General features: G+C 35.6%; 2 protein-coding genes across 2 annotated transcripts; one reads left to right on the top strand and one right to left on the bottom strand.

Moving 5' to 3' along the window:
* The first annotated feature begins 5,493 nt into the window (after positions 1–5,493).
* LOC120782393 lies at positions 5,494–11,329 on the top strand. Its single transcript, XM_040114636.1, has 3 exons — positions 5,494–5,757; positions 10,113–10,349; positions 10,419–11,329. The coding sequence occupies exons 1-3, from the start codon at positions 5,740–5,742 to the stop codon at positions 11,235–11,237; spliced, it is 1,074 nt and encodes a 357-aa protein (XP_039970570.1). The 5' UTR covers positions 5,494–5,739; the 3' UTR covers positions 11,238–11,329.
* Positions 11,330–20,244: 8,915 nt separating this feature from the next.
* LOC120780345 (extensin) lies at positions 20,245–25,359 on the bottom strand. The gene is made up of 3 exons (XM_040112640.1): positions 25,114–25,359; positions 22,625–22,872; positions 20,245–20,975 (listed from the first exon to the last, which is right to left on the bottom strand). Exons 1-3 carry the CDS (start codon positions 25,123–25,125, stop codon positions 20,552–20,554), a joined length of 684 nt encoding a protein of 227 aa, XP_039968574.1. The 5' UTR covers positions 25,126–25,359; the 3' UTR covers positions 20,245–20,551.
* Positions 25,360–72,089: the final 46,730 nt, after the last annotated feature.

Below are 72,089 nucleotides of genomic sequence, written 5' to 3' on the forward strand. Positions count from 1 at the left end.
CCTTTGAGTTCGCTAACTGTGGACTCATAGTTGATCAAGGAGCATCTGTCCTCACTAAAAAAAAAAACGGAATCACTGGTAACTTTAAAGCTGCTGAGGGGGCTCACATTGGAGTGGGAACGAGTTGGATCTAGGTTGCGTTCTATCACTGGATCTATGGACCTCGTGGCGCTTAGCAGACCTTTATCAATGACCAACATCTGGGCAACTGCGAGATACTTTTGGCCTAGAGTAGAATGCAGAACATATACTGAACTACTTGTCCTTAGCAAAGTTCAACTTGATCCCATCGGTAAGGCTAAAAAAATTTGAAAAAGTTGTACGAAAAAAGGTCCTGTGGAACATCCAGGCTACTTCACTTCCATTGTTACCATTTACAAGATTGAGGTCGAAAAGCTTTGTTTGAGAATCTTTATAAACAATTTCATAGAAGTATTATGTACCTAAATGAACCGGCGTTCTATGTAAGCCTTTAAAGGGTGGTCCCTTCTAGGATCAACTTTCTGTCGTAATCTTAACTTGACCCTTTGATAGGAATTCTTCTTGTCAGCCTGCTGCTGCGCATCTCTGTAGAGGAATACAATGTTGAAAATTGAGAAGGCTAATATAGTTGTAGGCACGAATTGTTCAACCAGACTGGCAGCACTTACGGTCCAAAACTATAAAACGAATGCCTTGTAACGAATTATACTCATTAACTTTGTTGTTGCCTTTAGATGTAAAAGTCTTGACTACAGAGCAGCTCTCAAATATAGCTAGCGAAAAATGGTGTATCCAAGACGACTGTTATAGAACTCCATGTTAAAAGACGTGCTTGGAAAATAGAGGCAAATTTGTTTTCTAGTTCGTCATCTGATTTGAGTGAAGTTTTGAATATACAAGACTAATGAATTTGCATGTTTGACTTCGGCTGTTCAGACAGAATATCAATGAAATCTGGTTCCCATAAAACCAAACCAATAACGCTTTGTAGTGCAAAACCTTTCTTTGATGAACTTTGACCCTCCTACGATTTCGGAGAAAGTCTTGGCAAATACTCTGACATTGTTGCTCCACTGTCAATGCAATTTCGCACATTTAACTGTAAAAGCTTTATCTACTATAAGCTAATCCGTGTAATACTCAGCTGCTAAGCTTGATTTTATTGCATAAGGATGAAGACTCTGGAGAAAAGTGAGTAAATTCAAATAGCAAGTAGCCTGTCGATTTTGGCTATCAAATTACGACAAGCACGAGCGCTTTTATGGCATAAATATGCAACCATGTGACTTCGCTTTCAACAACTGCTGCTATTACGCAATTAAATACAAATCTCACCTGTATTACCGACACATCTATTAGTTTAAAGGAGCTCCCCCAAAATCGGATATTCCCGCCGGCTACTTTGACGGTAATTAAAGCAATTGGTTTTTCATATTATTTAGGCATTGCAATTGCATTTATGCGTGCCAAAGATATACATAAATGAATGCATAACGAATGCAACATGCGAAGCATAAAACGCGAACCCGCCGCACAGCTCACCCGACAGACAGGATGTGCCGAGGAAATGTGCGCATGCGCGATTATATGTATGTACGTGCGCGCGACAACTATTGAGCAATTTGAAAAATTCAAGTCCAACGTGGCCGCACAAGCAAGCAGCAAAAGAAATGGTTACGTAACAGTTATTGCGCGCGTACGAAATAAAAGCAACGACGGTAAGACGAAGAAAAACGACAACAAGAAATAATCAATTACAAAAACACCGGCAGCAATGAAGGAAAATAGCTGCCACTTGCCACTTGCAACGTGCAACTTGCCAAGCAGGCGACCTGTTGTTGCTAGCCGCTTGCCAACGCATACAGACATAATAAATAAATTGCCAAACGAGTGCAAAGCAAGCCAGTCAGTTACAAGAAAATTGTTCCGCATTTGCGCGTAGCACATCCTGTAACGCCAACGAATGGGCAACAGCTGCTTGCTGCTTTCTGCTGGCTCGTGGCTTGCTACTGGCTGCGACGTACGTCAATGCCAAGGCAAGCGGTTGCGGCCTTAGAAAGTAGTGCATGAGCTGCGCGACTTGCGGCATGCGGTTTATACATATGTAAGTGTGCACCTTCATACAGCTTGCAACGTGCAACATGCCACATGCTAACTCCTTATGGCAATCCGATTGACTGCATAAAGCAAAAGTGATTGCAATGTTGCCGCGCCTGCTTGCGGTGTATGTGGCTTAGTTGCACGCGCACGTTTCCTGCATTTGAACCTGAACTTCAAAAAAAACGAAAGCAATTGGTTGTGGGTAAATAAAAGTATGAGACAGAGACACAGTCGTATTATGTTGTATTATTTAGTCATTTTCGGCTGATTTCTTATTTTCTTATTTAACCCGTTTGTTGCTGGTTCGCGCCACTTTGTTGCCAAATCGGATTTGTCAGTTTTAATAAACTCATATAATGATAGATATGCAACATAACCTAGCAATTTGAAAATAACGACGCAGACTTTAACAAGTTAAACAGGTAGTTCCCAATGCAGGAATTTTCAGTAATAAATAAAAAGCACTTCAAAATCGTTTAGGCTAAAAAGTGGAAAATGTATTTTTGGAGGTGTCAACTAATTGAATTAATTGGGGAAAACATTTGCAAAAAGAATGTGCGAATATTTGGCATACCTTCGTATTATTAGTGGTCCCTTTATGGGTGGTTTGTTGCAAACCTGTTGCTGATTTTAGTCCTTGATTAGCGGACATTTTATGGTACATCAATGTGAACCTGTTGCCAGCTACAATTTAATTTCAGATATTTTTTTCTATTTTTGGAAATTTGAAGAAATCTAAACAAGTACTCAGGATTTATAACAAAAATAATTTTAAGCCTAGTTTCTGAAGTAATATTTGTTTGGGGTTTCGATCCCTTTTTCACTTTCTGGCGAATTTGTAGGAGAGTCCGCCCGTTAGTTGTTGACAATCGAGTTTTATAACTCTACCTCTCGATCTTGTGCAACAGATAGGTAGGTAGTAGATTGTGCCCTAACCTCCTTCACACAGACTTATAAAGGTCCAGTAATTTGCTGTGCTCAATTGAATCGTATACTCCCACTTCTGCTTCAATTTTCAAATTAATTTAATCATTTTCAAGCTAGAATTAAAAACCTTCATTCTCTGAAGGTTAGACGAGTAGTCCATATTATGCCAACTAGATATTTTATTCTCATTGACAGCTTTTATATTTTGTAACCTCTTCAGCTACCTTGCTGTGTCTTCCCGGCGCAATACCGTTTTAAATATAAACAGATTTTGGATCTACCTTATAATATTTTAGGGTGTAAACTCGGACAAGGTATAACTCTAACTTCGCACACTGCGGTAGAATTTATAGATTTGAAGGGAAAAGTTAATGGTTTGGATTCCCCGAAGCATTAATTTAAGGAATATTTACTACTTGCACCCAAGAAACATCTACAGCTGATGGACATTTCTTGGAATTTAAAAAAATATTGCGAATAAACAAATTGGAAACAGTTAATTGGCTTCTGCGTTCTTGGGACAGGCTTACCGGCAGAGTACTCTGTTTCGATTGTTTCTTGATCTCTGGAGTTTAACAGTAGATCCATGGTCACGAAACGAAGCAAACTTTTTTTTGGACTGCGGTTTTAACAGCGTCAAACGTTACCATGAAGTAGCTTAAACGTGAGTTTGTTACAAAAATTACGTTTCATCATGTCTTATAGTATGAATAACACAGCGATATTATAATATCAGTTTTCGCATAGCCATAATATTCGGCACAACTCGGACTAAAGTATGGAACGACTTGGCGCATTTTACGTGGAGATCTTAAGTTAAAAGCGTACAAAATACAACTAGTGCAAGAACTAAAGCCACTCGACCCTCCAAAGCGACATCGCTTCACTCTATTGGCTCTTGAAAAGTTCAAAGAAAATCCGATTCAAAAGCTGCCATTTCTTCCAGAAAAAAACAACGGTTTGGTGTGGTTTGTGGGCCGGTAGAATTATCGGTCCATATTTCTACAAAAATGATGCCGGTGAGAACGTAACCCTCAATAGCGACCGTTATCGCCCCATGATAACCAACTATTTGATGTCTGAAATGTAAGCTCGTCTTCTCAGCGACATTTGGTTTCAACAAGACGGCGCCACTTCCGTCACATCGTATTGATCAATGGATTTATTGAGAGAATACTTCGGTGAGCTGATAATTTCACGTTTTAGGCAGGTCAATTGGCAACCTTTCTGTGGGATATATAAAGTTTAATGTCTATACGGACAATTCGCTTCGATTCAGGCCTTGCAGCAAAACATCACGAGTGTCATTCGCGAGTTACCGTTTGAGATGCTCGAACGAGTCATCGAAAATTGGACTTAACAGATGGATTATCTGAGACGGAGCCGCGGAAAACATTTAAAAGAGATAGTCTTAAAAACAAAAATCCAAACAATACTTTTCCAAACGATAATAAAAATTCCCCATTAAGTATGAAGTTTCTGTGTGTTATAATTAAATGTGTGTTATAATTAAATGAATGCCATAAACTTGAATCTACGCGGAAATCAAGAAACTTGAATTGTCAGCAACTAATTTCTTTCGTTCTCATGTCGTTTATGTAACCCTTCAGGAAATGTATCGCGCTTGTGTGGGTGGTCTTCTTTAATAGGTATAAACACATTAAACTCATCATTTAACTGCCGGGATTCTCTTTATTATTTATTGGCTTAAAAGCAGTCAAGTTCAATGCTGAATGGGTGCAATAAACCCATTTAATGTAACGACTGAGTAATTTAGTTCGGCAAGTTTACACAATAATAAAAGGAAAGCAAAAGAAAAGTGTGATTCGTATGCAAACAAAACATTTGCAAGCATTAAGCGAAACTGGCATACAAACTAATTACCTTGGCCGCGGTTGAACCGCGCTCATGAATTGCAAACCAAAAGAAATGCAACTAAGCACACGCTGTACGAAATGATAATAAGAAAATATCGGTAAGTACTTATGCTGTTTCAACCACTTAACACAATATGCCGCGGAGCCCCATCTCAGTGTTTTTCTTTTTTTCCAATTGGCCGCGTAATGGCTCGGGAAATGCAAATGCTAGCGCCACTTGTTGCACAGCTGCCGCTTTTGCCACCATGCAGGTGGTGGGAGGGGCGGCGAATAACTACCGGCAACACATTTAACTTTTTGCTTTGCAGATAGCGATCGAAATGGCCAACGAATGCTGCCTGAACTAGTGCCAGAGCCACCAGCCCAGGCGAACCATCGTGAAGCCACCAGCAACGGCAGCAGCGCGACCATCACTTAGACTAGGCGAAGCGAGCGTTGCTGAGGCGCATCATGGGGCGGCGCGGTGTGGTCTGTGGCGGCAGCGCGCCTAGCTTTTGGCATTAGGAAGCTGCATAAAACCAATGCGCTCATTGGGAAAACTTTCAGTTTCATAGAGACAACGTTGGCGCGTAAATCGTTAGTTACGTGGCATTTGAGTATTGTAGTTGGCGCGCTTTGTGGCTAAGTTGTGGCATTTGTTTACTGTTAATGAGTTGCGCTTCGTGTCGGCTCGCGCCTTTTGTGTTTGTTTTGTGTACGCTTACTAAACTATTCATATAATTTATCGCGTCGAAATTAATGCCAAATTTCGTTTGTTCATTGAATTGAGTGATTCAAGCGATTCAAGCGATTTGAGTTTTGCGTGCCGTTGAAGGTGTTTTGGTGATTGTGAATTTTGTAAACGAGCGTGGACATGAAGAGGTTTTGGAATGTAAGTAAATATACAGACATGTGTCTACAGATATGCAGGCTTTAGTAGCAACAGCTATCGAAATGGCACAACTGAGTGAATAAATCATAAGTCAATATATGTATATAAAAATGGATATGCGTGTAACCTAAATAAGTAAACGAATGCTTTAATTAAAGCGGTTTCGATAGATCGCGCCTTGCACTGTTTCACTATGTTTACCGAATTACTGGAATGTCCACTTTCAAAATATCTGCGTATATCGATGTGGGTAACTATGCTTACGAAAATTTGCACAGTTACCCACAACGCGATTTGTTGCGTCACATTTTTGCAAGGCGCAACATTTGGAGACGGGCATGGATAATTTATAACTAGCCAGAGACATTAGGGTTGGAAATATAAGAAAACCACCGCTCGTCTCCCCAAAAAGAAATTCTGGATTTGCATATAGAATTGCGGAAGAATATAAAATAGAGCATTATACCATAGTTGAATAGAATATCTTAATTTTTGGGCATTCCTCTTCTTATTATTATATTTATAATTTTTTTTTATAAAATAACTGGCCGTTAAGGGGGTAGTGGGGTAATCTTAAAAAAAAAAAAATTTTGGTTTTGTTTTTGCATTTTCTGTTCCCTTATATCCTTAGAAATAATGGAGAAATCCACTTTACCATTGGAAGGTTTCGAAAAAGGCCCAAAAATACTAATACCGTTCGACTTTCGGAGCGCTCGGAGTGCACACCTAGTAAGGTACACACCAGTACCTCAAACTTTAAACGCGTTTTTGTCAAAACACCCTTTTTTAAACTGGCGGACATGATTCCGGTCGAACTACTCAACCGATTTGAATTTTTTTTTAATGTTTACAAAACGCCTGGCTATCGTCACTAATAATTAATTCTAATTTATTGACAATGTTAAGACAAAATTTATGTAAAAAAACATGGGGAAAATTAAAAAAAACGTTAATTACATACATGCTTTTTTATTTATCAACATATTTTCACGATTCCAGTACTTTTTAAGAACAAATTGGGTTTTTGTGGATATTTTCCGCGTTCTGTCACATACTTTTCAGTTTTTTTTTAGCGTGAAGAACACGTAAAAAATTTAAATTGTTTAACAAAAAATTATGTAAAATATTATTTATAAAAAAGACCATGAAAAAATATTTTTGCTGTGCTGTGTGTCTGATCCCCTTCTTAATAAACTGATAATTTTCAAAATCGGAGATTTTTCGAAATTTTCATGGACTTGACGTGGCTTGACCCCGAAGTTAAAATGGCTTGTTTTCAACCGTAAGGAATAGTTGACGACAAGCTCAAATTAAATAAAATTTTTTGTATTTATCTTTGCATGAAGGGGCAATTTTTAAACAGTAAGATGAATTTTAATAAAAGTACCTTGGGTGCTTTTAGCTATATAAATTTCTTTTTTGTTAAATAATATTACATAAAAAATCCCAAAAAATTTCCAGACAACCTTAATATGCGCATATTTATCATAGAAATTGTTCACGATACTCGGCCTTGTTATTTTAAAAAATTGCAATCCATAACAAAAATTAATATCAAATTAAAAATTAAATTAAAAAAAAATTATTTCAACAAGAAAATAAAAAAAAAATTAAATTTTCATAATAAAGATTTTAACAAACATAAAAAATTTACTTTTTCATACGAAAATTTTAATTGTTTATCTAATTATTTTTATTAAATTAATATCTCTTATTATTATAAAAAAATATTTTCAATTACAAAATTTGTTATTCAGTTTGTTTGATTAAAATAAACTTTTTTGTTTATTTTTATTTTTAAACTTTATTGCAATATTTGTAAATCAAAACCGTGTATCGAAAAAATAGTAGAATAAAATAGTATAAAATGTAATTTCAATAAAAAAATAACAAAAAAAAAACAATGTAGTATTTGGTAAAAATTTTAGGAAAAATAAAAAAAAGTTAGTTTTTTTTATACTAAAATTTTAATTGTTTATTTCATTATTTTTTGTGGATTAATATTTTTATTATTATAAAAAGTAATTTTCAGATAGTTTTTGTTTAATTTTTTTAATAAAAACTAAATATTTTTATGAAAATAACCTTTTTTTATTTAATTTCTTTTTTATATTAGTTTTAATATTTGTAATAAAAAAAATTTCAATTAATTTCTTATTTAATTTGTTTGTTTGAATTGAAACTTTTTAATAAAAACTGATTTTTTTAATAAAATAAATTTTTTTTATTTAAGTTTTCAATGTGAATTTTAATATTTTTAAATCAAAACCGAGCATCGGTGAAAAGAAATTTAAAAAAATTGTATTAACAAAATATTATTTATTATGAAATTAAATATTTAATTAAATTCTTTTAAAACTTTTTTAAAAGATTTTCTGCAGCAACACACTTTTCAATAATACATTTATAGCACGTTTGGCTCGATATGAATAAGAAAAATAGTTTGAATGTACCAATTTACTTACCACTGATTATTACTTTCCACAGTTCACTCACACACTCGCAAATAGTATTTTCCGGTAAATTTCCACTTTATTAAAAGTTATTACAATAATTATTCACGTTCAAAAGAAACTAGTTTCAATTATTAAAAATAAGTATCCACATGCGGCACGGCGTGGAACGAATCGTGCGAAAAGTAGTTAACCAATTTTGAATAAAAGCAGTCAAAACGTGAGGACGTTGCTTTTTATTGATGGGCGGCGTAGGCAGGTGTGAATAGGTGTGGTGTCCTCAAGCGTGGCGCCATCGTGGGTGGTATATTTGTATCAGTATTAGTGTGTCGTTTTCTCGCGAGTGGCGTTCTTGTGAGTCTAGTTTGATGGGTTGGAATGTAACAGTGTTGTGCTGCGTAGTGTGGTGTATTATAGTGGTGCAATGTGGTGGTGTGTTGAAATGGGTTAGGCTCATTTAGCCATAGTTCAAGTTATTAAGAAACGAAATGGAAGGTTCGCTTTGTCCAAAGCCACTAATCTGGCTTTACTCCATACCTCTCCCTCTCGAGAGACTGCCTTCTTATATAGGAAAGCCGATCATTCATCGGCATATCTGATGAACTTGTGAAGCCTATGGTGACATAAGGCACTCTCACCTTTTTGAGGTGGTCCATGGTTTCATTTTACCACTTTTAGGAAGACTGCGGAGAAAGGCGCCGCCACTATCTTCCATACCTGACCAGCATGCTTATCACCGTAGCGTTCCATGATTTAGTTAGGGGGGCTTCTGCCCCCTGTAGAGCCTTTAATAATTTTAACAGATATTCTTTTGCTAGTGCTGGCGATTCTGCCACGTATGAAAACTCTACCTCCATTACTTGCCGGCGGTTTTCTACCGACTTCCTTCAGCCTATTGCTCGTTGAATGGCCTGATGAAGAGAATCCTACTGGGGTCTCGATCTTGTTGCTGCAACGTTTTCGTCAAAGTTTGTGTTTTTGTTATTTTTGTACATGTAAAAAGGGTGCCCACTCAGAGCCATCCCCCAGAAAGGTAGTCGCCTTTAATGGTCCCTAGGTTGTATCGTTGCTATTTCCGTCAATCATTTCTGATAAGGTGTCAGAATCCCGCAACCACCAGCCCAGCTTGTTAAGCCAACAAGCGGTAAATTGAGGGCATACTGGTAAAGTAAGAGTGGCAAAATTTGGAGTTCAGCCAAAAGCAACTTCTAATTACTAACCTATATTCTACTTAACTGAATATCATAAGAGGAGTGGGTAAATATATTTAATACTCTAGGGAACCAGAAAGGTATCAAGATAGGTTAAGTTTCTTATATTGTCTTCACTCGATTTTCATCGGATAATACTTCGCTTTACTTAAGCTTAATTCTGTACTTTTAACACTTGCAGTGGTTGCGGCCTCATACTATTTGAATATCAAAAAAGTATTTTGAATAATAATGAAAAACTAAACAACAAATAAATATACATATAAATCTTAGTAATACAAAAAGCGCTAAAACTAGTATGTATTATTAGGCGTTAATTCAAAATAAGCTTGACTATAAAAACTGAGGAAACAGGTGAGCGTTAAATACATTTTTTCATTAAGTTTGAAAGAGCGGCGAAGACATTGACAGTGATTTAATGAGTTGCAAGGTCATCTATTGAACTCGCTACATAATGACTTAGCTATTAATACACTTATGTATGAATATTAGAGAGAAACATGTAGTCAAAGCCGAGTAAAGACAATAATCGGAATTATGTTATTATGAATATCCTGCAAAAACTAATAGGAGACTATCTACAGATTGGCACCTGATTGTCATTCAGTGTTAATTATTGTATTGTATATTGACAGTGGAATTTATTAAATGCACATTTATTTTTCTCTTTTATACTTTCTCGTCGTTGCAGCTGCTGTATTTCACCCTGTTGTGGCTGGGAACTAGCGTGCGAGCGCATAGTTCGTTTTATCGACGCGCTTATTACAGTCCCATCTCCTCATCACCCACCCACTACTTCACCTCACATCCCGGCAGTCATGAGTTCATGCCACTCTCGTATGCTAGCGATCTGCATACCGAAGAGAGCAAACGCAAGGAATCACCGAAGAAATATGCAAAGAAAATCTCTTATCGTCATGTAGCTTCGGTAAGTTAGAACGAATTTGACTTTTGTATTATAAAGAGTTAACTGGGTTTCTATTTTACAATTTCACAGGAGGAAGAAGACAATTCCAGTGAACGCTATGGTTCCAGTGAATTCTCGAATGAAGCGCATAACTTCAACTCGAAGGAGAATGATAGTCGCGAATATACGATTGGTACACAAATACGCGTACAACACCCCATAACTGTGCCCAAAAAGACCACTTCTTCTCACCCGAAATACAGCACACATTTGCCCAATCATTACAAAAGCACGACCTATGCGGATGTAAATCTATCGACCGAAGCACACGATACAAAGTTACCGCCATCTAAGAAACACATTCACCATCACAAATATACACAATTCTATGAACCGGATCCCTTCCATATGGTATCCCCACCGAAACCTACACACTCTTCCGTCTCACCGACACCCAGTCTTAGTTACAATGTGTACGAACCCGAACAGGATGAATACAATGTACATCCATCAAGTTCTAGTAGAGCTAAAGCTCAGCTGCGTGATCGTTTCAAGGGTGTGGCATCACAGAAGCAAATTGAAAAATATTTGGAAGATCAACAAAAGCTACTCGATGAAGCGCTTAAGCTGCAATTGCTTAATAATCCGAAATTTCAACATTTGATGAAATCGAAAGATGTCGAACACCATTATGATGAGGGTGAATTTGAGGAATTGCCCATCGATCCACAACCTCCACCAATTTATCGTCCCACTTTCGATGACAATTTAACTTTCAAGTCGAATCGCGTACAAAGACGTCCAAAAGGTGCCGAATTGAAGCGTTCACCCAAGTCACCGAAGCCACCATTGTCCGTAGTTGGTACGAGTAAGCGGCGATTTCGCCCATCACTTGTCATCAATGTTTGAGAATGCCGAGGTCCATTGGACGTTTTTACGTTAAAAAGTGTATATTAGGTTTAGGTTTTGTGCACCTAACGGTGCTTTGCGATTTTTCTAGTTATTACATTACTTAATTTGTATTTATGATCTATTTGCTTAAGATATTAATTTTTTGCCTTTAATAACTTTATATAATATTTCATAACAATGTATAAACATGTAAATAAAAATATAATTTTTTCTAGTAAGTCTATGCGCTTTAATTGAATATTACAACAACTTTTTCTTCTCTATTGGCGTAGACACCGCTTACGGGGTTTAGTCGAGTTTACAACAGCGCGCCAGTCGGAGTCGCCAATTGGAGATTCAAAGTGTAGCCAGGTCCTTTATCACTTGGTCTTTCTCTACCACTGCTTTTCTCGCACGATAGGGAGTAGTCTTGTCTGAAACCTCGTTTGGATACCAAAATATTCAGCCATAGCGGCAAAAAGGCAGCTCATTTTCTTGCTGTCAAAAGTAGCTTTGAAATCCTCTTCGTGGTTTGTGTAGATCTTCTTTTCACGGGTATTTTCAAAGACTTGTCGCATAGTGAATATCTGGTCAGTTGTTGATTTTCCAGGCCTCATGCAACACAGTTAAGCTCCAATCAGTTTGTTGACGGTGGGATTTCATCTTTTAATATGCGATGTTGAGGAGGCTTATCCCACGGTTGTTGGCGCATATTGCGGGACCACCCTTTTAAGGATTGTGCAGAGTAGACTTTAATTCCAATTGTCGGGCACGCTTTCGTTCGACCATATTCTACAATGAAGCATGCTCCTTATCAGTTTTTCGCTGCCGTATTTGAATAGCTCGGCCGGCAATCCATCGGCCACTGTAGTAAATGCCACAAGGATCTACTCGACTCAGTCTTTGTCCCGTCCATCTCACTTCTTGGACGGCGGTGGTGGCAGCCTCTACATCAGTCCGCTGGGCAGTGGCACCTTCCCAATTATGGGACCGGACATTCAAGGTGCATGGTCGTAAATCGTAATCCTGTAAACGCATACAATCGTCGTCAGGTAAAAAATTCAGGTATTTAAAAATGATAAATAAAAGTAGGTCCCTGTGGCGGCCATAATCTCCGCATTTTACCCAAATTTCTGCCTTTTTCAAGACTGGATACTAAAGGAAGTCAGACGGAGCTAAGTTCGTAGCCTATATCCACTAATTTGGCAGGAGCGATGGGAAGAGTCTAAGTGAATTTTGGTGGTGGAAAAGCAATTTTTTCTTCGTTTAAGAGGGCTCTTTTTCGGTACTTTGGCGTCTAATCAGCGTAATAATTTGGCATAGTAGAACTCTCTGGCCTTTTCTTCAAGTAATCGATGCACATTGTTCACACCTTGTAGGAGCCAGAAAGCAGTGGTCAGCTCTGTGTCTTCTTCGAAGCAGGTTCGTACAGGGTTCTAACTTTTCTTTTGAGTCTGTGCAGCAATGAATACAAATTTTTTCGGTAGCCACGAAATTACAGACATTTTTTGGTTTTTCGCTTAAACAGCGTTAACAACAGCGGTGAGATATTAACTCAGCTCCTCATACAAGCGAAGGTTGTTTCGTAAGCACAGCATGATACGCCTTAAGGCATGCTACATTTTATGATTGATCTGAAAGAAATGAACACAGGGTGGTTTTTCCTGGAACTGCAACGAAATCTAAACACGTTACATTTTAAATTTAAATTATTAACTATTGTATAATGAGTGGAATTATGTTATATATATATATATAGTATATATATGTATATTTTTAATATATATATGAGTTTTTTGTTTTTTGATCTTTGCGAATTATTATTATTATTATAAGTACCATACTAAAACTAACGCAGAGATATCTACTGTGGTTGGTGAAGTTTTATGTTATTAACTTCGTATCAGCTGTAGTAGCAGCCATGAGCGTCAAAATAGGTACTCCTTACATTAAAAATAGTCGCTCAGTTGTGTTAACACTTAGAGAAATGCAAATCTATTGAAAATCTATTGGGTCATAATTTTTCAAAAACATAAAAATTAAAAAAATAAAAAATTAAATTAGTCGGTAGAAATCAAAATGGATGAATTTTGGTGTATTAATCTGCCTGTCGTGTCACACTGAGAATAAAACTCCTTAAATACTGCAACAAAAGAACTCTAGCTGACATGTTTTGATTGGGTTATTGGAAAAGTAAAGCATTCGTCCGAAATTCTCAAGCCATTGACGAGCTTAAGACAACTATTTGGGCTGAAATCATCGCTATAGCGCACGAAATGATCGACAAAGTAAAGGGATATGCGATTAGAGTTCTTAAAGGCGTACTTGGTGACGCAAGAAAAAAAATCAAATAAATTAAAAACGGTAAAATAAAAAATAAATTTTATTAAAACAACAAACGGTATTTGATTTGGCGAAAAATTTTCAATGTTTACTTAGTTACAAAATGGCGCATTTTCTAATTCATCTCTTGTGTAAAGTGACCTTTAGAAAACTACAGTATTTGGGTATTAATATATGGCAGCTATGTATTTGGATCGATTTTTTTTTTTATCAAATTCTGGTTTTTGAAAACTATGGCTATACAAAGTTTGTCAATATTTACAGTTTAGCAGAAATTAGCCGACTGAGGTGGCACAGATGGTTTTTTTTATGTATTAAGCATCTTTTATATTATGTAATTTAAGAGTGAGTTGACTTTTCAAAATCCATCTCAATTCATTATTCAAATATTCTTGCATAACGTAAGTCTCTGATTTGTCTTATCTTTATAATTTAATTTTATAACGGCTTCATTCTGTATTCAGCTGACGAAGCGCGGTAACTTGTCGCGGTTGTGGTTAACACGATAAATATTTGTTTGATGTCTTACCGCTTTTTCATTTCAAAAATGTCAATTCTACTATTATGAGTTACCGTTGACTTAGAAAATAATTCATGCCGAATATCTCGTCAAATAAAAAGGTTTTCCATACAAGGACATGATTTGACTAGTTAGTTTGGATTGAAGCTATGTATATGCTATAATGGTACGATATCAGTAATTCTGTTAAATAAGCAGCGCCTTGTGGAGAAAAAGATGCTGACAAATTTTCAGATCAATATCTCAAAAACTGAGGGAATAGTTCGCGTAGGTTAAATCAACGTTTCTTTCTGGATATTACTAACTCCGTGGCAAACTCAATATATGCTGTTTAGAGTATGAATATTAGACATGACATGGATTCATTTTCAACCAACTTGTTGCTTCGCAGAAATACTATTGCAGTTAAGTGATGTGGTCACTAACTGGGCAATAATAAGTCACAATAAATATGCTTGATATTTTTTAACCACAAAACACATACATATGTATGTACATATAAAGGGCGATCCATTACGAGGTTCCCTACTTTTTTTTAAAGAAAAGAAACACAGAAACTTCAAATTTAATGGATAATGTTTATTATTATTCGAAAGAACATTCTTGGGCATTTATTTTTTGAAAATTATTTCTTTCAAATGTTGGCCGCGGCTACGGCTCAGATGGTCCATGCATTGCGTCGAATTTTCGATAACTCGTTCGAGCATTTTGACTGGTAACTGACGAATGACACGCATGATATTATGCTCCAGGGCCTTTATTAAAGTGGGATTGTCCGCATAGACTTTAGGTTTTACATATCCTTACAAACCTGTAACGGTGTGATATCACACGATCTTGGTGGTCAATCGGTCGGTCCAAAACGTGATATTATCTGCTCACTGAAGTGTTCTCTCAAAAAATCCATTGATTGATGCAATGGGTGGGAAGTGGCGCCGTCTTGATGACAGGTTGATGACATTACGCTCTTACCGGCATCTATTTTAAAGAAATATAGACCGATCATTCTACCGGACCATAAACCACACCAAACCGTTATTTTTCCTGGATGAAATGGCAGCTCTTGAATGTCTTCAGGTTGCTTTTCATCCCAAGTCCGGAAATTTTACCTGTTTACATATCCATTCGAACTTTTCAAGAGCCTATAGAGCGAATTGATGTCGCTTGGGAAGACCGAGCGGTTTCAGTTCTTGCACAAGCTGTATTTTGTACGCTTTCAATTTAAGATCTCGACGTAAAATGCGAAAATTCGTTCCATACGTCAATCCGAGTTGCTGGGAATGATGACGAATCGACTCTCCATGGTCTTCGTGTACACACTCAGCTACAGCTGCTATATTTTCTTCACTGCGTGTTGGGCGTGCTTTTTTCGGTCGAATTTTATTGAATAACGAATGCTGGGCCTCAAGATGGCTGATGGTGTTGCGAATAGTACGCTCAGTAGGCCGATTATGTTGACCATAAGTTGAGGGAAGCGTGCGAAACACATTCTTTACAGAACGTGCATTTTCGTAATAAAGTTCAACGATTTGTAAACGTTGTTCAGGCGTCAGTCTTTCCATAATGAAATGCCAAACAACACATGACACGACTCACATGGGATTTATCAAAGAAAGGCTACTTTTAGCTCTACTTGGATCACCTGTTATGTGTACTTTCATACGTCTGTCTCCGCCCGTAAAGTAGTTTGCTTAAAACGTAATACTGTGCAATAACAAAAAGTACTTAGAAGCCTACATATAATATAACAATTACCAATATGATTAATGTATTCAAGCGTTGCCGCAGACATATCCAAAGCAGTAAATCACAACAAATATGTAATGGAAAACAAGCAGCCCAAGCTTGGCGGATAAAGTTGTAAGGCAGTAAAAAGTAGTGACCTTGAAAGCAACTGCATTCATATACGCTGACGTAGGAAAATTATATACTGTAGTATGAATAGTAAATTTATATATATATTTATATGCATATATACATATGTATATATCTCATATATATGCAAGAGTTACTTATGTGTTGCTAATATAAACATATGTGCGTGTGTATCTGTGCAACATAATAATAAAACAGTAAATATGCCAATAGCCAAGCAATCGCTATTAGCCAAGCAAGTGGCATAAATTAGCAACCAACTAGTATGTACGGCTAAATAAAAAGGAAAGAATTCGCTGGAGGAAATCGACTTGCAAAGAACTTAAACACAGTGATTGGCGATTGGATTTTGCAATATAATGCTCAATTGCTTTTATGAGCACAGTTGGATGTTTATAAATAAATAGTTAAGCATGCAAGTATATATTTATATAAAGTATGTATATATGACAGTGTATATATATATATACATATATGTATATGTTTGTTTGTATACATATATGCAAGTGGCAAGTGCAGATTATATGCGTGAGATTTCCTGTGCTTTGTACATACTTATTTAATTTCTTATAAGTAGTTAAGCGTATACTTGCATAACAACGGCTTAACAACATATTGGCTAATATTGAAAAACAAATTAAAATTAAAAAAAAAAAATTATTCGGAATTTTGATTGAATTTACACGCCAAAGCAAAAAAAAGCAGGTGTGACTGGCATACACACGATGTTGTAAGAACACAAAGCGTTAAAGTTAAAGCTACATATATACAATAGCAACAACAAAATAAATATTGGGAATTCGTGTGGTGAATGTGCTTGTTGTGTGTGAAAAATCTGAGTTGCACAAAACGCTTTTAAGTCGACAAAATCGCAACTTTTCCGGCTCAACCCACGCGGCGCACAAAACATAGACAGGCATACAGGCATACATATAAAAAATGTTCGTTTTTGTACTACGTTTGTTTGTATATACCAGATTATATGTTATATATAAGTATTGCATATACATGTGTGTTTGTATATATTGTTATTTGCACTAGTTGTTTGCCTTATGGTTTTCATAATAAATTTGGTACACGGCACAGCTGTTTCTCGCCATGATTAACTCCGCATTGTGCTCACTCGCTGCAATGAAATGCATGTAGGTGTGGTCTGTGTAGCTTAAACGCTCAAAGTCTGCATATAATGTACATGTATATAACATATATATAAAAATATATGTTTTTTCTCACATGTACGCAAATCGCGATATCAAGTATGTATTGTTCAGAAACTTATATTGTATATATGTATGTATTTATAATTGGTATCACATCGTAGTCTGTAAATTAATACGAGTATACATAAGCTATTACAAGTCACTTTGCAGGCTCCTAAGTTCTTTTTGCTGATAAGTACCAATATTTGTAATTATAATTAGCGCACAGAGACACATTTCGTAATTAGTATCAGCATTTACATAAATAAAGTATCGTATTTTAAAAGTAATATGTAATTATTTTTACCAGTTACATGCACATTTCAAAACTAATTGTATGGAATTAAGAAAAAAGATATATATTATTTCAAAAGTACTTAATTTTGCATTATTTAAAGAAAATCAAGTTCAGTCTTAAAAGAAAAATATTTTTAATAATTAGAAAGCACAGATGTTTGCATAGTTTATAACGTTTATTCATATTTTATTAGTTTCAGCAACTGTAGTCGCCATGAAAAGTTGGAAATACGAAATAGTTTCTTGAAATATGTGCTTGATTAACGTTTTAGCACAATTGTCAGAACTGAAAAATTTGATTAGAAAAATTAAAAAAAAAAAATTGTCTATCAAGAGCTAAAAAGAACAAATTCCTCTCAAAGACATACATATGTTTATAAACAAACTTTAAAGCAACATTTTTTCATTAGTGTTTTATTTTTTTTCATTTATTTTGAAAAAAAAATTATTAAAGGCCGTTTTTGAGTCTTTTAATTGCATAACAGTATTCAAAAATATATTTAAATACAAAATTCTTTAATGTTTGAAACCAAGCTCTTAATATATTAACTCAAATTTAACAGAATTCGCTACCAATTCGAAATAATTTTTTTTCTTATTTAACTTAATTTTCTATAACTTTTAATAAAACAATATTATAAATTTTGAATTTCAGTATATGTGACCTGGTCTACGAAAAGGGAGCTAACGTGCGAAAACTAGTTTTCGGGGAAACAGAAAAAGCATCTCATCTTCCATCCGAATCAACTAAAAAGTGAAAATTGATTTTTTGACACCTAAGCCCCCTTTCCTTAGACCAGGTCACATATAAGTTCGTTTTTAAAATGTCCGGAAACTAAAAAAAAGAATAATTATCATAAAATTTGGCGAAAATCAAGGATATTAAGAATTTTGGGTTCAGAATAAAAAAATAGATATATTTTGGATTTTCTTAATACTTAAGAAATATTCTTTGAAAAGTTGAAGTAAGTGTTATTCGTTAGCACTGGTTAACAAAATTTTAGTTTTTTTTTGTTTTGTCACATGAAAACTTATATCGAATTTTGGATGAACCACTAAAGAATAATATATGAATGAAAAAACAATATAAAACATATATCGTCAATTTTTCAGCTTCCGCTGTAAATTATAACCAATATATAACCATTTTATAATCAATATATAACCACTTTATAACCAATACTCAAATTTTGTTTCAATATGAGTGGTTTCTAAAATATCGTTTTTCTTTTGCCTGTAAACTTATGCAAAGTGATTTTACATTATTTTGCATTTTAGGTGACGATATGTATTTTCTAAAACGTACAAACATCAGCTACTTTTAGAAAAAATTTTGCTTAATACGTATATAAGAACATATGATTTTTGTGAATATTTGATTCTGTAAGGTCTTTTCAAGCTTCCAAAAACAATTTTCTAACATTCCTGCTTTCCATTTCCCTTGATAGCATTAAGGAAATCTTCTAATGGAGCCACTTGACTTTTTTGCCACTCACAGCATTCAAATTTGCCGCAAAGAAATCCAGATGACAGTCCAGCATATGTATTTTTAACATTATTATAGTATGACATTACAAGTTTATTTATTAAGTTTCTGGCATTTACCGATGTATGGTTTTCTAGAATATTTTGAACAATACATTTCCAGGTGAGTATTTTATAATAATTAAGTTTTTCTTCAAAGCCATCCATTATATATCCATTATCAGTTGCCCCTTGTGGACCTAAAAATATTCCCTCTTTAATTTTTGCTTCGCTAAGTTTGAAAATTTATCTTTAAGATATACAAGCCCACTGCTGAGAAGGTAATATCCCATATATATAACAAAAAAAGTATATTACACATACATATGTAGGTATATAATTACCAATATACATAAAGTATAAGGTATAGTAAAGGGTATATCATAGGGTATTGTCTAGGGTATATCAATATTAGTAACAATCTTTATAAAGTTCGTGTACCAATCGTAAGTGCAAAACTTCAAAACTAACCTCAAAACTATTTTTTTTTGAACTGGTGTCTTTAACAAATGTAGTACTTTTACTCAATTTTTCAAACACATTTAGTCATAATCAGATCCAGTAAGTGTAGAGCATGCACTGCTGAGAAGTTTTGGTATGAGATTTCCGAATATTTTTTCCTCCATTACTTAGGTCTAGAAAAATTGAGGCTTTCCACTGCAACTTATGGTCTATTGTGGGTCTAGTTATGTATATAAACAACTAGTTTAATTACTATGACAATCCAACGGACTGCAAAAAGCCGCAAAGTTAGAAAAAATAGTTTCGCTTCTTTATAATTTTACCTCCAGTATTGGAAATCAGATATAACATAGTCCTATATATATATATAGTTTTTCCTAATGATCGACATTTCTTCAAGTAAATCATAAAACGCTTTCTTTAATATTCACAATAAAACAATTTTTATTTAAACTTGACACAATTGCTTTACAAAAAAACAAGAAAAAAATAAAAAAACTAAAGTTACACAAATAAAAAGGAAGCACAAATAAATTACATATAAGAGTAACCTGAAGGAATTGTTGCAACAATTTTATGCCATTACTTTTTAGATATCACAAAGTGAACGTTCATGTAAAGGAAACAGAAGTTTGAGAGATTGAAATGTATGAAATGTGAAATGTAATTATAGAAAAATGAGAAGAAACTAAGAACACATAGAAATCAAAGAAAATAATTGAATATTAAAATAATTGCAAAATAAAATTGATCGCGATCAAAAAAAAAACAAAATAAAATAAAAATATATAAAGAAAAACCCAAACAAAATGAAATGAAAGTGAAACAAACCAAAGCATGCAGAATTTGAAACGAAACGATAGGAATAAGTTGTATGAGAAATCGCTAGTAGTTCGAGTAGTTCGAGAAGACAGAAATGCAAGCTTAGCGCGCTGTGCCGCACAGCTGCAACGCCAGACGCAGCGCACTTAGCGTTTAGTTATAGGTAGCTCAGTTAGTGTTTACGCTCACATCCATATTTTTTTCTTTTATTTCTTCCTTCTGCGTTTACCCCCGCCTCTGCCATGCTTGACCGCCCCAACACCCACATACCTAAGCACAGAGATCGCCGCTTAGACCTTGTTGAAGCTGTAGCTGAAGCCGTCTGGTGTGCGATTCAGCGACAATTTGCCGGGTGGTGCAAAGCGGTGTGGATTGGGTGTGGTCTGTTGATAGTAGGGTTGTTGTTGTGGCTGTGCTTGGTAGCTGTTGTATTGTGGCGCCGGTGGATTATAGGCTGGCTGTTGTGGTGGTGGATTGTAGGCGGGTGCTGGTGGCTGATATTGCGGTTGTGGTGCCTGATAGCCACCTTGTTGCTGACCGAAACCGGGATCGTTGTAACGTGGATCGTACGAACCGTCATCGTAGTCGTTGCTGCGGTAACCGCCCGACTGTGCTGGTGGCTGGTATTGTGGCTGTGGTGCATAGCCTGGCTGTGGCACGGGTTGTGGTGGAGCTGGTGGTGGTACGGGCAAGTGATCACCGCTGGCTTGGAAACTGCAAATAAATGGAAATCATTTCAGAAAAACGTTTTTTCAAATTGTTATAATTCTAATAATTATAATTATTTAATTAAGCAATTGTTGCCAACACATATGTGAATTTGTAATTGCTTTGCTAAGTTACTAAGCCGGTAACAATTTTATAAGCTAGTTGCCTAATTAACATTGATTGTTTGCTCACACAGAAAAATCTAAAATTGCTACATTTAACTATTCATAAGCAAGCATATACCAGCACCTTTTGTTGAAGTCTCTATAAATTTGTAACTGTTTGTATTTAGAGTGGTTAACCAATTAGCTCAGCGGTCATAGCTGAACGCTCCAACAACTAAACTTACAAAAACAAAAAAAAAAAAATCTTGATTCAATTTACTGCAGCTCAACGATAACAATTATTTATTTATGCAGGTTTCTTACAGTGAGACACCTCTTTCCTTTTTGCAATAATACTGGTTTGAGTATTGGGTGGCAGCTTTAACTCGTCGTACCTAATCGCTAGCAATATGGCTACACGCGCATTTGCTCAATAATTGCCCAACTGACCGCAGTTTCAATCGACCAACAAATCAAAACAGTTTGCAACACCACAAAAGATATTCACATTTAATCGTTATTGCAGTACGATAGGATCCGTATGGTCCGTAGGGTTCTGATTGCTACGCACGTTTAACGAATAGTATCTTTCGAGTTTTCTTAATAAAGAGTTAAGGTTTATAATTTATCTGGGTAAAATTTTTTGGGGATATCTCTTTTACTCATTTCTTTAGACACTAACGTACTATGTAAGATGTAAACTGCCTTAAGTTTTATATACCTGTGATCTAGGGTATCATAAAAAATATATTCTTGCGCTGTTCACTTTCATATCAAATCGCTTGAGAGCTCTAGGTTTCGAAGGTGTTCAAACATTATTCTGCTGATTCATGACTTTCTTTCATCGAGCAGGTTTTTTGTGCTTCGTACTTCTCAAGCTTTGAAACTTATCAAATACAAAGTAACTTTCACTTTATCAACTTTCTGGTTAGCCTAGACTTTTAAGAAATATAAGAGCTCTCAATTATTTGATCGGTTTTCATTATAATCGACACGAGTTCGATACAAGTTCAAGTACAAGTTTTACAAAAGGAATCATTCTGGTTTAGCCAGATATAAAAATTGTCTCTATTTTTACTCTTCACGCTACTCTCTAACTATTTACTCGGAGAGCACCAAAATATTGGATTTGGCATTCTACTGGCATATTTAGAAATGAGAAAAGGTTACCTCGCATAAATTATGTTTCGAAAGACAGAAGGAAATATTGGAGTCTTATAAAGTATATAAACTTCACCACTTCTCGCCAAGAAACTGATAATTGGTAGAAACCACGGTAATCGAAATGCTATGCTAATACTACGGCTATAGAAACTGACCGATCAAAACAAAATCTTTGTATGAATAACTTTTTTATTTGATGAGATATTTTCATGAAATTTGGCATGGATTACTGTTCAAACAACGCTATAGTTCCTTAATATATTCAGATCGGATATTTGTTTTTTGCTCAAGGAAACCCATGTAGCACCTTAACGTGTTGTTTTTAAGCCTAAAATCCCTTCTTTATAATTCTACTACTTTTTCTGTTGCATTTCATGCTTTACTCACCCATTTTTGCCAGCAGTGTAGGAAATTGTACGACGCTCGCCTGTAGGATCTACATAACTGTAGCTACCGTGACGTGTACCATCGGCATCGGTTTCCTCCTTGAAATTAATGCCATCCTCTTGTGTATAGGCAGCACCGAATTTGCCATCACCGGCAAGGTAACGTTGTTCACTAATAATAGCCGCTGTCTTGGGATTTTGATTGTAACCCTGACTCGCGGCAATGGCAACTAAGGTGCTTAAAAGGAACTGCGGAAAAAAAGTATAACGGAAATATTTAATATTTTTTTTGTTATAATACTAAATGGAACACAGAAAATTATATACGTTATTTATATAAAAAAATACTTTTATGAAAGAAAATCTGAGAGGCGTAGTTAGTTTATGTTAAAGAATTCTAGTAAAAACTAGCTACATGAATTAGATTTATTTTGCAGTACAATTAAGCTTCCGATTTGATTCATATAAAGCTCGATATATTGCTCGACTTAACTTAATTTTTGAAAGCTTTTAAAGTGAGATTTTATATCAGCTAAATAATTAGTTTTTTCACAAAAAAAAACACAGAAAAAATTGTTAAATTTAATTTTGAGTTTTTCCAGATAAGTTGGAAAAAAAATCTTGAGCAATAATACAATTGTCCATAAAATAATTATACTATATATAGTATGTTTACAAAAAGAAGGAAATACATTTAATAAACTTAATTATCTTAAAATAAGAAAAGTAAATAAAATAAAAGTAATAAAAATTAAATAAAACATAATTTTCGTTAAATTTTATTGTATAACATTATATTTATTTAATTATAAGAGTTTGATTAATTACTAATTAATTAATTAATGTTTCGGTTTTCTAAATAAAAATATTTTGTAAACATATTATTTTTTTGGTTTCAAATTCTTACTTTTCATAAAATTTAATTCCATAATATTATTTTTATTTAATTATAACAGTTTAATTAATTAAATATAGTTTGGACTTTTTTTAAATGAGTTAATTTTTAAAAATTTTGTTTAATTATCTAATAAAAAAAATTTCAAATGTAAGAATAAAATAAACTAAATTTATAAAATTAATGAAAAGTTAACTTTTTAATTAAATCAATTAATTACTTTTTTTTTAATACTGCATTTTATAAAAACTAAATTTTGTTTAATTAATTATTTAAAAAAAAATCAAAATATAAAAATTAAATAAACAAAATTATAAAATTAATAAAAAATTAACTTTTTAATTAAATTAATAAATTACTTCTTTTTAATCCTGCATTCTATTAAAAATTAAATTTTGATTAACTAATTAATTTAAAAATTCTAAAAATAGAAATTAAATAAAGAAATTAAAAAAATAATATTTTAATTAAGTAAATAATAACTTAATTTTTAATCTCACATTCTATAAAAATTATTACTCGATTTGGTACTTGTGAATATGGTACAAGAGAAAAGAAATAAGTAAAAAATATGTTTTTTTGTTTATTGTGAATTTTTTATTGGGCTTTTATTGACTAATTTAATCAATTGTAGTAATTAAAAATGCTAGTTTTTTAATATATTTTTTTTCCTTATAATCACAAATGCCAACTAACTAATTTTTTTAGAATACAAGATTAAAAAACTAAAAAATATTAATTACTTTAGCTAAAAAGTTGAATCTAAAAATTAATTAATTAATTACAAAATAATTTGTTCAAAATAAATCACCTATAAATTAATTTTAAGAAAGTTAACTTAAAAATAAAAAAATAATTAAATAATGAAACAGTTTTAAATTATTATTATTTTTTAATTAAAAAAAATTAATTTCTTTAGTTAAATAGTTGAATTTAAAAATAAATTATTTGGTCAAAAGAATATATTTTTTAATAAGCTAATTAGTTTTTAAATTAAACTTTTTAACTAAAGTAATAATTTTGTTTAATTAAAAAATATATTAATTTGTTTAAATAATTGAAAATTATTTCATTATTTAATTATTTTTTAATTTTTCAGTTAACTTTATTGAATTAATTAATACGTACGTGATTTTTTGTTAATAGATTTTATTAGAAATTCTTTCATATATTCTAAGACTTGTTTGATTGCAATATTTAATATTTCTTAAAAAGCCTTTTTTTGGGAAGCAGAATTAAATGAAAAATATTAATAATTTTAGAAATCTTTTTATTAATTTCTAAAATTACATTTGCACATTGAATTGTATTAATATAATTTTTTTTACTATTTTTCACTCAATATACAGTAGTAATTACAATTTCGAAATATTAATTTAAATTTCTTTAAAATTTATTTTATGATCCACGAGGAAATTGTTAATTTTTGTCATTTTTTTTCACATTACAATATAAACACAACTCTCACCATTTTAAATTATTCTTCGAAATTAATTTTTCTTTAAATTATTATTTTAAATTCCAGCTTATGAAATTTATTTTTTATAAATTATTTTCTGAATTTTTTCGAAATTTCAGTTCTGAGTAAAACTTACTAAACGGAACATTTTCGCTGAGGTTAGTGACAATGTAAACTGCTGCTGTAGCTCCAAATAGTAGCTTTTTAATATGAGTGAGTTCGAAAACGAATTTCGTGTAGCCTATACGATTGTCCGTTAAAACGGGGTGAACGCGCACACGTCAGTACCGAACCGTGAGCGGTTTGCGATTTTGTTTACTTCAAGAGTTGCTCTTGAATTCAATTAGGATTGAGGTTTTTCTTTAAAACCGACAGCGACAAACTTCTTAAACGAACTGCTTCTCACCGTAACCTGGCCAACAGTTTTTATAGCCGCCCAAAAGCACGCCGCTGCATGCCACGGCACCGCAGCGCCACCGCATACCAACACAGAACCTTGGCGGAGTACAAGTCAATCAGATTGAAGCCAGTCGCCGTTGTTGTTGCTATTATTGTTAATAGCACAAGTAATCGGTGAGCAGCACATGTCTGTATATATGTATGTATATGCATGGGTGTGTAATTGTTTTTGCACAGCAGCGATCAGCAAGCGCGGTAGCTGGCGGCAGTCAAGTCAAACGATGTCGGTGTATGGGTGTTGGCACGCCAATAAACAAAAATACAATAAATAAACATATTAAAAGTCATACGGGCAACAACAACAAATAGTAATTACAACAACAAGCGTAAGCGTAACCCCAGCAGAAATGCGCAGCTTTGCCTTAAATGCTCCAATAAGTTGATTTGAGCATAAAAGCCAAGTAAAAGAAGCAGAAAAAGAACAACAACAAATTAAGTATTGGAAAATAACAACAATAACATAACAAAGCTCTGGTGTTTGTGACTTTACATTGTTATTGTGGTGAGATTTTGTTGTTGTTATTGCAGTTGGTGGTGGCTGACCGCTGGTTTTGCTAGTTTCTTCACATTTTCCAGCGCAAAAACACAAAGCGCTCAGTGCGGGAACTAAACGTCGCCGTTGTAATGCAAATGTTTTGGTCGCGGCTGCTCAGCGCAATGCTTTTTACAGCTCTTTTCAGCCTTATGAATGTGTTTAGTAAATAAAAGTGAATTTCTTTAGCGAACCAGTCAGCATGGAGGAGTTCTAAGCTGGCATTTATTGCTTTTAACGCTTTGTTGTTGCGCATTTGACGCCATTGTAGCCACGTGATATGCCGCGCAACAACAATGGAAGTGAATATATAGTATATATTTATATGGGAATTGCTGTATTGATTGAGTTGCCACGCCACGTTTCCGCTCAAACGCTTTGCACTTGTAAAAGTTATTAAATTCTTGATGATGAGAATGCAAGTGACGGTGGTAATTGATATACTCCACTTTGCCAGCCAACTAAATCAGTCGCTCGCAGTTAGAACAGAAGACTTAAGACACAAACCTGAACAGGTGGCTCGTCGGCTGACACAATTCTTACATGTGTATTTCTGTGTCTATGGCTATGTATGTATATGTGTGTGTGGAGGGTTGTATTTGCGGTTAATTGTGTTCAACTTTGCCATAGTTGCCTCATTGTTGTTAGTCACATACATGCACACATGCATTTGTCTATTTCATAAACTTAAATTATTAACGAATAATAATTCAATTTGAGTGCCAAAGGCCGAGATTTCGCAAATTTGTGTTTCCAAAGTTTCGGAAAGATGATGTAATGTGCACTACAACAAATGTAATCTGGTTTAGTTTGCTTTTGATCGTTTCGTTGCTACTTTCAACATTGTTTTAATTTTACTGGCCTGCTGATAGTGCAAATGATTTACATCTAACCTGTTGAGGAAAGGCCACCAATGCATTGACCAAGCCCAAGTGGCGCAAATTCAAATTGAAAACTAAAAAGCGAAGAAAAATGGATTATTGAAAAGTAAAAAATGAAGGCATGGCAAAACTGAAAGCTTTCATGAATGTATGTACATGTTTGTACATACATATATTGTAAACTTTATGAAAATGGTAAAATCGAAATAATTCTATGCCAAGAAATTACTAAAAATTCAAATAAATATTATATATTAAATAAATAAATTGTGGCATATTATTAGTAGAAGAAATATAGAGAAATTAATAAATTATGAATACGAAATACTGACAGTATATACGAATACTTACTTCTTACCTTCAAACATTTAATTGTAAATGTGTACCATAAAAGACATACAAGCAAGTGCTTGGAATTTAGTAGCTCATAAGAGGTTAGCGAATGTACATTTCATATATTTGAGAATACTTTCCACCACATCACATTTGTAAATATACAGCCATTTGCAAGAGGTTATAAGCCCTTAAGTCTAATAGTCGTCATTGAACATCTTGAAAACTAAGTACTAAGTAATTTCACGATCTCTCATCAGCCTCTCATAATACTTTTGGGTATACTTGGTAGCAGACCTAAGTTCAAGTGTAGCCGAACCGTTCATACTCTTGCTACTTGGCAGGATGAAAGGTGCATAATGCCAAATAAATGGATATATGGGGTTAAGGGCAAGTTTTCACCTGATTTTATCGATTGTCGGCGCTGAGATACACTCCTACCAATTTTATTGAAATAATTCACACTTTTTCGTAATTGGAACTTTGATTCACATATTCTGATCTGGGGGACTTTAGACTTTGGACTATTCGGGCAAAGTTTCATTGGTTCATTGGTGTAATAAAAGAAATTTCGCTCGGTTTTGCATTGGAAATTTGGTCGAGATCAGTCAAATAGGTCTTGAGATATAGGTTTTCACCGAAATTCGGTTGCACGCCCATCGTAAAATTTTGACCCTGTATGCTATAAAGTCGTCTTGTATCATTCCAGGTGTAAAACTCAATGTTTTTGGCGTATTTATGTATTGATTTATCACAATTTTAGTAACGGGTTTTTCACTAAGAAAGCTACAAAAGTTTGGGATATCATTGAAATTCTTTATTCCGGTGAAAGTATATTCGATGCCGTTTTGTATAGAACTCGATTTCTATTGCATGTTCACCACGGGCACGCTTGCAGAAGTCCAGACGCTAAACCAATGGAAAACACGTATTCATAGTCATCTTTGGACTCCTTAGACATCTAACAATACAGACTGCCGTCATTCTTAGATAGCCTCTGAAGAATTCATGTAAGCGGGCATGATTTTATTTTGAATCAGGTGGAAACCCAGCTCCTTCTCTGGATATAGAGTCTATGCACCTCATTTATTGGTCGTTTTTTGGTTTTTGTATCCTTAGAATGTTGGGTTGCTGCTACTTATTTTGGAATTTTGACATACAGATTTTATATGCTCTCCAGGTTTCTATATTTGCTTCTTCACAGCTCCTTTCAAAACAGTTTCTTTTGCAGCGGGTAATCGCTGATTTTAAAAGCTTTTTATGACTTTTAAATGCTTCTTTGCGTTGATTGCGTTGTAGGCGACGTCGCGCAAAGTGACAGAGCTTTCTCAGCGTTGCAATTTCTTCAATTCACCGTTATACAGGTCTTCGGTTATTGTGACATTTCGTCCTTCGCATCGTAGCGTCGCATGCTGCCACCATTTCCTTTCGCAATGCGGATACTAAGTTGACGCCGCTTTCGGCTGGTACTATTGCTGCACTCCAGACTGTCTCAAAAACGTCAAAAAATCAAGTTGTTTTTGGCTTCCAGCTTGTTTTTGTATAGTGTTATTGCGTGGGGGTTTCTGGTCTTGAGAGAACAAAACTTCTCCAAGGATCATGCCATGTCACTATTTGTAAGCATGTCTGACACCTCCCACCACTATCTGCAACAAAATAAAAAACGAACATACGATTTTGGCTTTGCATAAGTTTTTCACAAAGTAGCCGTGTTATTAACCAAAAAACACTATAAAGTTGATCAAAAAATAATTTTTTTGTATAAAAAAATTGTAATAATAAAAATATTTAATTTATTTTTATTATTTTACTTATCGAATAATTTTTTTATAACCCTAAAGTGTACTTTAGATCAAACAAATTTTTTTTTTTTTATTTGCCAGACGGGGTCTGTAAAATGTGCTTATAATGCAGATTTGGGTATGTAAGTGGGAATGTGAATGGTAAGGTGCGACTCCACCAAAAATTCGAATTTATGTACCTCAGTGACATTTAGCATTAAACTCTAGTCAAAAACTAAAAGTTTATAATAAAAATTTTTCATCTAATGGATGTTAAAACAATTTTTACAGAGTTTCGTGAATGACTCAATATAAAACACTTACATAAGTATATGTATCTACAAATATATGTACATATGTACATACGTACATTGTTAAATGTGGATAACTGCGACAAGCGCTAACAAACTGTCAAGTAGATTCATTGTTACCAAATATGCGAATAAAAAATTTGCCAAAGGCCTTAACTGGTGCAGAAATAAAAGAAAATTCAAGAAAGTGAAGGGAGTTTATACAAAGCGCAATAATGTCCGGCTAAAACTAAGTACATGCTCAAGGATTTATTCCATTTTTAGCAGCGCTGCCATATAATTACTATATGCCACACATACATACATACGAGTATAACATTCAAGTGAATAAATGAAATCGTTTTTTAAATCTTTTTAGAACTCCACAATGACTTTTTGGTGTGGTCACAAACACATAGAAATTACTTTTATTAAATGTTTAATGAAATTTATAAAAAGCTACGATTAGTTGGTTTATAAACAAGACTGAACAGAAAAATGACAAATACATAGATTTATTGAGAATTGGCTAATTGTTAGATGCAAACAATATAAATGGAGTTCAATTTATTGCTCTGGCAGAGTTCAACCACACTTTGTTTTAATTCCGTAACAAGGCTTGCTGGACAAGCATGCATGTGGATATGCCATATATATAAATATATACAATGTGTGCTTATCTATAGATTTAAAGTTTTAAAAGCAGACATACATAAGTATATATTTATTTACATGCATGCATGTATGTTGTATGCTGCGAAAATCTCAAAGTTTTGCTCTTTTATGTCTATTAAGCACTTAATGCAACTAGTTATGCCGGTTTCATTGATTGTAAGCAATACTTATTCAATTATTTTGTGCTTAGTACATATATACTATATACAAACAATCTAACAGAAACGCTTGTACTATCCAAGCAACAACAAATAGTTGCCGCTCTCTGCTGTCAGGTGAGTAATGCCCACCCAAAAGTTGGATTAGTGGATAACCGTACATATTTTTATGGCCCAGGTTTATAAGTTAAGAAAGAATTGCTATATATTGATATACAGATATATACACCACTTAGATCAACACTAATGGTAGCTCATAAATCTCTTAAAATTATTCGAGTTAACAAATGTGATTTATGAAGATCCTTTCTAAAGATCAATATAAAAAATGCACAGTACTTGCTGTAGAATCAAATTAATATATCTATTTATGCGAATGAGAAAAAATACTGAAATTGCTGTATGAGCAACAAATAATATAGAATTTTTAAACAATAGAAGCCAAGCGTTCTAAAAAAACCAAAAACAAGGAAGACCCGGCATAAGAATGACACCTCAAATACGGAAACTGCTCATTTGTCGGAATCGCCTTGGCGGTAGCTGTATTTTAAACAGTTCGATCAAAATCTAGTTTTTGTATGAAAAACTTTCTTTTGCAGTCTTTACTATCTTCGAATATATCATATATCATTGAAATCGGACCATTACAGTCAAACTGAACGATCCAAATCAAAACAAATATCTTCATAAAAAATATCTTTTAATTATTAAGTAACCTTAATTCAACTTGGAGGCCACCAACGTGGCTAGAAAAAACTAGCAATCGTTGCTTGACGAAAAATGTAAGTTGTGAAATATTGGAAGAATTGGAATCGACTACTTCCTATAAGAAAATGGAATGTAGACCGTATATGCGTCCTTAGAGGGATCAATCTAAGTTTTTTAATTGTTAGCGTAAGGTAATATATGAACCAATAATCTAAGAGAAATTTGTAATACCTTAAAACTTGCATTGTGGTGAATCGAACCATCAACGTGTTTATAACAAATTTAATGCCCTAATAAAATAAAGTTAGAAAATATAAATCACAGGGTTAAATCGCTTTTATAACCACATACACCACTCTGATATCGAGTTCAACTTGATGAAATTTGTTATATTTTAACAGGGAGCATAGCTCAAATATTGCAAGCGAAATAGTGAATTGAAAACGGTTAATCCCAGAGTCCGGAGGTGTTATTAGACCACCTTGAACTGTATCAAATGACAATAAGTTTTGATAGTGTACATATTTTAGAGAGAACTTTTTGATGTTGCGATAAATATAATAATAATTCAAAGCTATATTCAGTTACTAATTGTTAAGAGTTAGAAAGCGATAATACAGCTTTTTAACATTATTACACTTTATGTAAAACTTCGAAGCTACGAAATCATTTTTGAAATAAATGGAGTTACAATCTTCTAAAGTGTAGCCGCTCAGTTGAATTCACTTGATCAGTTTGTCCTTAAACGTTTTTTTCTAAAAAGTTTTAAGTTTTTCGTGCATATTCTTTATATGTGCATGTAGTTCTTCATGCAATGACTAACCACTTTCTGATCTGACCAAAAACCGAATTTGCCAATTCTTATACAACCTTACAATCTCATCTCTTACGAAGGTCACAAAAGCATTCTTAAAGGGGATTAGTTTTAATAAATGAAAATTTTTTTTTTTTTTTATTTTTTTTATAAAAAAGATGAAAAAAATAATAATAAAAACCAATGATATATTATTACATGACATCCGAAGAATATTGCTGGATTATCCAGAACTAAACAAAAATCAAGGTTCATTTGTTAGAGAATGGCTATCCCCAGGTATTACTCAGAGGGTTTTTGACATGTCAAAGCAGGTCAAAAATAAAGGTTTTGTTGACAGTTTTCTTCGATTATCGAGGTGTGGTGCACTACAATTTTATCCGATCGGTCAAACTGTCAACAAGAAATACTATTTGAGAGTTATGCGTCGTTTGCACGAAGCTATTCGTAAAAAGAGGTCTAAATTATGGGCCGCAAACTCTTCGTTTTTGCACCACGATAATGCAGCCTCGCGGACTGCATTGATTCTTTGAGAGTTTTTTGCCAAATTATTAACTATCATCGAACCGCAACCATCATATTCGCCTAATTTAGCTCCGCGTGACCGCCGGCTATTCAGCAAACTGAAACGATCGCTCGGGGGAAACCGTTTTGAGTCAATTGAAGACATTAAGCGTGAATCGCTCCGAGCATTGAAGGCCTTTCTGGAAATTGACTTTAACAACTGTTTCCAGGGATGGAAAAAAGGTTGTTACAAGTCTATTGGGACCAAGGGGGATTACTTTGGGGGGGACGATATAGATTTTGAAGAATAAATTAAGAATTTTAAAATTGTGAGCTAAGTCTTACTATTTTTTTCATGGTAGAGTATACTGTATAACTCATACTTCAACCCACGAGTACAGCGTGCTAGTCTGCATTTAATCTTCTTTGTTTCAAAAATCGCAGATTTCAGTTCGTGCTTTATGACGTTATGTTTTGACTGCTTTGATTAGATTTTCGTGAAGACGTACGCGGTTCAACACCTTTTCCGATATACAAATAGTTTTTTCTTCCAAACAAGCACGGAAAACGTATAATAAAGGTTATTGAAGACGTTTTTTACACGTGTTGCTTTGAATGTTCATCCATTTACTTGTGTTTTAACTAAATATGTGAATGAGTATATGCTTAGTTGACCCAATTACATCGCATAAATACATAGCAGCCTTCATATTCGTCGTGTAAAAACAAGGGTCCGAACTACATTAAAAGGGCTGTGCCTGTGGCAACACACACAATTACGAACAGAAAAGTGCATATGTGTTATGTAATGTGTATTTGTATGTAAGTATGCATGTTTAGTAACACTCGAAATGCACAGCACGAACTAATTGTTACTCGTAAATTGTGTTTTAGTTTTTTATGTATTCGCTGCATTGCATTTCGGAAGACTAAATAGAGGAATATGTAGTAAATCTTTATTACTGCTTCAGTAATGGAATTTACAAATTGATTTACGAGTATAAATGCACATAAGTATATACATATTTGTATTGGTATTTGCTTGCTTTGGTGAAGTCTATTTTTAGAAATAATGGAAAATGGTTCACAAATACTCTTATTGAAGACACCCATTTTTAGTATTTATGCATTTATATCCATTATTCGAACCGTTAAAAGAGCTCATTGCTTCAGCTGTGAAAAATAATTGATTTTTTACACCGTTTATAGTTACAGTATCGAATTATTATTATTTTTTAATTATGTTATTAAATGATTTAAAAAAAAACCTAAAATATATACTAACGAATTGAAAATAATTATGTTTTAATTGCAGTGAGTCAATTACTCAATGACCTAATTTCTTTGATTAAAAATATTTCTTTGAATAGTTTTTCAAACCAAAAAATAGCAACTATTGGAAAATAAAATCGTAACTATGTATATATGATTCATTAGCGTTGTTATATATTTTTGTTATTTATATATGTATATATGATACTTGAAAATGTTTACACTAAATAGTGCATTATAAAGTTATATTTAATAGCCTCAGTAATGAAAAATTGTAGTTGTAAAATATTTCAAAGCCATGCAGTTCAACTGGCAAAGCTCAAATGTGCCCAATATATTAAATTGTAAAAAGGGCCGCGCCTTTGACATTTCTGTTATTTGAAGCACTGTGCCGCATGTAGCACATGCCATAAGCCAGAGCACAACTGAATTAAATTAATAAATGTATCAATTAAATGTTCAGATTATTAAAAATATTATGCGGTTCAATAATCAACATTCCTCGTTCTGGACGACCTTCGACCTCTTCAACTGATGAAAATATTAAAAAAGTGAGGGATATGGTGCGAAACGGTGTGAAACGCGATAAAGCTGAATTTTTTTTAAAAAGAGTACCGTGCACCGGTCTCTTTGGACAGGCTTGATCGTGTGAAATCCGATTCCACATTCATGTAAAGTATTATAACTGCATGAGTTTATGAGTTTGACATGCAAACGAGTCAACAATCATCGGAAAGGAACCCGTTTTCAGTCGATCGAAGAGATAATACAAAATGCGCTGAAGGAGCTATAGGCCATACCATAAAGTGCTTATGACAAGTGTTTCAAGGACTGGAAAAATCGTTTGCATAAGTGTATTATATCTTGAAGGCGGCGAAATAAATATTGATAAATAGTTAAATATTTTCCGTTTTATTTAAAATTTACTTGTACTTTTTTGTCACAATGTATAGTTAAAAGAAATCCATTATTTTTGCATTAAATTGAAAGTCTTATTTACCTTAGTTAGATTTGCATCGCCCTCATCCCTATTTGAAAAAAAGAACTGGTACAGTCGATTTTCACCCTTGAGGTGAACTTTTCACCAGTCAAATCATGCGCCATAGATGGGAACTGGTAGTCCAAAACCAAACAAGTTTCTGACAAGTCACTATCGATATGTATGACCTGGAATGCAAATCCTCTTCTGTCGGCCAAAGCTATCCATATTTTCTGAAACCACTTGGAAAAGTTGTAAAACTTTGCAAAATCTCAATAGTTTGATGATTAGTTTTGAATTGAACGCTTTTCAAATTAATTTTAGTACTTTTTAAAGCTGCTACTAACGAAATAATAAGTAGATGAAATAAAAATTTAAAGAATTAATAAACTTTGAGTAGTTTCTCGGCTGTTTAGTATGGTATTTTCATGTATTTTCTCAGCAAATGTCAATAGTAATGTTATATTTTGATGTCAAAAAGAAGAGATTTCTGCAATCAATGAGCCTACTACAAATTTTTTTCTATTTTCAATAATAAAATCAAATTTAAAAACAAAACATTTTGTTTTATAAAATGATATTTCACATATTTTAGTCAATACAAATTTGCCAATTCTTAATCCAATTTTACATACACTTTCTATAAGCTTTCTATAAACTTCTACTAAACTTCAAAATATGAAATATTGAGATCCTTTGCTACTCTCTTTCTCGACGTTATCCTTATAAACAGATATGGATAGACGACGCCTATAATGCAAGTTTTTGATGACTTCATGACCTTCACTGTATGCTGGGTGCTACTCAAATACTTGTATCACATACTTTTTCTACGAGAATATATTTTATAGTGAAAATATGGTTTATTCATTAATGTATTATTATGTTGATGATCACTTCAAAAATCTCTATATTTTCGTTTATCCGTACTCATTGGAGTTTTTTTTACATACTTTAATGAACTTTATTTGCACTATCACTTTTATTTATCTCCAAAATAATGAAAAATACAAAAACCTGTTTTTTATGTTTGAATATATTTCATAAAACTAAGTGAGTCTAAAATAATGCATATGCACAAACGATGTGTATGCACGTAACTTTCATTCCCAGGTACTCATGTGCGCAACCGTCCGAAAAGTGTCGTTTGTCAGCTTAAGCGATTGCCGCAAATAATGAATGCGATTGTTAGATTTGTGGCAGTTCATGAAAATGTGAAGAATACTACGAGTTGATTTGAGAATTTACATATTGTCTTAACTTAATCCCACACACGTGCGCGCAGTTGCCTGCCGAGTTCCGCACGCAACCACACACCGAGAGAGCGTACGCAAAAAAGCTGAGCAAGAACTCTTTCATTAATCAGAATGGCCGTATGCAAAATCATGAGTGTACTCGTACAGTACGGACAGCAATTACCGCCTGCAAAGTTATTTTCGAACGCTATAAGCGTATGTGCGTGTGTGGCGCGTTTGTGGCGGCTTTCAGACCAGTTCTAATGCGGATTACGCAAGTACACGGGAACACACCTTCTAATGAAGTAGTCGCCTGGTGTTCACAATATTTTGCGGTTATTAGCGTTAACTATATGGAAGCTGATGGAATGGCAACTTTGCGAGCACTCGAAAGTACGCGCAACAACAACAAGAACAGCAGTTAGATCAACAATAATTACATATGAATATGACAAAGTATGACAATAGCAGTGGCTGGCAATGGCAATGAGCTGTCGTTATGACACACACACACACACTTAATATAGTGGACACCATTACTTGATTTGTGTTTTTACTTTCATCTCTTTCCCACCCGTCCGCTCGAGTCAGTGTTCAGCAGCAACCGGCCGAGAAATATGAAGCAGGAATAGCCGAGTGACACACAGCGGGTGTGCCACAAACTATCCTCACACCTCAGCGGGTTCGTCGTAAGGACAAATATGAAATCAACGCTGTGGTGGTGGTCGTATTCGATGCTGTCGCCTGCTCTCTTTTTCTCTCTCTCTCACATCCGCAAGCGCGCGGGCACTCACGCATGCTGCCTAAGCGCAAACGGAAATTAAATCAGTTGAAATGGCATTCGGCATAAAGAAAACAACAACAATGACTGTCACTAACTAACATTTACGGTCTTGCGCGCCATTGCTCCGAAGCGTGTACGATTAGCCATCAGGGCCGTAATGCGCGCGCGCAAGCAGTTCCAATGCAAGTGTTTGTGTGTGTGTTCATGTCTAACAGGGCAGTGTATGTGACTTTGCCCTGCTCGGGGGTTGACACTCGGCAACGTGACTATGCTGCGTGCGTAATCCCTCGAAAGCACAATCAACGCGCCACATTCGCAAGCGCTCATAGAAGCGCTGCGCCTGGCCTTCACCCCTTGGCTCACTATTTCGCTTTTCGGGTGACGGTAGTGCCTGAAAAAGTGCGCCTAATAATGCCTTTTTGATTTCGAGGCGTTTGCCTGATGAGATCCTGGCACCCATCAAACTGATTTTTCACTCTCCCTTTTGTTATTATTTTTATCAGTTTATTCTCGGTGTTGTTGTTATACACATTTAGTATATTTTGTTGTTGTTGTTTCTGCTGATTTTTTGCGTATTTTTGTTAAAGCCATTGCCGTTGCATTTCCTACACTTTGGCGAGTTAATCACAACACAAGAGATAATGAGGGTACCGGTACAATGGGTGCCCGTGTACTCGTCCTCATTTTCGTCCTTTTGTGTTGAAAGCAATTCATTGCTGTTATTTAGGGTTGATTTGCTGTTTTGCAATGCAATTTGTATAATATTAATATCGCTTGGAAAAACATGCCGTAGAGAGGAGTTGAGTGCCGGTGTTGCCATACATTTGATTTAGTAATATTTTTTGGGCTTCTTACTTAACGCCTTCGTTGGTATTTTCAGCGACAGAAAACGTGTTTGATATAATTTTAAGGAATGCTGCCCAGTTGACTCGATACAAATCCGGATCCCTTCCGATTACGTTAACTCGAATATCTTGTGAACGGGGCTTAACTTTCCCTTCTATATCAATGACGAAAAAATTCAAACAACAGATCAAATTTATTATTTATGGAACCTGAATAGTTCAGTTTTGTCTGTATTTTGGACTCGGCCGTACTCATCACTAGGCGGATTTGGTATCATAGAATCAAGTAGACAACTATGCTGCTGTCGTTTTATTTAGATTAGATTGATGTTAGTCGTGCGGTCCCAAGATCCTTCTGGGACAAGGTAGAACGCAAAACAGTCAGTTTTTCGCGCGCTGTAATTTTTGTCTTCTGCTAACTTCTGTATGGATTCTAAGTTGTTCCGGCTTCAAAAGGATTGAATAATTCAATTGAATTCATTGGTATGGAAATCTTTCACTTCAGTACACCTAGAGATTTCAAATATGGGAGAGCAAAATTGTACGATTTAGATACTGTTTCGGTAAAGTTTTGGAACCACCAAATAGTTATAAAGTCTCAATGGAGACGGCAAACACGATCGATTGACGTTAAGAGTCCCTTTCGGTCGAATCGTCAAAGATCGAGATAATTGTTATCGAAAAAAATAATAAAAAATAGATGAATGTTCTAAGACTTTAGTTCGTATAGCGGACAACAACTTTTTCGAAGTTTTTCTTACTGACAGCTGTTCCTTGATTTATACTTTGCTTGATTTGCCATTCCATAATAATGGACTTACTCCAGATAAACGTTAGTGCAAATTTATTAAAAAAATAACAGTTTAGTTCGTTATAACCTTAAAACACACAGTAAATTCGGATCGCTATAGAGCCATGATTAGTGAGTTTCTGGAGCCTGAATTGGAACTACGTTGATGTGGACGGCCTTTGCTTCCAAAAAGACGGCGATAAAAGCTAAACTGCCAACTAAACAATTAATTTATGGAAGGAAATTTTTGGTGAGCGCACATGAGCATGAAGCGTGACCTCCAAGATCAAGCGGCTTACACACCGTGTAATACCTCGTTGGACCATTATTTGTGAAGTTATGTGAAGTCGCTTGTCTACGCAGATAAGTCCGAGGCTATTGACGTCTTAGAAGAAAATATTCGGTGAGTTATTGCTGAACTCCGATTTTCGCGAAAAAGTGGTCGAAAATTGGTCACTTGTCTGAAATTATAAAAAAAAAATTCAAAACTTTATCTTTATAATAAAGCTTAATAAACATGTAGTTATACGAATTTTAGTACTCATATAGATCATAAGTAGATGAATATTTTTCATCACTATTTTTTAACTGTAAATATATTAAAATGAGTGTTCCCGGAAAATAATAATCTCTTGCATAACCATAAATCTCATGCATTTTTCGCCAATTTCCTACACGGCAATGGATGAAATAAAAGTCCTGCATTAGCAGTCATCACCTACCTACCACACACCACGGTATATTCGCATTTTGCCGTTGGCTTATCTCTTAATTTCCATTTGCGAGTCGAGTATCTCAATTATTTCAGCTGCCTCCGTGCGCGCACTTCAGCAAATACGAAGGAAAAAAAATATAAGCAGCAATAAACCCCAAATATGTACAACGCACAGCGAAACAGCAGTTATATATACACACAGACACAGAAGGCATAAACGCACACAGTTGTGCAAAAATATACATTGAAACGGTTGAACTGGGTGATCATTTGAAATTTTAGACGCACTGAAGCATTCAATGAAATCAACGCTGGCCAACAGGCGATGGGAGAGAATGTCTTGCTCCGGTTACAAAGCACGATTGAAGGCAAAAGATTTGTGTGTCCGTATGTGAGTTCATATGTATGGCTTGCATTTGTATGTGTGTGCGATTGTGCTAAAGTCCTGCTATCCTTTGAGCAATAACAAAAGTTAGAAGGTTAACAATTTCGCTATTGTCTTGCGCTATCGGGCTGGTTGTTGTAGTTGTTTGGCTGGCTGACTGTTTGCTTAGCGCAGTGCGGACGCTTGGCGGAATCAACGAAATCAAACGTTATCGCCGTAAAATCTATACAAGCGGCAATGACGAAAGTCAATTCCAGACTAGCGAAACTTGTTCGGGAAATTCGATATTACCGTTTGACGTTTTCAGCACAGTGGCAAAGGGGAGAATAGACAAGTAGACTACTTTTCACCGCGTTGTAGTTGAAGAAGTGCGGAGATAGGCAACAGTTAGGCTTTTTGTAATATCTCCGGTAATAATAGCTGATGTGCGTGATGGATTTGCCTTTGTGCGGAGTGCAAATGGTTGGAAGAGAAAGCATGTTGCAAAAGTCAGATTTAATGCGCACACAACTACTACTCAGATATACAAATGTATATATGTATGTATGTATGCCTTTCTCTTTATGAAATTTGAAACTGCTTGATAGTGACTTTTAATGCACATCTGCAACTATTAATGCTGATTATGCGTACCTTTTACGTGGAAGGCAACACTGTTGCACGCACTGACTTTCCTGACTTCTGAAATCGAACACACACCTTATATATAAAAATATAAAAAGAAAAAAATATCAAGTGTACAACGCCCGAAATTCTCGCAACAATGCGGAAATCGCTGAAAATATGCCGACTGCCAATATCCTAGGCAAGCTGATGACCTTGACTATATATGTGAGTATGTATACGCCACATATATTTGCCAATGGCATTGCTCCAGCGAATACCAGAAATAATGTACGCACAAAGCCAAACAAGTTTCAGTTTATACCCTGCAGGGAAATTCATTCGCCCAAAACTGGTTCACTAAAAGAATTTTGTTATGAATATTGATTACTTTTTTTACTTAAATAAAAATTTGTTGTTTTTATTATTTTAATTTCGAAAACTCTGTTTGTTAAGCTCTGACTGAAGCTGAACTCGTAATTTTCATGGGATGATTAAAATACTCGAAGCTTTGTATAATAATAAATAAGAATAAAAGTAAGTTTCGGTGGCATCGGAACCACATACGGAACTATAATACCCTTCACATATACAAAAGTTTCTATTCAAGAATCTTTTTGATCCATCAATTTATACGACATCTATAGTATGCTTACGTGGTCCGATCTGAATAATTTCTCCAAAGATTGCATCGTTGTCATGGACGAAAATTCAATCATAAAGATATCTTATCAAATAAAATTGTTCTCCATATAAAGAATGGATTTTGGTCGATCAGTTTATATGGTCTGGTATCGGCGACCAGCTCCTTGGGGAGAATACGACGTGTGCAAAATTTCCGATCGATATCCTAAAAACGAAGGAACAGGCTTAATGAGGGGATTCCAAGCGGAGGTGGCTGCTATAAAGTTGCAGTAAATCTACAGGGCGCAACTTCTGTTTGCTTCTTGTCATTCACTACTGGCATGTTGGCATGCCACAGAACAGCTTGTCAATAGTTGATCAACTACAAGCAGGTGTTCAAGGGCAAGATCCTTCTTTCACAGGGAAAATCGTAAGAGCTCTAGTGAACTCTCAGCAAGGTCCTGCTTTCAATGTTTAAAAAAGTTGTAACTAGACACTATCTAATTGTGATTCATGCGGTCAGCTTGAATATCTTATTGCATGGCGTCTCCATCAGTTGTTTGAAAGAAAATGTGATAGAATAATGTCAACACTTCCGCCTCGAATGTACTTTTGCCAGATCAACGTAAAAATAGCCCGGATCTTATATATTTAGACATCGAGGTAAAATCTTGGAAAAAAATAGCACCTAAGTAGATTTGTGATAGGTTCAGGGTGGTTTCCCAATAGTTCAGGGCGTTTTCCTGCCATGCTGAGGGATCAGCAATCTAACCTAACCTAACCTAGATTTCCGATCAGATTGGATAAATAAAGGAACTAAATACAACTGTAGAATAACTGATTAATGAGACAACATTTTTCTGTCATTCTATTATCGTTGAGATCTTAGTTTCAACATCATGATGAGCATCGAGATTTGCAAAAGATAGTAGGAGTTTTCATTATTTTAAAATTGTAAATTTATTCTTCAAAATCTATGTCTTACGCCTCGCAGTAATCTTCCTTGGCGCCAATACACTTGTGCCTACGTTCTTTCCAATCCTCGAAACGGTTTTAAAGTCAATTTCCGGTAAAACCTTCAATGCGCTTAGCGATTCACGTTTAATATCTGCAATTGACTCAAACCAGTGTCCCCGAAGCGGTTGTTTGAGTTTGCTGAATAGCCAGAAGCCATACGGAGCTAAATCTGGCGAATACGGTGGTTACGACACGATATTGGTTGAAAATTTGACGAAAAGCTCACGAAGAATCAATGCATTATGCGACGGTGCAATATCGTGATGGAAAAACCAAGAGTTGTCGGCCCAAAATCCAGCCGCTTTTTACGAATAGTTTCACGCAACCGTCGCATAACATTCAAATAGTATTCCTTGTTGATAGTTTGGCCGGTCGGAAGGAATTTGGAGTGTATCATACCTCGATAATTGAGAAAAACTGTCTTCTCTTGGTTTTGGACCTGATTTGACGTGTATTTTCTGCTTCGGCTCACCTTAGCCACGGTATTAAGCCAATCGCTCGCCTTTTTCCGGGTTGTAGGCATATATCCAACACTCATCGCCACTAATAATACATTTCATGACATCCTGGAAGTCGGAAAGCATTGTTTCACAGACGTTAAAGCGGTGCTGTTTTTTCGAAAAAATTTAGTGATTTTGGAACCAATAGTGCTTTCACTTTTTTTAGGCTCAAAGATTTTCCAAAAAGGATTTCACTGATCCTTCCGATATTCCAATGATGCCAGCAAGATAAGACTGTTAATCACTGATTCTCCAGCACCAATTTCTTTATTTTATTGACGTGTTGAACTTGAGTTGATGTTGATGGCCGTCTTGGACGCGGTTCGTCGTCAACGCAGTCGTCACTGAGAGTTATGGGTTTTCGCATGAAATTTAAGTCAAAAAGTCTTACTATTTGCCCACATCAGTATAATAGCTTCTACTATATGAAACCTGACATTGAATCACTATTATCAATCTACTACTTTAGTCGGGATTAAATTGAGAACATCGCTCCTTCCAGCAAAGGAAAATTCAGTGACCATAACAACGAAAACAATGCTTTAGGTTTGATGTAGGGTCTCTAGCTCTGAAAGTTTGTCCGAGGTGAAGTGATTATGAATGAGCAGGTCTGATATAGCTTATATGAAAATATGATCTAACTACTTAACTCTAATTGGTACCAGCATCTTTGACTTCACCTTGCTCTAAAAATCTACTTCTCTAAATGAAATTTCTCAGCGGGGTTTACTAACCGAAAAATGCTTACGCACATGTTATTGCACCAGTTTGAGTTTCAGGTTCTACACTATTCAGACGATGTGAAATATGGTGGAGGCACATAGCGCTTGGTTATGGCAACATTCCATTTGCGACCACAAGAAATACAAAACCTATGCACCAGTTTTTAGGCGCTTACATAACAACATACTACTGCAGTCACACACACACACACACACACACAGACTTCGTAGTTGTAACGCAAGTTTCGCAGATTTTTATTACTCATAGACAAGCATATCTACTTACTTGGCTTAACTGTCACATTCCTTTGCAAAAACATGACATTTTCGCCTCGATTGGCTCACAATATCAAGGTCAATATCGACGCAGCAACGTCTAGGTGTGTAAACGCGGACATATGGTCAACACGGGAGAGTTCTTATTGACCATTTAGTGACTTGCGCATAAATTGCGTGAAGTGCATTGACTTTAACAGTGTTGTTATTGCAACAGTAAAAAAAAAGCATACGCAACTTTGAGCTTACGAACGCATATGTGTGTGCGTAAGTTTTCCACGCATAGCTTGAAAGCCGACTGTTTAAGCCTCCGCATTTTTCGATTTTTATTTTCATTTGTGGTTTGTGGCACCGATTTGGTTTGAAGTTACCAAAAAAGAAAAAGAAATATTACTTGTGCGCAGCATGGATACAGGTCATTATGTGCGTATGTGTGTATGTATTACTCTAGGCAAGCAATTATATTTATTGCTTTAAATTTCCCAGAGCAACTAGTTGGATTTTTAGTTAATCGATTTTTGTGGATATGCTGCAGCAGCAAACATATAGGCTTAGTTATTTTCATGTTGCATAGGTGTGTGTGAGTCCATGTTCAATATGGGCCTCCTGACCTTGACAATCGCATTGAAAATATTACCACAATGATGATGAAAAATGGCTTTTTAAGATAAGGAAAAATCTTGAAAGTATTCATACTTAACATTTTAATTATATATTTTATTGAAATAGCTTTAGACACACACATCTACATATGTACATATGGTAATTGACACCTGTGTAAGACTCAAGCGATCAAAACAAATTTCTAAATTATAAAAAACGCTTTGGCTAGTTATTCAAAGTATAGCGTATTTTCCGATATGTTTTTTTAAAGAGAAATAAAACGCACACTATTTAAAGTAAGACCAATAGTTTACCTTTTTTATAAATATAAGTGTTCGCCATTATGTTTTAAAAATGACTGTGGCATGGCTGCGGCTGATTGGAATAAATCCCTGCCGACAGGTCTAATTTTGATCCCTTTCTGCAGCAGTTGTGGCCGTATGACAACAATAATGTGCTCAATATACTTTTCCAAGGCGTCAATCGCCTCGGGCTTATTTGCGTAGGCAAGTGACTTCACATAACCACAAGAAAAGTAGTCCAGCGGTATTAAATCGCACGATCTTGTTGGCTACGTCACAGGCTCACCACGCATGATATTGCTTTCACAAAAAGTTTCCGCCAATAAATTGATTGCTTCATTGGCTGTAAGGCATGTCCCGTCGTCTTGTTGAACTAAAGATCGTCCACATTAACATACTCCAATTCAGGCACGAAAATGTCATTAATCATGGTTCTATAGCGATCGCCTGTGACAGTAACTTCATTTGTGAGAGAATATGGAATATCAGTGTAATCTTCCCATAGAACACACTAAACGCTGACTTTTTGAGGATGTAACGGCTTCCCAACAATGGCTTGGGGATTATCAAGATTCAAATTCATCGCTAAACAAGGTTCTCTTGCGTTACCTCCTGCAAACCGAATCTTTATTTCGGTGAAATTTGCTAACATTGTTCCAGAGTAAGTGTATTTATTATGAAATGGTAAATTATACTGAGTATAAATCAAGTAACAGCTGCAAAAAGATCAAATTTGAGAAAAGTATTGGCTCATTGGAAAGCACACGTCTATGAAAGCATCGTTTTGTAGTCAGTGTATGTCTTCTACATTCTAATTTTTTTTTGTATTGTTGTAGGTAAACTAAAAAACTTCCCATTTTTATAAAATCTGGTAACATATATCATAGAATGCTACACCGTACAATAATCGCAAGATCTCAATTTTTACTTGTCGGAGCGGCAAGTGCAATGATGCGACGACTGTTATAAGACTGAGGAAAGCCGGGTATACGTGGGGTTCTAAAGAGGTCATTCTGAAAACATCTGCTACTTCGACTGTTTCCCTGAAAGCTTGGATGACTACATGGCGGAATCTTCGATGGGCAGTTCCTTCTCTGAAAAGATGTGTGGGCGGTGTGACCCCACTGGAGAAGCGCTGCATTGAGCTTATTCACGGATATATGGAAACTTAGTTAAGATAGCAGGAGATGTATAGATCCGAAGAGCTGCTTCCTTCAGTAAGATGGCCATTCACTCCGCAATGTTGCAAAAGTGTTCTTGAGCTTGCTGACCCTGCATTCAAAATTGTCAAAGAGTTTTTGATATTTTCAATAACAATAACAACAATCTACTTTGGTATCCGACTTGTTTGGCGGAAACGGTGGATATAGCTTGATAGAGATGATATCCTTACTCCAATTCCATCAATTTGCATTCCGCTGTGTCTTGAGCTCTATGAACCTCCAGTGAGCTGGTAAGCTGGTCAAATACTAAAGCTTGTGTGGATGCGAAATCATTCTGAGTTAAAGTGGAGCACAAGTGGTCTTCAGAACTACTTGCTTTTAGTATCTCGTCATCTCGCCATCTTGTCGTTCTGACTACATCACGAGTAAGTAAAAACTGTAAAACTTAACTACTTTTACAATGATAAATTTAATATTTATTGATTCCGATATTACAATTTTACAACGCGCACATTTTTAATTTATCCAAAATGAAAATCCAAAACTCATATTATGCTATATATTTCCAGATCAGCTCTTTTTATCTCTTTATTAATGTTAAAATTATTTCTGGTAATAATGGTTCTAATGTTGAAATTTTCTGGAAGATGTTGAGGTAGAATGAAATCAGAACTTTCCACTCAACTGTTTTTTTTTTGGGAAACTAAGCATTAATTACATGATATGCTAGACGTTTTACTTCTACATCTGTCCGTATTTTCCGTTACGGAAATGTTTAGCTTTTGCCGAAGACAGGAGTTATGATTTCACAAAGGACATATTTGAAACCACCCAAAAGAAATTCCCAAATCAGAATCACATAACCATGACAGGGCAAAGAGTAATAATATCATAGCTTTAGGACAATTGATTTGTGAGATAAAATAATCGGAGTTGAAAAAATATTACGAAAATATTGCTTGATGGGTAATATTCAAGCTTTCGTAAGCTATTTACTAAATTCCGTTTGAATACATACGGCAATGAATCCCAAGGATATTCAAAAGAAGCTTTAAAAATGTCTAAGACATCAAACAATTATCGAAATGATACCAGATGGTGTTGATCGATACAATATAATGATATCGAAGGAAAGTCTAGGAAATATCGTTAACGCAAATTTAAGTATGCCAGATATTTGTTCAAAGTGGACGTCGCTCGGGGGCATAGTTATCCTTAGTTGGGCTTTGAAGTAATTCTAGAATTTACTCTTCATTCACATTTTTTTCCCTACAGAACTCAAGGGCTTCGAAATATTTAATACCAATTTAATACATAAATTATCCGCATTTATGTTATTTCAAAAATATGCTAAATGTTCTATAGAACTTCCATGGATTGAACAAGATTTCATTCACTGAATTCGTTTCAATGAAATGAGGAAGTATTTAAAAATAAAAGTTTATGACATATACATACAACTTTATTCAAACAAATACTGAAATTATATCCGTTTTCTATTATGTTCCCATACCCTTCATCATGATCGTGATTCATAAAAGCAAATTTTGCTGAATCACAAGAAATCTGCAGAGTAGGTTAAAATGACATAACTCAATGTCACCAATTGGTTTGCGGCAATAATCAAGCTTTTATAACAAAACTTTCAATATTGGTATCGAAATTCGATACCTCCATGCGTACGCACTACATACAAACATGCATATAAGGCTAATAAAATAATAACTCTTAATTGCAAAGCAATTGAAATATTATCTGAAAACAGTGTGATTGTGAGCGTTATAAATAAATCTAATTAAGCGTATAACCGATATTTTATGACATATTGACAGCAAGAAAAAAAATATATATAAACGTATAAACATACTAATAGATATAACCATTGTAAGCGTAAATAGCAAGAGACGTGACTCAAAAGGGTTTCTGATTCGTTCGAGCATTTCGACTGGTAACTAGCGAATGACACCCGTGATGCTTTGCTTCAAGGCCTGAATAGAAGTGTGATTGTCTGCATAGACTTTAGATTTTACATATCCTCACAGGAAAATGTCTATCGATGGGATATCACACAATTTTGGTGGTCAATCGTCCAGCCCAAAACGTGAAATTATTTGCTCACCGAAGTGTTCTCTAAATAAATCCATTGATTGATGCGATGTGGTCGGTTATAATGACGGGATAACGGTTGCCATTCACGATTATGTTCTCACCAGCATCATTGTTTAAGGAAATATGGACATATTATTTCTCCGGCCCACAAACCGCACATAACCGTTGTTTTTCTGGATGAAATTACAGCTTTTGAATCTCTTAAGGTTGCTTTTCGTTCCAAATGCGGCAAACAAGCAAAAGTTTACATACCCATTGAGCCAGAAATGGGCCTCAACACTAAACAAAATTTGGCTCGAAAATTTCGGATCTTCTTGGAACTTTTCAAGAGCCCATATAGCGAAGCTATGTCGCTTGGAAAGGTCACGCAGCTTCAGTTCTTGCACAACCTGTGAACGGCGCTCTCAGCTACGACTGCTACATTTTCTTCACTGCGTGCTGAACGTGATCTATTCGGTCGAATATTATCCAATAATGAAGACTGGGTCTCTAGATGGGTGATGGTGTAACGAATAGTACACTCAGTAGGACGATTATGTTGACCATAAGTTGAGGCAATCGCGCGAAACACATTCTTTACAAAACGTGAATTTTTGTAATAAAGTTGAACGATTCGTAAACGTTGTTCGGGCGTAAGTCTTTCCATGAAGAAATGTCAAACAATGGTGAACAAAAATAACATGACAGCTTGACACGATCCACGCGTGATCTATCAAAAAACGTTAGACAACCCTGTAAGATCGCATTGAAGCACAAAATATCTGACTCAGATGCATCTACTTTGTATAGTTTTGCCTTTCCAACCGCATTAAATTACAGATGAGGCCACCAGCCCCACTCCCAACGAATGCCGCCACTGCTTATTGCTACGAATATCTTACCAAGGCATGACGTGACAAAATTCTTTTTTTATAAAAACATTTTTAGTTTTGAGTTTCAACAGTAAAGCCTGTTTCAACATAAGCCGTTCTTAACATAATCATTACCTCATCGGTAGCATTATATTTGTATCTTGCTGAGTTGCCGCCAAAGCGACAATTACAGTGCATTTTCTTGACGACTAATATTCTAGATAATCTATTTACTTCTAGCTGAGTGTTTGCTTTGGCTGCGTAATAAGCTTGATTAAGAATGATTAGCAGCTAAGTAGCTGCGACATTTGTGTCATTAGAGATTATAAAAAACAAGCGAAGCGCTTTGCAACAATTTCTTCTTATTTCTGTGCTGAAACTTAATATCGAGTAATGAAGTTTTAACTGCAAAGTTGTTTGTTTACTGCTTCAATGTCGATTGCTCAATTTTATAAGAGCTGCGCTAATGTTAATTGACAGCTTTGTTTGCTGTCTTCATAGAATAACAGCGCATGCGCAGGTGTACATACATGCAACTAAGTATATACATACATATATAAGTATATAAATAGTTTCTTTAATTTGTGTATTTTTGTACTTTTCAAAGATATTTACGCAAAATCCCGTAATAATTGAAACCAATTAGCATCGACGAAATACAGTTAATTGCCTTTTAAACAGCAGCGCTAAAAATATGCTCAGCGCGTATTATCCTGGCCAAAGAAAACATGCCAACACACAAAGTTACACACTCACCCATGCATATGTATGTGTACTTTTTATTTATTTGTATGTGCATGCCACACATACGCCCTACCTGTGGCAACAATTACATGCAAAATGCGGATAATCCTCATTATTGCCACAACAACAACACAAGCTTTTGTTGTAAATATCCCAGTAAAGCAGCAAAAGCAAAAACGCTGAGAAAAATATTGCAAAATAATGGCCAAACAAAAAGAATTCTTTTTTGCGAAAACCAACGGATGAGTGCTAAATCTGCGTAGCAGAGCCGAGCTGCTGAATTTTTCACAAAAATCAATGCCAAAATAATGGACATATTGTGCTATCTGTGTTTTACATGTGTGCGTGATCGCTAGCAATTTTTATACCCTTCAGCTGGTAAATTCAGTTTGCCACGAAGTTTGTTAGTTTGCAACAGACAGAAGGAAACGAAGGAGATCCTATAATATTGGGAATTCGAAAAAGTTTTTTCGTATTTTGTCAATAGATGTCAGATATCTAAAGTGTTACCAATCACATTGTGTCATGCCATACTGTGTTGGAAAGGGGAGATATTAAGCATAGTTCAGCCCCAAAACAAATTAAATTCGGGAAAGTTAAAAAAAGTTAAAGCTCTTCAAAAATGAGTGAAAATAATGAAGAAATTCGCTATATTTTGAAAGATTACGGAGACGATGATGTATCAGTTCGGGTAGCGCAACAATGGTTCGCTCGCTTCCGTTTTGGAAATTTCGATGTGAAAGATACACCATGCTTTGGTCGAGCTATCGTTGAAAAAGTCGATAAAAGTATGGGAAAGATTTGCCAGGACCGTCTCAAAAGCAGCCATAACATCGCTAAGGAATGGTTCAAATGGTTTTTAACCATTTAAAAAAGGCTGGCTGCAAAAAGAAGCTCGATGTTTGGGTACCACAGCGTGGTCGAACGATTGATTCTAGATTTTACTGTCAACAACCGATGAGATTGAAGCAAGCAAACGAAAAAAAAGCCAGAATTGATCAACCGAAATGGCTTCGTCCTTCATAGGGACAACGCTAGACCACCCACGTCGCAGTTTTTCGCCGAGAAACCAGCAAAGTTTTACACCGATGGAATAATGTCTCTAGTGGAAATATGTAAAAAAGTGATCGACCAAAATGGTACATATTTGATTCATTAAAGTTCATTATAAATAAAAAATAAGTTGAAGTTTGATTAGAAATACGAAAAGACTTTTTCGACTACCCAATATATATAAATTATCACTATGACGACTTGAGTTGATTAAGCCATATCCGACTGTGCGTCCGACTGTTTATATATGTATACACAAACTAGTCCCTCAGTTTTTGAGACATCAATCCAAATTTTTGAGCACGCTCTCTTCTTTCCAAGAAGCTGCTTATTTGTTGGAGCTACCGAAATCGGATCTCTATAGCATATAGCTGCCATACAAACTGAACAATCGAAACCAAGTGCTTGTATGGAAAACTTTTTCATGTGATCAAAAATCTTCAAGAAATGTAACTGGAACTATTATCTAAGACAACAGCGCATTTTCCGCACAAAGTATGCAGATCGGATCACTATACCCTATAGTTGCCGTATAAACTGACCGCTCAAAATCAACTTCTTTAAAGAATCCTCTGCATTTGTGAAGGGTATATAGCAGCGGTGCAATCAAAGTTAACTTTAGTTCTTATTAATTTTTTTTGTTGCATCCAAACCTAACCAAGCGTCAGCATAATAGGAAAAGTCGTCGTTATCCGACAGTTGCAATAAGAAAATTTCTATAGACATATTCCAGCTAATGGTCCATTGATGTGTTGTTGATTTGTGTACCTACATGAAACCGCCTGTCTAAATATCCACAAGCACACACACACAAATATGTAGAAGCTATAGCACCGGGGTAAAGCGAGCGTCTGTGCGAGCAGCCAACTGAATGACTTTAAATTAAAAAGTGAAACGCATGCGCAGCGGCCATTGCAGTTTCGCAAAACTAGAAATTGAGTGCTTCTTGTTGTTATTGTAGACGGCGCGCTCTCTGCCTTGTAGCTGAGTCCCTTTCATTGACTGCGCAGGAAATATTAACAGTTCATATAATTGGCATTTAAAGTAAAATAGTCAAAAAATTCTTTAAATCTTTGTTGCTGGCTACCATTGTTATTGTTGTTGTGCCTGCTTCTGTGACTGCCGTTGGCATACAACAACGGTTTGTTTGCCAAACCGCTGCGTACACAGTAATTTCTTGTCCATTATTTCAGCTTTGTTTCTTGCTTATGGTGGAGCGATTGTGGCGCGTTTGTTTACTTTTTGATTTTATGCTGCAGTTAATTGCATCTCGCCATTGTTTGGTCGTGTTTAAACAAATTTTGCACTGATACAATTTTCTAGATTTTTTTCAAGCAACCAGAAAGATGTCATCTTAATTTGCTTGTGGATCGACAAAGTTGGAATAATTACGTTTGTGTACTTATGGGATGATGCTGTAAGAACTGGGTCGAAATAATTTCCATGAGCCTAAATGTCCACAAATCAATTAAAAGATTTGGATTATTAAAAATCACCAATTACATGACATTATTTCAATTGATTTATTTTGAGAAATAACAAAAACAAAACATTTTCTTAGATAAAATATTGTTAAGCAAGAGACCTTGGAGTTCTAACCGAACTTTTCAGTCGTGCAACTCACGTTTATAGAGAGAGAGGAAGATCAAGTAATTATTTAACCTTCCGCCGTTTATAGCCCTGTTTACAAGAGCGAGCAGCGGTTCTTCCTTTCTCCACCTGGCCTTTCCAATGGAGAGGAGGTCTTTCTTTTCTTCTGCTTCTCCCGGCGGGTACTGCATCGAATACTTTCAGAGCTGGATTGTTTTCATCCATACGGATGACATGACCTACCCAGCGTAGCCGCTGTCTTTTAATTCGTTGATCTATATCCTATATCTCGTACAGCTCATCGTTCCATCGAATGCGATATTCGCCGAGGCCAACACGCAAAGGGCCATAAATCCTTCGCAGAACCTTTCTCTCGAAAACTCGCAACGCCAACTCATCAGTTGTTGTCATCGTCCAAGCCTCTGCACCATATAGCAAGACGGGAATATTGGGTAACTTATAAAGTTTGTTCTTTGTTCGTCGAAAAAAGACTTTATTTCTTAATTGTCTACTCAGTCCGAAGTAGAGTTATTCTGCGTTGGATTTCGAGGCTGCCGTTTGTTTTAATGCTGGTTCCAAGATAGACGAAATTATGACTGTGAACAGTGCACTTGGCCTCCACCAAGTTGCGAATGTGATAATTGTTTGTTTGATGACAGAAAGAAGCTGATGCATCTTCCTTATCAGATTTTCACCGCCGTATTTGAATAGTTCGACCGGCAGTCCATTGGACCTGCTATTGATATTTGAACTCCTTCATGGTCGGGCAATGGACCGTCTGTTCCACCATCATCGATTGGGGAATCGATACCACCCTGTCCTGGTGGTATGCTTTCACTGGCATTCAGCAGGCTAGAGAAGTGCTCCCTTTATAATTTCGGTATGCTCTGGGCATCAGTCACAAGATCACCTCTGGGGGTTTTACTTGAATTTGCTCCGGTCTTCGTTCTGAAAGAAAGTTTCAAGGAAGCTCATGTAGCCAATGTAGATCACATCACCTAAATCATAGAAATCAATGGTCACCGTATTTCTAGCTCCTAGGACAGTCTTGGACTTCTTTGGAGCAGCTTCGATGTGTCCACTTTTTCGACTATCCCTTTATCTCTAGTGTTTGGCAGGGGACTCAAATTTTGTCGACAGTCGCGCAGTAAATTCTTCAGATTTGTTTTAAATGGCGTCAAATTAGACACAGCCGCGAAGTGGTCGCATGTAGACACTTGTTGTTCGTAATGAACAATGCGCGCGGCACACATCGAGCCGACAGCTTTCCTATGACCTAAATTTTATGCAGGTAGAATAGTATCCATGAATATTTTTGAAATGGCTACAGTCTCAGTAATCGTACGCACTTTCTATTGGACGTTTGTAAATATGAGATTGTGAACTTTTATCCTTCGTATTTACCGTTTTTGACTTTGAAGCTCGCTGAATAAATTTTTAGCCGATTGAACGTTACCGGAATTGAGCCAAATTTTGTTCCGTCAAAGTCCGTTATTTAGATGATCTAACCCTGTTTGGTTATTTGAGTAAATAAAGGAGAAGAGTTGCCAGTTACAGAATCTAAGAGTTCCTTGATCTGATGGTGTAGAAACTTCTTGGCAAACTTATATACCCTGTTCGGAGTTTGAGATTTCGATAGTATCATTTTTCTCTAATCCATTATACTTAATAAGCGAGTAAGGTATCTGCAAGAAAAGCTTCCATCCTCGGTTGTCTTTATACTCATATTTTATCTGAAATATGTATCTAAATCATTACAAATATATGACCTATGGAACGATTGGTCTCAAAGGGGTCTTGGGTTTTAAAATCAGTATAGACCAACAAAGCGGAAAATGTTCGTACATCTATTTATAATTTACTTCTTGTTCCATATAATTAAACTTGAAACAACTTCATTGCCAACGATTACAAACAATTAGGCAAGGTTTGTCCACAACTAAATGTTTTGAATGTTTCAAAAGAGTGAAAACACGAGTGCTGTGACATTTTTAAAATTATGCAACCCTCGACGGCATATCTTATCATGTTATTAGTTGTCTAAAAGGCTATATGTTATACATAATAAACGAGAAAATGTGACAGTCGGCCTCATTAAAATTAAACGAACCAACGCATCGTGCCGGGAAATTTGTATGTTCATAAAAAGGACATTGCCACAAGCAGGCGTTTTGTTGTCCGGCTTCCGTTGTCAGCGGAATTCACTTATGAGCATTTCCTAAACGCCACGCATCGTTGAATGATTTCCTAGTGCATCGTGTCATCCGTTGAAACATCCCTTTACGCCGAGCAGCGGGTACTTTCGCCGCACATTCAACAAACTATGTACTCTTTCTAACGGCTTTTAGTGATTATGCATATGTAGACACACATTACTGTTTTTGAAGTATCTGCGGTATGCGTTATTATTATTTTATATTGTCAAAGCTGTTTGTCATCGACTCACTTATCTGTCGCATAATGAGGAAGCTTAGCGCTAAAAGGGATGACAATCGTTACAATCGCGAACCTTGTCGGCTATTTGGCCTTGCAATTGTGGCCCACACAAAGCTGACAAGCCAAACCGAGTCAGCGCCGGCTGGTGTTGTCGCTTAACGCGATCTACTCCGATTGACTGCCGCCATATTTCGGCACTCAACGCTAATCCTCGCCAGCCAACGAGCGAGCAAGCACCAAATCGGCGCGCTAAATCGGTGTCACCACCACCAATACAGCTTGTGAGGGCTATGGAAATATGTACATATATAACCTGGTAAGAAAATAGGACCGAAAAAGATTAGAAAAATTCATGAAAGAGTATTAAAATAGGAAAGAGAATAAAATATATATGGTAAGAAAATTAAAGGAATTTTGCGAATAGAAGAAGTTTGGATATTGAAAATTTAAATTTTTAAACCAAGGCTCTAAGCTACTTTGTTGGGCATTTAGCAAGAGCTTATTTACTCAATTCTCCTAGACGACAATGAAATTCTTTACTAGTTCGGAACTGTATAAAATTGTCAATTGACGTCATAAACGAAAGAATTGGTAGGATGTTTTGAAACTTTCATACTTTTGTAAGTAATTGTAGCTAAAGTTTTCCTCTTCTTTCGTTCAGGTCATCGTAAACCCTTGTATTTTTCTATAAAGCTGGGAAATGCTAACCAATAGCAGCTGTTCTTGTGTTTTCACTTCCCTACTGGGTATATGAAATAGCGCTAGCCCAAATTTTAGTTCCGCCCGTACTTAAGAGCACTTCAGAAATTATTTCCCATGTAAGCGCTTAAATTGAGTAACAGTTTTTATTATTTAATTTTTTTTGCAGTTAATCTCTTTGCTTTTGCTGCTAGTCGGACTGGTACCGCATATGCTTAAGTGTATGAACCTTTTGGTATTTGCTTGATTTTGCTGTCGTCAATTGGCATGTCGGCACGTGAATTTTGTTGTCAACTGCCTGGCAGTTACATTATATAAGTTTTTTATTATGTACCTAGAACCTTAGTTTCTAAATCCTTTTAAGTGAAAGACAAACATTTATCATTAAAAAGTGACATAGCGAAATGTCAACCGATTTGGAGGGTTGGAACCAAAATGGCGTCTGTTAAAATGTTACAACTTTTTTCAATGGATTGAGCATTAATTTTAATAAATATATTCCTAATAGATCTAAATGTGTATATTCAGCAAAATTTTTTAACTGACGCAATTCTTAATGCTGTTATCGGTCCAACAGCTGTGGTTATTATTATTGAAAATATTTTTCTGTAAAAAAAAAAAATCATTGGTAAAGGAAGGTATCACAGAGGTAGAAAGGAAAGTAAGTCGAACTGCATTTGCTGAAAATATGGATGTCTCCGGGTTTTTGGGCAACTTTTCTGGTCAATTGTAATAGAATATTTATATTGTATATAAACGCAATTAAACAAATATTTGTAAACTTTATAAAAATATGGTAAATAGCAATCCTTTATTGCAATTTAATGTAATTTCCTAATGCCACTTTCGTAGAAATCCTTGTCTTTATTGCCAAAAAAATGGGAGAGCCAATTTTCACAAGCTTCACTTGAGGCGTACTTTTCACCAGCAAAATCATTCGACAGCAGCGCTTGATCTCAATCTGGACTAAACTTAAAGGTATAACCAAGAGCTTTAGCTCACTATCAGTGTATGTGGTCTGGCGTTGTCCTGGCGGAACACAGTTCCTCTTCCATTGACAAACGTTCTTATTATGAACAGCATAGGTTGGAATCAAATGTTTGGATGTAGGAGAGGAGCTGACCCACTGTTCACCACCAGTACCCACGCTTTAGAAATAGGTCGAATGAGTTTGTATTCAGCAACGATACGCAGATGAAAATTCAATCCAAAGGTCTTGGAACATGTTGGTACAGGGCAGATATATACATATATGTTTATATATAGTATATCACGGTTTTAGGTGACACGTACAACTGTTAGGTGAAGAAAACTATTATATGTACTCTGTAGCAACATGTTCCAAGACCTTTGGATGGAATTTTCATGGCATTCTTTTCATATTTCTATGGTGCAGTGCGAAAATGAGCTAAATTGGACTACAACCACTCTTGCTCCGAATTTAGCACAATTTTAAATTCTATTTGATTATTATACTTTCCAGTAGATAAATCAAGAAATAATTAATATAACGCGATAAAATATTGCAGTAATCATTTCTATAAAGTATGTCACCTTATGACCAAAAATTGCCCAAATCCAACCAAAACTGTTCAAGCCCTACCGAATATGTGGACTCCAGTATCTAGAGTTGATATTTGACCGAATATTGGTCAACGTTTGGGATATATAATTGAAATTTAGAGAAAAAAATTTAAAGATATTAATATTTCTGTGCATCCAAAATAGGTTGAATCGGATCAATACTTCTCTGAGCCATATACCTAATATAAAGATTTTCGAAGTCCTGGGTGATAATATACTGCATATATCGGCCAATATTTGAGTTTTTCCAATGAAAATTACAGAGCCTTTTTTACACATAACAGTGGATTTTTGTGCGTAAAATAGATCAAATAGGCCGAAAACTTGACCTTGCACCATGTAACTAATATAAGGCTTTTCGAACATCGGGCTGACTTTACTCCATATGATTGGTGATTGTATGTAAGATATCTCAATGAAACCCTAATAAAAATAGATAAAATCGGGTCAATACTCCCATACACTACATAAGTTTCGTTTTTCGAACAAACCTTTTGCCGAAAATGTGTTTAAGAGGCGTTTGTTTACGACACGAAAAGTTTATTTGGCGATGTTTACCATCGAATAAAACAAAATTGTATATCGAGTTTGTTATTTCAACGAGATGTTGCAGAAGTATTTTACAGAGTTTACTTTAGCACGAACATAAGTATTCGAGTGGTACAAAGTACAGAAAGTCGTGAAGTCATCAAAAATTTGACTTATCATCCCAGTCGTTCATCTGCCTCTCTTAAAGACGATAACATCGAAAAAGTTAAATAAGCAGTGCTTGAAAATGGTCGCGTTTGCATCAGGGAAATAGAAACATCTCTTATGTATCCACTTAAAACTTTTTAGTTAATGTTTTGGATATGAAGCATACCAAAGCTAGATTCGTGAATCTTTTGCAAAAACGACATCGAGTCTGTTGAAAAGAAGTAAGTTTGTGAATGTGAGAACGAAACAATCCACCAATCTAAAGAAAAAACTTCCGGAAACCGAAAAACCAAAAAACCACTCAAGGCTTCGAAGGCCAACCCAGTCGTATGGGAAATTGAATTGTTCGGTGATATGCTTAAATTGACACAGAAGTCTGTTTTGAAGACGATAATAAAGATTTGTATTAAAGTATGTGAAAATATAGTTACTTTCAATCTTTCGAACTCGATCAAACGGTACTTATCCTAAGCTAAGCAATAGAGATAATTGGAGATAATAGAAATAGTCTCAATGGCATATTAAAAACAACTTTTGAATGGCTTTTTTGGCGATGCCTGCGTGTATGATGTTAATGTATTGAAAGTTGTTTGGATTATAAAAAGGTTATGTTTTCAAACTTTGAGTACTTTTGTATTGCAACCCAAAACAATTCGCATTGCAATGGCAGATATAAAATTGAAATCAAATCGATCCAGCCGGCTGCACTTACAAAGTATTAAGTCTGTTGCATCTAGCCAGGTAGCAACCAAATTGCTTATCGTCAACGTCAAGCTGTACAAAATTCCACATCTTTTCAAATACCAATCCAAACTCACGAAAGTTCATATATTTGCATATATGTGTATGTGAGTTCAAAAGTGGTCCACTTGAGCTTTGAAACAAAGTTTCACCTATTCTTATATTAATTTCCACACTGTGGCGCGTCGCCTCAAGTGGTTATGTGTGCCTTATTGTTGCCTTTGTGACCAACTGAACGGTGGCACCAGCAAAAATTATAAAACAAAAGCGAACTATGCGCACATACCTACTTACAATATCGGGAAAAACTTGACAAAAATCTGCCACAGACCAATATTTTCGAAAAAGTTTGCAGCAACAAAGGCCCTCGACAATTGTTTGGCAATTGCTTTGCACTTTGCTTTCTGGGCATTGTAAATTTTCTATTGCCGTATTACTTTTGATTCGAAAACACACAAGAAAGGCACCAATTTTTTGCAACCCTTTCAGCTGGCTCGCATATTATTATTTATTTCGCTATCGCCAATATCCTGGGAGCGTTGCATGTCGCGGCGTTGCGCAAACGCGATAAGTGGCACTTGTGATTAAGTGGCGCTGCGCAGAGTGGCATGAGAGTGCTAGCTGTAAATTAAATGTCCCTTGCCCTTTTGCATGTGCGTACATTTTGTGGTTTACTGTGTCACGGTACAGATTTGCAAACATATAGTATGCACATACATACATGAGCGCGTTCATATCGATATTCCGGTGCGCGAAATCGTCTGGCCCGTCGAAGCTTTGTCAAAGTCGATTTGTTACATTTTCGAGTGCTTATCCTGCGGGCTTTGTACACTAAATTTATTTGCATTCCATTCCATTGTTATACAAACGCTTGCAGCCGTCTGATAGGCAAAATGTGGCTTGTTACAGTATAATTCCCTGTAAGAAAAATCAAATGAAATTTTCGAGTATGCGAAGATAGTTTTGATCATTAGTTTCATTTGTCAGTGCTCTTTGTGGACTAGTAACAGCCTTGTTATGTGAAACTTCTTCGGATTCTCCTTTTGGCAAGATAAACTAACTATAGACTAAAACTTGAAACATAAAGGGGTGGCAAGGCGGTGAGTTATGAAAGAAAAGAAGGAGTTATTCATTTCCTTATCTCAAATTAAAATAAGAAAAATTATTAACTTCGGCTGAAGCGAGGCTATGCTAAAATTCCCTGATCCATTTCTTATAAAATAAAAGGGTATACAAATATTTATTTTGATTTGATCGGTCAGTTTAAATTGCAGCTATGGCTATAGTGATCCGATCTGAATTTTTCGAAAATGGTGGCATTGTCTTAGGAAAAAAATGTTTCCATGTAATGAATTGAGGTTAATCGGTAGTTTGTATGACAGCTATATGCTATAGTTGTCCGATCTAAATCATTTTTTCGGAGATCATAGCCATGTCTTAGATTATAATCTATACTAAATTTCCTGAAGATACCTTCTCAAATAAAATAGTTTTCCATACAAGAACTTGATACCGATCTTTCAATTTTTATGACAGCTATATGCTATAGTGGAGGATAGTGCAAGTGAGGAAAGTTCTCTGGTTGCCATTCGCTTGGGAGTGGCCAGAAACGATTCTTTAACTTATGGCTGAAGCAGCTCACGACTTCCGGTCTTAGACCAAGTATCCTTTGGGTAGCTAAATAACATCCATTTGAAGGCGAACCATCCCTTCTCAGAGTTGTGCGCTGGGTTTGAGACATGCCACTTATAAGCCCCCCAAAGAAAACTAAACAACAGCCTCGGACGAGAGGCCTCCCTTTTGATGTCAACCATGACAAACGCATTAAGGATTACGATTTGAGGGTGTGCACCTGGAATGCCCGGTCCCTTAATTGGGTAGGTGCCACTACCCAGCTGTTTGATGTCTTTCGTAAAAATAAAGGTTGACATCACCGCCAACCACGAAGTGCGTTGGACGGGACAAGGACTGAGACAAGTAGGTCCTTGTGGCATTTACTGCATTGGTCATATAAAGGGGCGCAAGTTCGGTGTGGGATTCATGGTGGGAGAGAGACTCCGTCGTCGAGCCCTGACATTCACCCCGGTGGATGAACGTCTAGCCACAATCCGCAACAAAACGAAGTTCTTCAACATATCGCTGATTCACGCCCACGCCTCGACGGAAGACAAACTTAAAATACCCTATTGTGGGGTTTTTTCAGAAATTTATTGAAAATTATTAATAAGGAGCAAAATAATTTCAAATGAAATTTTCAATAAAACTGCTGCATCCTTCAACTATAATTTCAAACGGTTTGCTATTTCCTAAGCACTCGCCAATTCAAATCACCGAATTTCCTGCAGGGCTATTTCACTTTATATTAAGTTATAACAAAACAACAGATCGGCAATGCTTCGGAATTTCTATGCAGCTCGTTGCATACGACGCAGCCACACTTCAGACTTTACGCGAGTTCGGGGTTGTTTATAAGCATGTGTACGCTGGCATTGCATTATTTTGACATATGGCCTTATTGAGGAAGGTGTTTACTGTTTATATGCGTTCGACCTTCTGTTGCCCGATTGCAGTTGCGACTGTTGCAGTTGCCCACTCCACATCCTATGCATACACACTTACATAGTAGATACTTACGTATGTATGTGCATGCTCATACAATTCCCATATCGCACCGCGTAGTTTGGATTGCGTGATGGCCGCACCGCTATATTGAAGAGTGGTAGCAATGATGAAGAGGATGTTGATGACGCTGCTGGATTTCATTAGTTTTTGGTTAACTTGGGCTTTTGATTCCCAGGCTGTCGTTTCGGTACTTGTTGGAGGGCAAATTATAGCTGCCACCGAGCTAGTGGCCTTTTCGCCTGACCCTCGTTACATGTGGCATGATGTACCGTAATTATGCTTTCTAACTGTGTGATGCACCTGATGTTTGAAGTTCATGGCAAATATACTCATTTGTACGAACTGTTAATTTGTCACTTACTTGTACTTATTAGAAGAATATTTGTTTGTGTTTTTTGTAGACAGTGTCAGGTGGCTTTTTTGACCGGAAGTTGAAAAGTTTCGAACTTTTGGTTTTCTGCCAGAGGGTGGGCGATTTATAGCTTATTTATGAGAAGTATGAGTTTTTAACGGTTTGTCTAGGAAGTACAAAAATACTTCTGAAAAAAGTAATAATGAAAATAAATTGCGTTATTTCAAATTTGAATTTAATAAGTAAACAATTATTAATATTTGCTTCATATTAAACTCTAACATACACACACATTTATTTGATTTTCCTCTTAACACTTCCATAAGAGTCAAACAATATTAATCCGCCCGAAAAGCCTCCCCAAAATATGTACTTATATTTCAATATTTAATATTTACATTTACTATCTCGTTCTTTATATCACCATTTCAGGCGTGTTTGCGCATATGTTTACCGTTATGCTATATTGTCGCTGATTTGTTGCGCTTCGCCGCTCACCAGGGGTGCGAAATGTAGTGATGCAACTGAACACCAGCAGAGATACGCCACATTGGCAAAATAGATTTTAATTCGCCATTAATTATGGGACCTTTGATGCCATAAGGCGCAAGGGCTATCTCTTCATCTTGGCACACATTATCCATTAATGTGTTATTTATTTTCCGTTTTTTTGTTTTTTTTTTATGAACATCATTTGTTGTGCTGGCCTTTTTGTTTTTAATCGAGAAAAATCGCTGTTGCTATACTCTATATTAAAATCTATCAAAAGTATATAGCAAAACGAAAGTATTGCGCAATAATTCAGTACCAGCATTCTTTTTCCATGCTACCAAACTTTCTTATTTGAAAATTTAACATGTTAGTCATAATCGTTTTAGTTTAAATAAACTACGACAGATTTCAGATTTCACGAGTGTCAGAAAATCACCTGGAGACTAGCTAATTAACTTTTCTTAACTTTATAAACATCATGATTCAAGCTAACTAACAAATTTTAGATAAGGTTTTTTGTTTTTAAGAGTAAACTAAACAATAACTAATCAAAATATCCTTCAGATTGATGTACATATGTATGTATGTATATGAACCAAACTTAAGATTTTGTCGATGCTCTATGAAAAGTGCATATCTATATTTCCTCAAAGTTTAAAATTATGTTGAGAAAAGTAATGGGTAACCGACTTTAGTCCGATTATTGGCGTATATCTTTGCCACTTAGTTTTAATTGTGCTCAACAGATTAAATCTACCTAGAAAATTATAGAGGTTACAGCATTCATCATGCCGGCAAGGTGAAAAGCGCGATCAAAATGGATTGTCGAACTCGAAGAAGACATGAAGTGGCTTGGCATACAAAATTGTAAGAAACCACAAAAGGCCAAAATGTCTGGAGGTCACATGTGTAGCAGCCCAAAGCTCACAAGGAGATAAAAAATGATGATTGGTTCTGCTATAAGTCATAAGTTCTGGCGGTTGCAAAACAAATTACTGTAATAAATTTTTTAATAAAGTTATTATACCCTGAACAGGGTATATTAAGTTTGTCACGATGTTTGTAACGCCCAGAAAGAAGCGTCGGAGACCCTATAAAGTTTATATATAAATGATCAGTATGTTGAGCTGAGTCGAATTAACCATGTCCGTCTGTCTGTCTGTCCGTCCGTCCGTTCGTCCGTCTGTATATATACGAACTAGTCCCTCAGTTTTTAAGATATCCTTTCGAAATTTTGCAAACGTCATTTTCTCTTCAAGAAGCTGCTCATTTGTCGGAACGGCCGATATCGGACCACTATAACATATAGCTGCCATACAAACTGAACGATCGGAATCGAGTTCTTGTATGGAAAACTTTCACATTTGACAATGTATCTTCACCAAATTTGGTACAGATTATTTTCTACGGTAACAATGTAATTTCCGAAGAAATTGGTCAGATCGGTTAACTATAGCATATAGCTTCCATACAAACTGAACACATACTTACTAACAGAAATGCACCTGTGAAGGGTGTATTAGCTTCGGTGCAGCCGAAGTTAACGTTTTTTTTTGTTTTACTTAATTATGCATATATTAAATGAGTAATATACAAAATTGTATTCGAAATGACCTGTTTTAGCTATTGATCAATAGCAGCACGCACAGTTTCTATTTGTATTAACGACGTTGTTCGAATCAAATACTTTTCAGATTCTCCGGATTTTTGGAAGCTATTCAACGAGCTATGTTCTCCAACTCTAACCATAACCTGTAGCCCAATGGACTAAGGTGTTATATACAGTTAGAAGACCGAAAACAAAACAAATTTTCCAGAATTTTCTCAGAGAAAACTTTCAAATTTATTGATCCAAAAATGTGTACACATATTATGATATCTTTTAACTGTATTTTAAGACCTAATATCACGTAATAAAAATATATTTTTGGAAAGGAACTACTGCTGATCTTCGGGAGCACCTCTCTAAAAGGACTTTTTGCGGTGAACACTATATATTAGTAGTCGAAAAAGTCTTTTCGTCAATAGATGTCGTTGCACAATCACATTGTATCATACCATATAGTGTGGGAAAGATGAGATTTAAGCTTCATTTAACTAAAAAAAGTTAAATTCGGGGAAGTTGTAAAAAAGTTACAGCTGTTCAAAAATGTATGAAAATAATGAAGAAATTCACTTAATTTTGAAATTTTTGAATAAAAAAGAGAATAGGACTACCCAAACCACCAATGAAATTTGTGAAGTTTGCGGAGACGATGCTGTATCAGTTCGCTTCCGCTCTCGAAATTTCGAAATTTTGATTTACATTGATGAATGATTTACACTGATGGATTATTGTCTCTAGCGGAAAAACGGAAAAAAGTGGTCCACCAAAATGGTACATATTTGTTTATTTTTTCTTATTATAAATATAAAAAAAATAAGTTGAGGTTTGATTAGAAATACGAAAAGACTTTTTAGACTACCCAATATTATCCAATAATGAATGCTGGGTCTTAATTATGTTGACTATAAGCAGACATAAACAACAATCTTTACAGAACGTGAATTTTCGTAACAAACATTGTTCAGACGTATAGTAAGTCTTTCCATGATGAAATGGCAAACAATGCTGAAAACAAATAATATAACAGCTTGAGAAAACTCACACGTGATCTGTCAAAAAAAGGCTCTGGAAAAAAGTACCTCCGTTACCATGTATTTATAATAATCTTCGCTGGCGAAATTGCCGATAATAAATGACGGAAGTGCTTCTTTTCTCCGATTTAGGAAGGTGGAAGTGTTCATGGTGCTGGGGCTGGAACTCTTACTGCGGATATAAACTGAAATCATTGGAGAAAGTAACTTCTTGTGAGCATAGCTAAGATATCAGACTCCTTCCAAGTCTATGTTATATACTTATAGCAAACATGCGTTATAGCATCATAGGAAATGGCTTGGTTTCAAAGGAACTCGCGTACTGGTTTCATTGGCTGCTCCTGCTTTTCGCTTGCTTTGCGTTTTAATTAAAATTGTGGTAGAAAAAACGGATTACAATTCAAGCTAGTATTAATTAAGGCAACCAGTACTAACATCTTTAATAGAAACCAAATTTAAATCGGTTATGTAAATGACTTCCACTTCATAGTTAGAAAAATAAGCCCTCGTAACTGTTAATACTATATGCAGCACAATTTTCGCTTTAATAAATCTTATCGGTACCCATTTAATTTTCTAAAAAATGGCAATGGCTTGACATACATATCTCTCGAATAATCCGCCTTAGAAAGTTCATCAGCTTTCGCTTATTCTCATTCAAAAGAATTAAACAAAGCATTTCCAACGCAAAAAATAAGTACAATTCTCAACTTAATCCACCCTAAAACGTCGTACTCGTTTATAGAACACACAAGATGTTTCTTCGTGGTGGTCGCTTTAAAATCGCGCGCTGCAATACTCTAGATTGCCTCAATAACAACAAGCAAGCGACATCAAAAAGTAACCAAACCGTCGAAAAGCGACAAAAAAAAGAATGAACGCAAAGTGCATTCAAGTAAACCATTAGCTGAAGATCACATGACACTTGTTAACTGTCAGCGAATGGTGAAAGCCTCATCAACCCTCTTTATTACAATGAATCGTGCGAGGCTTCGCAGAAACTTTTCCTTAAATGCAACCGCACAAGAACACTTGAAGTGTTATGAAAAATTTCTCAACATAAAGACTTTGAAAATGCGGGCAAAACTTTTGAGGTTAAACGCAAGCAAACAATCCTACAGCGCTACAACTTGCTGCCGACAAGAAAATAACCGAGCTCGGTTGTTTAAAGTGTGTGTGTGTGTATTTAATGCTTCACACTTGAGCCTCGATCGTATTGGCATCTTAGTGGCTGTTCGGAGGGAAATTTGATTTCTTTTTATTCTCACCTCCAGGAGGTCCACTCATCAAAACCGACGAGTGCATTGTCACAAGCTGCTCAACAATAGACCCGAATAAAGTTGCAACAATAAAAAAAAAAATTGTGAAGAGATTTAGTTGGACTTATGGATATCTGTACATATGTAATATATGTAGCTTCAAGTACTTGGAAGTAGCGAAATGAAGAGTTTCATTATGCAGCTTCTGAGCTCATTACATGTAGTTGCACAATGAGAAGATGTGACAATATGACTATGTGAAGAAGTGAAAAGATCGAGAGTGCAAATCCTTGAAATCGCTTCAATTGCATTGCGGTTGAATGATTTTGATCGACAAATTGCACAACGGATTAAAGGTGATGATGTGTAAAAATTGATGTGCTCACGCATTGTTATGGCCGCGAGTATTTAACTCAGTTGCGGTGTAGGTAATTTGTTAACAATTCGCGTTTGCTTCAATTTGTCTAGGTCTAGTGACATATTTGCGTTTGTTTATGTAAGGGATGTGAACTTATTAGTTGGATAAAATAAATACAGCTGCCATGCATAACAGTTTAAGAAATCATTAAGGTCTCAGAAATGTCTTACTAATCACTTAAATCGACACAGTTTTCATAAAAGTCTCGAGTAGAGTAGCGAAAGACCCACACACCATACTTAAGATATGCTAAGCTGTACCCATAAATTTCTAGTTAAAAATGTATGCTCCTTTCTAGTTTGAAATTAAAGCAGAATCAGCGCTACTATAAATATTTCCTCATGAACGATAGCCAATCATCAATGCTTTGGCCACGATTTCTATCGATCAAGCAGATTATGGTACTTCCTTCTTGGTTTCGTAGTAAGGCAACCATGTTCCAGCCAGTATACGAGCTTTTTGTCTAGAATCTCTCTCTCTCTCTTTCTTGGTACAAATAGTATAGCTACTCAGTACATCTCAAATATACTCATTTAACGATCACAATCGATCCTACAGCTATCTGTATTATATAAGGTCTAGTAAAAAGAAATTCATTATTTTTGCATTAAATTGGAGTATTTGCATTGTTAGAATTCTTCGATTAAGGTCTTATAAGCACCATTTTTTCAAAAAATTATTTTCATTAATTTCGGCCGCATTTTTCACCCACAAAATCATTCACCATAGAAAGGAACAGATGAAGTCATATCTGGATTATAAGGTGAATGCAAAAAAGCTTGCCAATTATGCTTCTCCTATGGGCTAAAACTAACTATATCTGGGCGATTATTTTCTTCATATGATCCAATTGTTGACAGTAATGGACCGAATAACGCATTTTGTCGTAAAAAAGGTGTTTGATGATTCCCTTCCAATCCCACTGAACACATATCAAAACCTACCTGATTGCTAATCCTGGTTTGGTTACGACTTGCGCCGGCCCATCGTGATTCGACCACGTTCGTTTTCGTTCGACGTTGTCGTAAGTGACACACCAGTAAGCATCCGTTTCAAAAATAGATTGATTCTTTTGCCAATTGCGGTTTTATATGTCGGTCGGACTCGGCCATTTCCAGCGGGGTGCATCTTTGATCTGAAGGTTACTGGAACAGAATCAACGAAATCTAAATTGAGCGTGATTGCCTCTCATAGCATCAGGATCATAAAAACTTAAACTATTTACATATTCAGCCGTCTACATTGCGTGTTCATACTAATCGCAAAAAACTTTCAGGAAACTGTTTTTTGTTGTTCATCTTTGACGCTTGCTCAAACAGTACTGAGTCACACAACTACGAAACTGCCTGAGAATTTTTTTGTTATGAAATCTTGTTACGATATAGCGTAACCCAATGGCACTTATACATATAACACGAGATACAGGTCCCTAAATCTCTATTGGAAATATTATGTATTTATTTTTAACTTTTGTCTTAAAAACCGAACGATAAAAATCAAGATAAATATCTTATTAAAATATATTTTTTCTTCAACCTTTTTCTTTTTTGTCTCGAAAAAACTAACAAAACGTTTTCCGTTTCCGGTACATACCATAACTCCAGCTAATCGTCAAAACACGGCATAAACTTAAATTACTGATGATCGGAAAAACCAAAAAGTCAATAGCGTTTAAGAAAATGCACCTTCCATTAGAATATGTTAACACCAAAAATGCTTGGTTGACAGAGCTTTTCTTTAAAAACTGGTTTGAAAAACTATTTATCAAACAAGTTAAGCGATATCTAAAAGAAAATTGGTAAGGCAAGGCACTTCTACTGCTAGACAATGCAACCTACCATCCACATTCATTAGTAGATCTAGATAAGGACATATGTGTCTTGTTTTTACCACCTAACTGCACGGTTCTGATCCAGCCTATGGCCCAGAATGCCAAAGTTTTTTATCTCATCTTTTGTCCATTTCAGAAAATAATTTAACGGTATCATTAAAAAAAACATGGGTTTTTTGGCATCAAACGCAAAAATGTTTCAACAAAATTCTTTAGGACGAAGAAAGTGATGACGATATCTCTCTCGCTGTGTTGCGTCCCAATAACTCAACAAAAGTATCTGATCTATTAGTCTAAATATCTCCGGATATTTATTTTGTTGATGAAATTGATGACTGGCTAAATGACGGTGACGATGATCAGATTGAAGAAGGCAACCTCAGCAGCAACAACCATGATGAAAATGAACTAGAAACCCAAAAACCCAGCATTCTCAAGCTATATCTGTACTAAAGACACCGAAGAGAAGGAGTTTCCCGCTGGAGATATGTATTTGAAACCTGCAAGCCTAAGAGATATTGCATACAGAAAGAAAAATAAGACAAAACTGCGCCAAGAAAGTTTCTTTGATAAACAATAAAAATGTTCATAAAATGTATAAAATGAATTTTTGATGTGGAACTAAATAGTCTGGTTTTTTGTAGCTCTTATCCAAGTTTTTTTTTATATTTCGGAAACCCGGACATTTCGATATTTCGGACAGTGCTTGGTTTTCAGTTGTCCAGATTATCGAGATTGTACAGTACATATAAATGCTGAAATATATGCATCTGTGAAGAGTATTATAGCTTCGGTATAGTTAAAGTTAAGTATTTTTCTTGTTTTTATATTATTTCTAGATATATCTAAATATAGCAATTATGCCCAACGAAGGCTTAATACTACTAGCTGAAATTTTTCAAATTGAATTAAGCACGAAGAATTAAGGTTTTGGAGACTGCATAGACACAATATAACATTCCAATAGTATTTTCTGAGTATGGCATTTATGAGCTTAGGCAGAGAACTTGTTGGCATGATTTCATGAAAAATATTGAGACTGATAAGTTGTATTAAGCTTCAGAGTACTCTAGACAAACGTCTCAGGCATTTTCTAATAAATAAACGCGTAAGTCTGTGTATACAAATCTTAAGTTGTTTTTATAATGAAATTTAAATCTCAATATATTCGCCTCCTTTAAATCCCTTTACAAATGATATTGAAAGCATTTTCCTGGAAAAGTTGGAAGAGTTGTGGTTCTGTGGCTTATGAAATATCTAAAAATCAGCCAATACATAGTACATAAGCCTGCTTGACAATACCTGAGTGATCATTAACTCCAAGGTGCAACAGTGCGGGATTAAACGCGGATATTCACCATATTCCCGTGTCCGCTTTCCAGGCACTTGTTGGTTCTCAAGCCGCGATTAAGTAATTCCAAATCGAGTGAACTGCTTCGCTAAACAAATTCGCATAATGCTCGTAGCACTTTACTTAGCGCGGCATTAAGCAACTTGTCGCATTGCGGAAATTTGTCCAAGGCAGGTGCGTACACACAGCACATAACTGCAGCCCTCCCACTGTAAATAATAATTTTCGCTAACCGCAACAATTGCACAGAAGCCACGAACAAAGCGATTAAACAAAAGCAAAATATTTTGCAAGATCATCCGCACGACGACAAGTCTGCTTAGGCAACCCAATTGCCTCGTCTGCGACTGTCATCATCCGCTACTTAACTGCTGTGCGATTGTCACGAGAGCACCGCCACAGAGGATGGGTTCATTTCTCTGCTTAGCCTTTCACAATTATCTAGTAAAACAAAGATCTACGCATGCAAATGGTTTTTAATGGGCTGGATTACGCTTTGGGCGGTGCAGTTAATCCATGTCGTAGAAGTATGTATGGGTGTTTGTATGTTTTTGAACCTGTATTATTGGCAACTAAAACTAGCAAGCAGCTAAGATCGAGCCAGCGCATTGTTTTCCTGCAAAATGAAAATGTCTTTAAGCTAAAATATGATCCCCCACAGGTTTGTTTATATATACACACATACAAATTTACTTGCCATCAGAGTTGAGTATCATTCGTTAATACTTGTAGTCAGGCCAAAACGTTCATATACGAAGATTTGCAAATCCTACTGAGGTATGTTGACTACCTGTAGTCATCATGAGTTCATCAGAAGTAGTACTTAGTTTGTCAATAAGCCGAATTAGTTGATCGGCAAGCTGAACTGCGGAATAATTGAAATGCTGATCTGAGGACATCTCTCTTCCTACCAGCGGCGTTGTGTACGATACATACACATGGTAGAAGTCAAAAACTATTCAAACCGGAATCCGACAACGTTCTACATCTGCCGACAGATAAATATGATCGATAGCGATCATTTACACGGTAGTAATATTGCCTTATCGCTCAACTTTCTTTGTCGCATCGTCGCTTGTTGGTCGCTAATCCGCTCTTGTTTGTCTCGTTTGCTTTTGTTTGTGGGCATTCGTGGATTTGTATTTACTTTTCATAAAACTGATATAACAGTTTCACCCTACTTGTCTTCCTGCCTTAGTGCAGTGGACTTTTCACGGAAATGTTTTGTGTATTCTCGCCTTTTATAAGTGCACTGCTGCGGCTCTTATTTCCGTAATACCTCTCGTAATATGATTTACTCTTGTATTTGTGTTGTACAATATGATTTGTGGTTCTTCCTCGAGACAGCTTAACTTATTATAATTCAATGACAGATTTCTAATTTCGAGAAATAAGTTAATAAGACATGTATGAATAACGTTCGAATAAGGCGAATAAAACTTTTCAATCGATGTTTGTAATTATATACTACTTTGCTGGAAGCTTGTCCTAGATTCTGCTGCTATAGGTCGCCTTGTTGTTATCGAGCAATTGAAGCAATCTATAACTATGAACTCGATGGTTCATCGATCAAATAGGTTTTGAAAGTATATACGTATATAAAGAGTGATCCATTTCAAGTTTCTCTACTTTTTTAAAGAAAAAACACAGAAATTTCAAATTTAATGAGGAATGTTTATTACCATTCGAAAGAATATTCTTTTCCATTCATTTTTTGAAGATTATATCTTTCAAATGTTAGACGCGTCTATGTCTCAGACGACCCATCCATTGAGTCCTATTTCCATAACTCGTTCGAGCATTTCGACTTTTAACTGGTGAATGACACTTGAGATATTTTGCTCCAAGGCCTAAATCGAAGCAAGATTGTCCACATAGACTTTAGACCTTATATATCCCCAAAGGAAAAATCACACGATCTTGGCGGTCAATTGACCGTCTGAAACCATGAAAATGAAATCTGTTCACCGAAATGTTCTCTCAATAAACCCATTGATTGATACGATGCGCGGAAAATGACGCCGTCTTGTTGAAATTTCAAGAATCAAATAGTTATCATAGGGGCTATAGCGGTAGCCATTGATGTTTACGTTCTTACCGACATCATTTTGAAGAAACCGGTTTTTTTTCTGAATGAAATGGCAGCTCTTGAATAAACTTTGCTTGTTTACATATCCAAAGAGCCAGAAATTGGCCTCATCGCTGAACAAAATTTGGTTCGAAAACGTCAGATTTTCTCAGAACTTGTATCGCTTGGGTATGTCGAGCGGCTTCAGTTCTTGCGAAACCTGTGTTCTGCACGTTTTTAATTTAAGATCAACAAGTAAAATGGTAAAATAATCTATAGCTTCACTTTCTCTTGCAATATTATATAGAAGGTGGCTTGTCGTATCTTTTTGAGACAAAACTACTATATATTTTTCTCATTTCATTCTATTACAGTTAGAAGCAGTTTAGCGTCTCTGGTAACATGTGATTGTTACACTTTGCACAAAAAACAAATTGAAACCTTTTACAAAAAAAAGCTCGATGATGGTTGCAACTAATAGTTTCTCAAATAGTCATCGCGGATGGTGACTGCTAATAAAAAGTAGGTCACTTAAGACAACGTCAACCTAAAATGGTCGGGAAAATAGGAATGGCAAGAAATCACCACTATGAACTGCTTCCCTACGACCGAACTTAATTCGGCCCTGCACTGGATTGGACCCTCTAAAGGAAGGAATAAGAAATGAATTATGTTACATCAGTACAACAACAGCCCATACATGGCGACAGTGACTCGCCAGAAGCTTCGGAAGCTGGGTTAAAAGGCTCTTATGTATCCACTTTATATTCCGCAGCTGGCACCAAGTTCTCGTGTGTGGCGGATGACTTGATTAACGAAAAAATTCACGTCAAAAAAGAAAATTAAGTAAGCCAAATTTAGTAAAGTAAAAGTTAATTTTTTGCCTTCAAATTTTCTTCCAAAAGTTGCAAAAGATACAGAGAAAGTACTGCTGGGTGGAATCTGTCTATAATAATAAGGTGATTAAGAAGAAATCCTTTAAGTAGAGCTTTGGGCATTTTTTGGAAGCTTTATTCGGCTCTAGGTGGGAAATATGAAACAGCAGTCGGGAATGTCATAAACTCTCCAATGAGCCAAAGGCAGCCTAACACAAATTCGAAACAGAACATTTTAGAATAATCTCCGAGGATGTCGGTTTCATAAAATAATTTAATTTGAGAATTTTTACTGGAATTTTAATCTTTTTAATATTGGGTTAGTGTCAGTTTTGCAAAGACCTTCGGTTGGGGCATTTTGCCAGTCCAAAGTACAACATCAAAGATCGTCGTTTCCCAGAAATTTAAAGGGACTCGCGCTGAATTACTTTTTGCGACTTATTATTGCTCTCCCTGAAAATTGTTACGAGAAAGGAGCAAAAAACTTCATTCAAAGTTCTTTTGCAGAAAATGTAACGTTAAGAACTAAAGAAATATTTTCTTAACATAGCATATAAAAATGTGAATTATTAATTTGTACCAAATACTCTCCACAATTGCCTTTCACACTGCCATCATTTGTGATCACGACAAAACCTAAATACCTTTTCATTTCAGCAAATTTTCTAGCCAAACAATCAGCTTTTACAAAATGTCAATGAAAACGTCACTGACGAAAGAATGCCGAGGATTAACTCGACTAAAAAAAAACTCT

This window comes from Bactrocera tryoni, chromosome 1, assembly GCF_016617805.1.
Source record: "Bactrocera tryoni isolate S06 chromosome 1, CSIRO_BtryS06_freeze2, whole genome shotgun sequence".
In the NCBI taxonomy this organism is placed as follows: domain Eukaryota; kingdom Metazoa; phylum Arthropoda; class Insecta; order Diptera; family Tephritidae; genus Bactrocera; species Bactrocera tryoni.

What these genes read in the sequence shown, in the direction of transcription:
- LOC120782393 (XM_040114636.1), top strand. An exon ending in CTTATCGTCATGTAGCTTCG is followed by an intron (nt 10,350 to 10,418) that starts GTAAGTTAGAAC and finishes ACAATTTCACAG; the next exon opens with GAGGAAGAAGACAATTCCAG.
- LOC120780345 (XM_040112640.1), bottom strand. An exon ending in TACACTGCTGGCAAAAATGG is followed by an intron (nt 20,976 to 22,624) that starts GTGAGTAAAGCA and finishes ATTTATTTGCAG; the next exon opens with TTTCCAAGCCAGCGGTGATC.